Below are 72,089 nucleotides of genomic sequence, written 5' to 3'. Positions count from 1 at the left end.
TTGGAACGATCGGTTGAAAAGACCCAAACAAGACCATGCGCAGGTTTTAACAGCTACACACACACACACAGGCACATGCACGCACGAAATAACAGTGTGTGTGTAGGGGGGGGTGGGGGGAGGATAAATACTTGACAATAATGCACACATACACACAAACCACCTCTGCTCCCCACCCCCACTGCAACCAAACGGAGAGAGGTTTCCTCTTAGCGGGGGAAAGACACTGGGCAATTAATACGGGAACTGTCCAGCGTGCTGAATCCGCCAATTTTCCAGGATAGCTCTCCGCCGTGCAGGAACGTGCTCAGAAACCTGAGAAAGCTCCTATTATAGAAGCGACGAGGTTCTTCACGCTCGTTTTGTTAGCGATGATTAAATCCTCGTCTTCTAATTAAAGTGGAATCGGTCTGAGTGTATTTATATGCCTCTGTATATGGGCTGTTGCAAGGGTTTATTTTTAATCAATACACGCTGGAAGGACGGCAGATTATAAGATTTCGTCCGTTTTTTTATTTGGGAGGGGGTAGCAAGGTATCCCCGTTATCTCGGCGGTATTAATCCACGTAGAGAATTATATCATCTAAACCTGTTTCATTAATGCTCAATTCGGTTACCCGCGTTGGAAGTGGAAATATATGAATGCTTCATCGGTTGTCAGTGACTACTTACTGTAGTTTGCCCATTGTGCCTGTACGGCTATTTCCTGTGCACAGGCATCCCACTTAAATTTATTATGCACCCGATAGATTCACCAGAGGAACGTGGTTCTCTGGATGTTTCTAGAAATACAGAACCAAATAATTTGTTTGGCATCAAACCTGGTTCTGAAGGTATCATCTGTTCCACTGTAGGACTTTTCATTTTGGCATTTGCCCATAATGGTTACATAAGAACATGTGTGTGTGCTTACTTAACTCCCTAAGGTGCATTGTAGGCTTTTATCACAAGGCGATGTCACTTAGATTCTCTCTTTCCCCGTTGGCATTTTCCTTAGATACTTACAAAAGACTTGTAAAAGTAACAAGTGTCAGGCAATGAGAGAACATTCCATTGTGAGAGAATCTAAACATTTCCCCCTTGATAGGAGAGACTGGGATCTGAGGACACAGCCTCAGAGTGAAGGAATGAACCTTTAGCACTGAGATGAAGAGGAATTTCTTCAGCAAGAGTGTGGTGAATCTGTGTAACTCATTGCCACTGAGGGTGGTGAAAGCCAAGTCATTGAACGTATTTAAGACAGCGATAGATATGTTCCTGATTAGTAATGGGGGTCAAAGGCTACAGTGAGAAGGCAGAAGAATGGGGTGAGAAACATATCAGCCATGATAAAATGGTGACTCAATGGGCCAAATGACCTAATTTTACTCCTATACCTTACTGTCTTATGGCCTTTTTACTCTACTATTCTGTCAAGACAAATGGTTGACAACTTCAACTTAACTGCAATCAGGAGATGCACTGGCGTAGTGGAAATTTCAGTGGGCCTAGTAATCCAGAGCTGCATGCTAAAGTACTGGGAGGTGTGGGTTTGAATCCCACCATTCCTAAAAGAATCTTGAATTAGAATTGGTGATTGTGTAGCCCACTGTAGATTGTTGTCCGAAAAAGACTTTCTCATTCTCTAATGCCTTTTAGGGAAGGACTATGGGATTTGGTCTACATGGGACTCCTGCTCCACAAAAATGTAGTTGATTCTTAACTGCCCTCTGGGCAATAAATACTGATCCTACTGCCTGTCATGCCCACATCCTGTGTATGAATTAATTTTTAAAAATGAATTTGACTCATTGTAGTGATAGCTCACATTAATTCAAAGTACAGCATGCTGAAAGAAATCACATCCATGAAGGCATTGCTTAGTACAACACTCACCAAGTTTCTGAACTGAATGTAAAATGCAAATGAAGAACTTTCACCTGAAGAATCCAGTTCTCCAATCCGGATGACCTGACATCCATTGTTCATTTTGTGGACAATTCATCAGTCACCAAAGAACTCACTGCTATTTTGACTGTGTCAATATTAAAGGACAAAGCCAAATCCTGCAAGTCAGGTGTGAAGTCACTTAAATTGTGTAGACAAGGAATAATCTCAAGCTCCTTCAGATTCTTAACGGCTGCTGCTAAAATGCTTAACGTACAGAAAAACCCAGTGAATATCAGGGGAGAGTTGATGGGACATCAGAATATCAGTGAGTAAAGGTCTGTAAATTCACAGTTTCTTGAATTAATAGTTCTCAATCTTCCCTGGCAGAGAACAAATTGAGGTTTCTTCATGCAATTGTTTCTGTCCCTTCTTCTATCTCACCCAATGTAACACTTAGCACCATAAGGTGTTGAGCAAGTTTATCTGGTCAAACTCTTGGTGATCAATTTCACAATAGGATCGTGCAACAAATGTGAAGCCTTTGTTAAACAGGAGACCAATTCACCCCTTGACCACTGATCAGTTAGGACAGGGCTTCCCAAATTGGGGATCAGGACCCTAAATGGGGTCATGAGCTCTGAGGTAACGATGATCACTGTGGCACTCTGAGTAAGTTGTAACAGCTATGTTCTCACTTTAACAAGTTCCTTCCTCTCCCAGCCTCAAATTGGGGTCTCAGTGTTTGAAAACCTCTGTGTTAGAAAATGGCTGATTTGAACTTTAACTCAAGCGAAGTGCCTAGTTCAGAAACACTTTATAATATGATACAGGAGGAGAAAGTGAGGATTGCACTTGCTGGAGATCAGAGTTGAGAGTGTGGTGCTGGAAAGACACAACAGATCAGGCAACATCTGAGGAGCAGGAGAATCGACGTTTCAGGCATAAGCCCTTCATCAGGAATTCTGTCCCTGGATGTTGCCCAAACCACTGGGATCTCCAGCACTTTTTGTTTATAATGTGATAATTCAATTGAGCTGTTTAGTAATTTTAAAGCAAGTGCCATGAGTGCTTGCAGTGTTTACTTATGGTCCAGCATTGTATGCATGCCACATGATATACTGGACTCTTAGTTTTAAGCTTGTTAAGGAGACAAAACATGATCAAATTTCTGGCAAAGGAACAGGGAGAAACAGCATTTTCACTAGAAACATGGGACAAGGATGAGGTCCCTTAGCCATTTGTACACATTTCAAATTTAGATCATGGCCAATTTGTATCTCAACGTCATTATCCATCTTGTCATTTACATCTAGAATCTGTGATACCTTTATTAATGAACGACTGAACTTGAACATCTCATTGGACTTAACAGCCGTAGCCATTTGGAGGAAAGAGGTCCAGATTTGTGCTATACCCTTTTGTGGGAAAGTTGTCTCTTGAATTCACTGGACTGGCCTGTTTCTCATTTTATGATGATACTCCCAATTCCATAACAATATCTGGACCATCACACAAGGCTTCACATTCATTCCATTACCAGCTCCCCCCATCCACACACATCCACACATCTTCCATAATCTTCTAAACACAAATAAAAGAAATAAAAAAGTGCAATTGCTTACTTGCAAATGTTACAAGACAGGAAGACCTGAGTGTTTATATATTCTAGCTTCCCAACTTAACCTTTTCCTGTTCCTTGGAAATTGCACCCAACATTATTTGCAATTTTGGAATTCTTATGTTATTTAATTTCTAAAATTTTCCCGCTTCATGGTTGACTATAGTTTAATTGTCCAATGTGTTGCGACACTGCCTTCTGAATGCTCCAAGTTTCTTCAATTTACAAAACACTTACTAATTGGTGTCTTCAGTTAATTTCCTTATTAGGTGTCACCCTGTTCACTGGAGTTCCAACTCTGTGTAAATTAGCACTACAGATGGCTTTGCGTTGCTGAGCATTTTCACACCTAATATCTGAAACAACGCAAGCAACCTGTCGAAAGGTATCAGGCAGTGCACACCAGATGCTGCACAGCAACACTGCAATCATTCGAGATCTTGTATTAAGAAGTCTCAACATTATGCAAAGTCAACTAAACTTAGACATTAAGAATAAAGAAGGAAGAAGCAATTAACATTATGCAATGTCTTTGATAAGCTGAGGATATTTCAAAGTGCTTTGCAACTCATGGGGTACTTTTGAAGTGTAGTAACTGCTAGTAATGTAGGAACCAGGACAACCAACTTGCACACAGCATGAGCCTACCAGCAGCAATGAAATAAGTGAGCAGGTGATCTATACTTTGGGCATTGGTGAAAAAGGTAAATAATGGATCAGGCCACCAAGGAGAGCTGCCTAGCTCTGAACCTGGATAGTGACTGAACATCTTACCCTGCACTGTGTTCAACCTCCATTAGAACAGCCTCAGCCTTCAAGGAATCTGTTTCTGGTGGGAAATTGAAATGTCAAGAAGAAACTGCTCAATGATAGAATTAGAGAGTTGCAACTGAGAGAGGATGAAGTTACAGAGGAAGTTTTATTGAGGAACATTGAGTATTTTCTTTATTGCCCATCCCTAATTGCCCTTGAGAAGGTGGTGCCTTCTTGAACCATTGATCTTGTTTGAGAATTAAGTACACCCAGAGAGCTGTTGCAGAGGGAGTTCCAGGGCTTCGACCCAGCAATAGTGAAGGAATGGTGATATACCCCTGAGTAAGGATGGTGAGTGGCTTGGAGGAGAACATAGCAGAGGGGTTCCCATCATCTGTAGCTCATGTCTTTCATGGTGGTAGCGGTTGCGTGTTTGTAAAGTGCTATTAAAGGAGTCTTGGTGAGTTGGTGCACTGCATTTTGCCTAAGCAGTGAAGCCAGGATATTACCATAACCGGAAACAAATCAACAACAATAAATAAATCAAAATCCTTCTATTCATATAGAGACTTTGTTTGCCTGTCCTCCCATCCTTGTTTCTAAATGTTGGGCTCTGGGCTTTCATTAGATATGTTCACACTTACAGCAAAGTGTTGCATTGGTTTGTCATTGCCATCTGCATGATGGCTGACCAAGAAGTTGGAAAATCTTTCTCATTCTTATGGTTTTCCATCTGGCTATTGGAAAGGTTTACAGACTGACCGCAACCTTTTTGGCCACATTACAAATGCACCTGACAAGGATTCTTAAGTCATGGAGTGGGACATGAACCCAGAGCTTCTGGTCTAGAGTTACAGACATTACCCACTGTTCCACAAATGTTCTGTAGTACCTGTAACAGAAGATAAACAGAGAAAAATCAAAATTATGCCTAAGCCAGGAGCTGATTAAAATCTTGGCCGAGGAGTGCTAATGAATTAATTCCATGCAAGAATTAGAACACAAGGATGAAATTTCCATATTTTCAGCGTTAGGAACCCATAGCAGGCAAAAACCCATGAATGTAAAAGCAATGGGGGAGAGGCACCTGATGCTAGATCAGAAAAAGTCACAGAGCTGCCTGAGCTAAAGGTTACAGTGTGGGGAAGAGATGTTATCAAAAAGATCACATCCTGGTCTTGGTCATGGAGGTTCAGGGCGTCAGCAGGAATAAGGTTTATTTAAGAATAGGAACTAGTGAAGTTGGGAAGCTGGGAATTAGAGATCTTTTGAGAAAGATGTGCAGGGATTTGGGAATTAAAGTTACTTTCCTAAATCTGGGAGAGGAAAGGAAGGCTGGAGATGGGGAGTCATTTGCAAGGACAGAGGGATAATGATAAGTTGTGAAAGAAATAAGCTGTTGATAACAGCTTTGACAGCAGGACAGACAGCAAATGAGTTGTGGGACTTACTTGTAGCAGAGGCAAAAATATGCAAGGAAAGATTAGAAAAAAAGATCTTTACAAAAAGGCTGATAACATTCTCTGTGTTATGATCCCAGATGATATATTGAACAAGTTAGACTCCAGAGTGGAACTTGAGCTGTTAGATCATAAAGTTTTAATTTTGTAATTTGGTTACCAAAGTGGTCAGTCACTGGAAATATTCACAAGAGGCTGCCAATTGTAAAATTCTCAACCTTGGTTTCAACTGCCTCCATGGACCTATACCTTATTATCTCTATAATCCTCAGCCTACAGACTCTGAGATCTCTGTGTTCTTCCAATGGTGTCCTCTTGAGTATCCCTCTTGGATAATTGCTCCACCATTGGCGGCCATGCCTTGAGCCTCCTGAGCCCAAAACTCTAGAATTCCTTCCCTAAATCTGTCTGTTCATTTTCCTCCTCTAAGATTCCCCACACAACGTAACTCTTTGACAAAGACTTTTGTCACCAATCTTAATAGTTCCTCATGTGGCTTGAAGTCACACCTCACCTGACAACCCTTTAGAGAACAGTCTTGGAATGATTTACTTCATCAAAGTTGCTACATAAGTGTAACTTCCTGTTGAAAGTAGGATTAAATAATGCAACAAAGTGAAGCACGGGGGTAGAGATTTGATTTGATATAAGTAATGATATATTGAGGAAAATATCAATGGAAGTTATAGATATCAAAAGATATGGGGATAGTATGGAATAATGACATTGAGGTAGAAGATCACTTATGAACTAATTGAATGATGCAGCAGACTCGAAAGGCTGAATGGTCTTTTCCAGCTCCATATGTTGTAGCCTGTTTGATGCTGAAACATTTAATGAATTTTCCTACATTTTAACCAAGTTAAGCTATCTCCAATGCCAACTCATCTAACACTGTGTTCCCTGGAGCATCAGAGGCTGAGTGGTCGACAAAGACATGAGAGGCATGGATAGGGTAAATAGACAAGGTCTTCTCCAGGGGATGTGAAAGTCCAGAACTAAAGGGTATAGCTTTAAGTTGTGAAGGGAAAAATTTAAAAGGGACCTGAGGGGCAAATTTTCGTCAAAGAAAGCTTCTTTGCCGTGATGGGTTAGGTATTACGAGTGGTGTATTTAATTTCTGGAGCCTACAATGAACTCATTCTCATTCTTATTCTTATTCTCATTCTCATTACACCTGAAGGGTGTAATGGAAGCTTAATTTTGAATCAATAAATATCTCCTTTTTGGTTTCACATTTGCTTTCTCTTTCACTTGAAGGGTGTTCGAGTCTGCAGAGAAGTGGAGCAGTGGGAACTTGTAGTATTGTCCATGAAAGCAGGGGTCAAATTGTCAGCAAATCTATCAACAAGAATTCTCTGCAAAATGATTTTGAGGGGGCCCAATCCATGCTGACTTACAGTCATAGAGTCATAGAGATGTACAGCACGGAAACAGACCCTTCGGTCCAATCCGTCCATGCTGACCAGATATCCTAACCCAATCTAGTCTCACGTGCCAGTGCCTGGCCCATATCCCTCCAAACCCTTCCTATTCATATACCCATCCAAATACCTTTTAAATGTTGCAATTGTACCAGCCTCCAGCACATCCCCTGGCAGCTCATTCCACATACGTACCACCCTCTGAGTGAAAAAGTTGCCCCTTAGATCTCTTTTATATCTTACCACTCTCACCCTAAACCTATACCCTCTAGTTCTGGACTCCCCGACCCCAGGGAAAAGACTTTGTCTATTTATCCTATCCATGCCCCTCATAATTTTGTAAACCTCTGTAAGGTCACCCCTCAGCCTCCGACGCTTCAGGGAAAACAGCCCCAGCCTGTTCAGCCTCTCCCTGTAGCTCAAATCCTCCAACCCTGGCAACATCCTTGTAAATCTTTTCTGAACCCTTTCAAGTTTCACAACATCTTTCCGTGAGGAAGGAGACCAGAATTGCACGCAATATTCCAACAGTGGCCTAACCAATGTCCTGTACAGCTGCAACATGACCTCCCAACTCCTGTACTCAATACTCTGACCAATAAAGGAAAGCATACCAAATGCCTTCTTCACTATCCTATCTACCTGCAACTCCACTTTCAAGGAGCTATGAACCTGCACTCCAAGGTCTCTTTGTTCAGCAACACTCCCTAGGACCTTACCATTAAGTGTATAAGTCCTGCTAAGATTTGCTTTCCCAAAATGCAGAACCTCACATTTATCTAAATTGAACTCCATCTACCACTTCTCAGCCCATTGGCCCATCTGCTCAAGATCCTGTTGTAATCTGAGGTAACCCTCTTCGCTGTCCACTACACCTCCAATTTTGGTGTCATCTGAAAACTTACTAACTCTCTACTTCTTATGCTCGCATCCAATCAACTTTTGAAAGTTCTTGCCTAATACCGTCAAAATTGGCCTTTCTCCAATTTAAAACTTCAACTTTTAGATCTGGTCTATCCTTTTCCATCACTATTTTAAAACTAATAGAATTATGGTCGCTGGCCCCAAAGTGCTCCCCCACTGACACCTCGGTCACCTGTCCTGCCTTATTTCCCAAGAGTAGGTCAAGTTTTGCACCTTCTCTAGTAGGTACATCCACATACTGAAGAAATTCCTCTCCATCTAAACCTTTAACACTATGGCAGTCCCAGTCTATGTTTGGAAAGTTAAAATCCCCTACCATAATCACCCCATTATTCTTACAGATAGCTGAGATCTCCTTACAAGTTTGTTTCTCAATTTCCCTTTGACTATTGGGGGGTCTATAATACAATCACAATAAGGTGATCATCCCTTTCTTATTTCTCAGTTCCACCCAAATAACCTCTCTAGATGTATTTCCGGGAATATCCTCCCTTAGCACAGCTATAATGCTATCCCTTATCAAAAATGCCACTCCCCCTCCTCTTTTGCCTCCCTTTCTATCCTTCCTGTAGCATTTGTATCCTGGAACATTAAGCTGCCAGTCCTGCCCATTCCTGAGCCATGTTTCCGTAATTGCTATGATATCCCAGTCCCATGTTCCTAACCATACCCTGGGTTCATCTGCCTTCCCTGTTAGGCCCTTTGCATTGAAATAAATGCAGTCTAATTTATTAGTCCTACCTTGTCCCTACCTACCCTGACTGTTTGACTCACTTCTGTTCTCAGCTGTACCCGTCTCAGATCGATCTCTTTCCTCACTATCTCCCTGGGTCCCACACCCCACCTTACTAGTTTAAATCCTTCCAAACAGTTCTAGCAAATTTCCCTGCCAGTAAATTAGTCCCCTTCCAATTTAGGTGTAATCTGTCCTTCTTGTACAGGTCACTTCTACCCCAAAAGAGATTCCAATGATCCCAAAATGTGAATCCTTCTCCCATACGCCAACTCCTCAGCCATGCATTCATCTGCTCTATCCTCCTATTCCTGCCCTCACTAGCTCGTAGTACTGGGAGTAATCCAGATATTACTACCCTTGAGGACCTCCTTTTTAACTCTCTGTAATCTCCCTTCAGAGTCTCAACCTTTTCCCTTCCAATGTCGTTGGTTCCAATGTGGACAATGACCTCCTGCTGGCCCCACTCCCCCGTGAGAACATTTTGCACCCTCTCTGAGACATCCTTGATCCTGGCACCAGGGAAACAACACACCATTCTGCTTTTTCCTCTGCTGGCCGTACCTCTGACTACAGAATCCCCTAACACAATTGATCTCTTGGAAGCTGACGTACCCCTCGTTGCATTAGAGCCAGTCTCAATGCCAGAAACTTGGCTGTTCGTGCTACATTCTCCTGAGAATCCATCACCCCCTACATTTTCCAAAACAGCATACCTGTTTGAAATGGGTATATCCACAAAAGACTCCTGCTCTAGCTGTCTACCTCTCTTACCCTTCCTGGAGTTAACCCATCTATATGACTGTATCTGAGACTTTCCCCCCTTTCTATAACTGCCATCCATCACATACTGTTGCTGTTGCAAATTCCTCGCTGCTTCTATCTGTTTCTCCAAATGATCCATTCGATCTGATAAGACTCGCATCCAACAGCATTTATGGCAGATATAATCCACAGTAACCCTTAAACTCTCTTTAAACTCCCACATCTGACAAGAAGTACACATCACTGCAAAGGCCATTTTTGCTCCTTCACAATCTACAGACCCAGAAAATAACACCGTCTTATTCCTCTACAAACACTGACCCAGGTTAAATTAATAGCTATGGCTTATATTTTAAGTTTACTCAAGAGACTTATCTCCAAAAACATATAATCAAGAAAGAACCCACTGTATCCACTACTGCAGCCTTTCTCTTGGACAGACTTAAAACAACAATTAACTTATCTGATTCTGTGTGTGAACTTCGCCCAACAGGTTCCTCCAAGATTAGTTGTGAATTTCACTGTTTGTTAATTTTCCCAGATGCATTCCAATGTCCAGCGATACACGAATTCAAACAGCAAAGGTAGTAACTGTGCAGGCTTTTTCTTTTTTCTCTCTCTCTCTCTCTCTCTCTCCTGCACTGTCCTCACCATGCGCTTCGTTTGTCTGCTCTTCTCCCTTTTAAACTGCCGTTGTTTTGACTTTTTTTTCCCAAAGTTCCAAAACAATGCAACAGCATATAAAACAGTAATTGCTGCTCCTGGAATTCGAGGAAATCACCTTCAACACCTAAAATACCTCAAACAAAGGAGCAGCTCTTACAGCCAGAAATTTTTCCCGTCCTCCATCTTGGATTACCTTGATATGAGCTTAAGGCATAAAGTACCCTTAGTTCAAAACTCATTTGTGCCCAGCTGATATGCATGAGGGGAAACCTAGTGGTATCATCACTGCTCTGTTGATCCAGAGGCCCAAATAATGTTCTGGGGACCCAGGTTCAAATCCCACCATGGCAGATGGTGAAAGTTGAAGTCAATTTTAAAAAATCTAGAATTAAATGTCTAATGCTGGCCATGAGCCCACTGCTGGAGTTCACCAATGCCCTTTAGGGGAAAAACAAATCTGCCCTCCCTACCTAGTCTGGCCTACATGTGACTCCAGACTACAGCAATGGAACTGACTTAATGATCTTTGAGAAGATTTGTAGCTCAGATTGATGATAAATATGTAAGTTAGCTCGTTAAGCTTGAAGGTTTGTTTTCAGATGTTTCGTCACCCATACTAGGTAACATCAACGGTGAGAGTCTCTGGTGCAGTGCTGGGGATATGTCCCGCCACTCTCTTTATAAGTCTTGGATTCTTAAGGTGAGTGATGCAGGTATTTAGCAGGTATTTAGCAGGTATTAGCTCAGGAGGCAGTGCTTTGAGTCAGAAGATTGTGTGTTCAAATGCGATGCTAGCCACGTGAGCATAAAATCTCCATCGATGCTCCAGTGCATTAAAGCACTATTGTCTACATTTGTGTCTTCCACATGATACTTATTGAAACACATTTTGCTGACTGCATGCAATAAGTCATTTATCACAGCCGTAAAGACAAAAAAAAATCTTACTTCCTGGAGTGAAAGTAAACACAGTGCATGTGTTAGGTGCGTGGAGTCATCGGGTCATACAGCACGGAAACAGATCCTTCGGTCCAATCAGTCCGTGCTGACCATAATCCCAAACTAAATGAGTCCCACCTGCCTGCACTTGGCTCATATCTCTTCAAACCTTTCTTATTCATGTACTTGTCCAAATGTCTTTTCAACATTGTAACGGTACCTACATCCACCACTCCCTTTGTAAGTTCATTCCACATATGAACCACAGTCTGTGTAAAAATATTGGTCCCTCATGTCCTTTTAAATGTTTCTTCCCTCACCTTAAAAGTATTCCCCTGCCATTCACCTTATCTGTACCTCTTATGATTTTATAAACCTCTATAAGCTTGCCTCTCAACCTCCTAAGCTCCAGTGATAAAAGTCAGTCATCCAGCCTCTCTTTATAATCAAACCTTCCATACCCGGCAACAACTTGCTAACTCTTTTCTGAACCCTTTCCAGCTAAATACTTTTCTCCCTAGAACAGGGAGATAGTTGTGAAAATCACTGGTTGTGAGTTCTCTGGGAAAACGTATCCTGCAAATTATTTTTAAACTTTGTTCATCACTGGCTATGCTAACATTTATTGCCCAGAGATGGTTAAGAGTCAACCACATTGCTGTGGGTCTGAAGTCACATGTAGGCCAGACCAGGTAAAAGTGGCAGACTTCCCTTCCTTAAATGACTTCAGTGAACCGGCTGCTTTTTTTTCAACAACAATTGATTTGCTAATGTATTATCTTTCCAAATTGTAGACTTTTTTTCCCCCAAATGTCAAACGCAAGTTTTAACCATCTGCCATGAGAAGGCTTTGAACCCCTGCTCCCTCAGAACTTTGCTGCTTCCTAGGCTAGTGACATTAACACCACATTAACATCAGCCCAGAAGCTTTGCAAATTTCAAGATAGATCAGATAGATCCTTTTCAGAAAATGGGATTCAGGGTTATTAGAGAAGCCGCAACAGGTAGGTGGAGTAGACGAACTGAAGAAGCTGACGGACATATCAAGATGTAAGGTATATTCGCATAAAATTTGCGGGAGGCCAAATTAGAAGGCATTGTTTTTCATAAAACAGCAGCAATGATCTGAAACTGCCTGCAGCAAGACTGTGGGTGATAGGAACGAGCGTCCTTTTGAAGAAAGGGGCATTTTCCTATCGTGAGGGAGAATCACAGTTTCAGAGGATCTTTCAGATGGGATGTTAAGGCTGCATTCTGTCCTCTCAGGTGGATGTAAAACAGTCTAGACTGGTACTTCAAAGAAGAATATGAGATACCCCTGGTGTTACAACCAGTATTTATCCCTCAAACAACATCACTTAAAAAAAACTGGTCTGTTCATTATTATATTGCTGTCTGTGGGATCTCACTGTGTAGAAATTGATTTACTAATTTGCTACATTACAGTTATACAGTTGTGATTACATTGAAAAAGAACTTCATTGTCTGTAAAACACTTTGGGCAGTCCTGTGATTATGAACGGCACTGTACAAACTTTTCATGTCCATCCCTCATTCAATATCATTAAACCAAATGGATTTTCTGGTCATCATCACACTGCTATTGAGGGAGCTTGCTGTGTACACACTGGCTGTCACAGTTGTTATGTTACAACCATGGCTATACTTCAACACTAAATCCATTGGCTATAAATACAGTTCAACACAGGAATAGGCCCTTCGGCCCACTATGTCCGTGTCAACAATGATGCCATTCTAAATTAATTGCAATTGCCTGCACATGGTTTGTACCCATCCATTCCCTGCCAGTTTATGTCTGTCTAAACGCTTCTTAAATGTTGCAATTGCTCTCCAGGCATCTACCATCCTCTGTATAAATAAATTTCCACGCATATCTCCTTTAAACATTTCCCCTGTCACCTTAAACCTATGCCTCTAATATTTGATATTTCCAAACTGGGAAAAAGACCATTCATGCCTCTCATACTTTTATATACTTCTATCAGGTTGCTCCTCAGCCTCTGACACTCAACTGGAAAATAGAGGAAATCCAAGTTTGTCTAAATAGCTAATTTACTCCAATTGTGGCAACATCCTGGTAAACCTCTTTTGTGCCCTCACCAAAGCCTTTCATCCTTCCTGTAGTGTGGTAACTAGAACTGCACACCATACTTCAAATGTGGCCAAACTAAAAACTATTATAGCTGCAATGTGACTGTCGAATGTGACGTACACTAGGCAAGATCAACATTTAGAAGATCAGCATTATTTGAAGTTTGAGAGTCCATTCATTACTAATAATGGCAGGGAACAAACTGTTCTTGAACATGCTGGACTTGCACCCCAAGATTCCTCTGTATATTAATACCCCCAAGGGTCCTGCCATTTACTGCATCCTTTCCCCTTGCATTTGACTGCCCAAGATGCATCACCCATGCTCATCCAAATTAAACTCTATCTGCCATTTCTCTATCCAACCTTCCTGCTAATCTATATCCTGCTGTCTCCTTTGACACTATCCACAACTTCACCATTTTTTGTATCTTTGGAATTTCATGGGATTGTGAAATTCTCTTTCTAAATACGCCAATAGCTTTCTGATACTATTAATGGGCCTGAGTCTCACTGTTGTGAATGTGTACAGGGACCTTAAGTCCATAATATTCTACTTGACCTTGGATTGCCTGCTGCTGACAATGGAAGCATACAGGGAAAATGTTGCGTGTCCTAATGTTAAGATCTCTTACCTTGATGAGCACAAAAGTCATGCAACAAAAGAGCACAGATCAGAATCTGTTTGAAAGGCACATTTGTATGCATATTAGTTGTTTATGCAAATGACCTATTCAATTAAGTAAGTGATTTGCATATGCAGAAGTACATTAGAAAATTGTGAATCGAGATTATGAGCTTTGGCAAACAGGTTGAGCAACCCAATAGAGGGTATTACAGTGAAATGTTGTCATCTGGTGTCTATTTTTGTGGTTCTCAGTCATCTGATGGAATGGGAAACTTTTTAAGATGGTGATTTTTAAGATGGAAACAGGCGATTCTGGTCAGGAAACGGGACTCAGGATTATTCGGGGTACAGGAAGGGGTTGGTGGAGTAGATGAATTGAGGAACCTGATGACGAAACCAAGAACAGAAAAAACATGTGCTTAAAGTTTATGGGAGGTCAAATGTCTAACCAGTAAAAATCTCAAACCATTCCCCAAAAACTTAAGGCTGGGATAGGTGGATTCTTAATCAGTACAGGACTGGTCCCGATACTGCCTGACTTGCTGTGCTCTTCCAGCCTCCTGCTTGTCTACCTCGGATTCCAGCATCTGCCATTTTCGTTTCTCTTACAGAGAAAAGGCAGAAAAATGGATGGGAAGAAAGTTGGATTGGCCGTGATCCTATTGAATGGCAGAGCAGGCTCAATGGGCTGAACGGCCTACTCCTGTTCCTATCTCCAATGGTCTTAAAAGGCTATGGATGATGAGGAACAATCAGCCTTTGATCAGTGCCTCAATCTTAAAATTCTCATTTTATTCAAATTCCTCCATGGCCACAACCCTCTAACCTCTTCAACTCCACAAGATTTCTGCAGTCCTCTAACCCTGGCCTCTTCCACATATGCTTCAGCATTTGGGGATGAACTTTCAGCTACATGACCCTGGAATTCACAGAGTCATAGGATACCTACAGTGTTGGAAGAGGCCATTCAGCCGATCAAGTCTGCACCAACTCTCCGAAGTGCATCCCTGCCTGCTACTCCCAATTCCTCCTGTGAATCTCTTGCTTCTTTCCTCCATTCAGTTGCCCCTTAAAACCATTAATGAAGTAATTGGTCATTTCCTCTAACATCTACCTCTGTAGCATGGGGTTGAATTTATATTTAATCCTCCTCTGAAGCAACATGGGATGTTTTACTCTGTTAAAGATGCTATACAAATGCAAGGTTGTTATTGCTGTAGGATACCAACCAATACAGTGCTGCCATAAAGTTAGACCATTTTAGCTTTTGTGGTGTGGTGGTATAGTGTCCCTATCACTGGACAAAGCAATTAGAATTTGAATCCTACAGAGGTATATCCTATCAACTCTAAATAAATTGATAATTAAAAATATTCATTTTGCATTCAGCAAACACTGCATCTTTCGTTTTTTTACCCTCTTCTTAAATTATTCAAAAGGGCGACAAATCAAAGCTTTTCATTGTATTCTTACTGTAAAATACACGTGACAATAAAGTCAAAAATCAGAAATCAAGTCAAATGCTCTATGGTGCATCTTTGCTTCAACCCTACATTGCTTCAGATCATTTATTTTTGGAATCTGCAGCCCAGAGTGCATTTAATAAAAATGTTTTGAATTAAAATATTAATGATGTCCCTAGTGGCACATGCTTATTGATATTTTCATTGCGACCAGCAGCAGGTTTTCTGTTCAATAGAGTTGGCAAGAAAAGTGCCATGAATCTTTTCTTTGGAATTGAAAGTCGTTCACTTCCAAAAATGGGAGGAAATATGCAGCCTTTTAAGAATTAACCATAAGCAACAAATTCAATAATCCCTGTAAATAGTGGACACTCATGCAAATAGAAAATAGAAAGATTTGTACTCAATGAGATCTTTCCCATCAGTAGCTGTTCAGTGTGCAGTAATATTCTCTCTGAATTACAAGGTTCCAGGTACAATCCAGGCCTGACCATAAAAACCAAAACTTTTGTCTGAATGCAGTGCCCAGGAAGTGCTGCACTGTTGCAGGAACAGTCTTTTGGATACGACAATAAACCCCAATCCCCGACTGTCTGTTTGAGTAGATGTCAAAGTTTTCATAGCACAATTACAATGAAAAGCAGGACGTTATCCCTGCTGCCTTGGTCAATATTTGCCCCTCAACACTGCAAAGAAACAGACTGTCTGGTTATCAGGGATCTCGAGTGGGCCCTGCGTGGAGGAGAGTGGGCCCAGCGTGGACCTCAAATGGGCCCAGGGCTGAGGAGCGTGGGCTCAAAGCGGAGGAGGGTGGTTTCAAAGCGAAGGAGGGTGGGCCCAGCATGGAGGAGAGTAGGCCCAGTGTGGACCTCAAGTAGACTCAGCATGGAGGAGAGTGTGCCCAGTGTGGAGGAGAGTCAGCCCAGTGCAGAGGAGAGTGGGCCTAGAGTGGAGGAGAATGTGCCCAGTGTGGACGAGAGTCGGCCCAGTGCAGAGGAGACTGGGGTCAGTGTGGAGGACAGTGTGTCCAGCGCGGAGGAGAATGTGCTTAGAAAGGAGGAAAGCGGGCCCAGTGATGAGGAAAGTGGGCCCAGTATGGAGGAGAGTGGGCCACCACACAAGACAGTTGGCCCAGTGTGGAGGAGAGTGGGCTCAACATTCAGGAGAGTGGGCCCAGCATAGAGGAGAGTGGGCCCAGTAGAGAGGAGAGTGGGGCCAGCGTAGAGGAGAGTGGGCCCAGTGTGGAGGAGAATGGGCCCAGTACAGAAGAGAGTGGGCCCAGTGTGAAGGAGAATGGGCCCAGTACTGAAGAGAGTGGGCCCAGTGTGAAGGAGAATGGGCCCAGTACAGAAGAGAGTGGGCCCAGTGTGAAGGAGAATGGGCCCAGTACAGAAGAGAGTGGGCCCAGTGTGAAGGAGAATGGGCCCAGTACAGAAGAGAGTGGGCCCAGTGTGAAGGAGAATGGGCCCAGTACAGAAGAGAGTGGGCCCAGTGTGAAGGAGAATGGGCCCAGTACAGAAGAGAGTAGGGCCAGTGTGGAGGAGAATGGGCCTAGTGCAGAGGGGAATGGGCCTAGGCCAAGGACCTCAAGTGGGCCCCTACTTACTTTTCTGGAGCAGGAATGGGACCTGGAATCGGCAACTGCAACATTGGTGAGGTAGGCCCAGTGGCAAAGATAGCATCTGAGGAGCGGCAATTTCATCATTGGTTGGGTCTGGTGCTGGTGCTGGTGGAAGTGCATCACATTGACATTGAGGTGGGCTGAGCAGCAAGAGACGCACGTTGGTTGGTCGGGCACAGGCAGTGGTGACACAATGGCGGAGGAGAATGAGCCCAGTGACAAAAATGGCATCTGAGGATTGGTGACTCTGACATTGGTTGGGTCCAGTATTGATGGCGGCAAAGAGGTGGCAGAGGATGCTAGTGCAGGCATCAATGATGGTGATGACCTGCCTTAGGACTGACAGTCTCTCTTTAAAGTTGTATTTTCTTTTTTTTTCCCTTATTGTTAAATTATTCAAAATGGCGCCAAATCGTGGTGACAAATGAAAGCGTTTCATTGTATTTTTATTGCAAAATATATGTGACAATAAAATCAGAAATCAAATCAGATTATCACGTGTTGGAGTGTGCTGTGTTGCAAATTGACTGCCACATCTTCATAGCTTTTTGAAAAGATAAAAGTGCCACTTATTTGTTTCCAATCTCTAGTTCAACTTGAACTGAGTGGCTTGTTGGGGCATTTCAGAGGGTGGTGAAGAATGAACCACATTGTTGTGGCTGTGGAGATGTGTGTGGGTGACAGACTACGTGAGGATGGCACAGTTCCTTCCCTGAATGGACATTAGTGAACCAGATAGGATTTTACAATTAAAACAGATGAGGAGGGACTTCTTCTCTCCGAGACTAGAGAATCTGCAGAACGCTTTACCACAGACGATTGGGCCATTAAGTATATTCAAGGCTGAAATAGAGAAATCTCTAATCAGTAAGGGAATTAGGGACTTTGGAGAAAAGGCAGGAGAGTGAAGTTATGGACTTTCAGATTTTCCATGATCATAGAATCTCTACAGTATGCAAGCAGGCCATTCACCCATCAATTTTACACTGACCCTCCAAAGAACATTCCCAATCCAGAACCAACACCTCTACTGTCCCCAACTCTTCCCCTACTCCCTTCCACCCCGCCCCCCCCCCCTTCCCCCCCCCCACTCTGCGCCTCCTATTCCTGTAACCTTGCCTTTCCCAGGGTTGATCCATCCAGCTATACATCCCTGGACACTACAGCATAGTTTAGCGTGGCTAATCCACCTAACCTGCACATCTTTGGAGTATGGGAGGAAACTGCAGTACCCAGAGGAAACCCACGCAGACATGGGGAGAACATGCAAACTCCATATAGACAGTTTTTTGATGATGGAATGAAATCCTGATACCTGGCACTGTGAGGCAGCAGTGCTAACCCCTGTGTCAACCCATTGAATGGTGGAGTGGAGTCATAGAGTCACAGAGATATACAGGCCTTTCAATCCAACTTGTCCATGCTTACCAGATATCCTAAACTAACCTAGTCTTATTTGCCAACACTTGGCCTATATCTCTCTAAACCTCATATCAAAGCATATCAAACGCCGCCTTCATTATCCTATCTACCCGTGATTCAACCTATGAATGAACCTATACTCCAAGGTCTCTATGTTCAGCAACACTCCTCAGGAACTTACCATTAAGTATATAAGTCCTGCCCTGATTTGCCTTTCCAAAAGCTCTTCACATTTATCTAAATTGAACTCTATCTGCCATTCTTTAGCCCATTGGTCCATCTGATCAAGATCCTGTTGTACTCTGAAGTAACCTTCTTCGCTGTTCACTACACCTCCAATTTTAACTTTTTGGCCTGCATGTCCTATTGCTGTCAGTCTTATTAAGACAATCAAAGATGACTTTTTTGAACGCTCATTAGCTTTTTAAATTCCAGAATTCTTCATTGAGTTCAAGTTCCACCGTGAGACAGTGAGAACTGAGCCCATACTGTTGGAGCATTAGCCTGTCTTTTACACTGATAACCCTGTGACATGACCCTTATACCATTACCTCCCCACAGTACTACTTACATAACAGTGACCACACTTCAATAACATTGTATTGGCTGTCTTAAGACATTGAGACATCTTTGTAAATACACACATATCTTATTTCTTTTTTACAATGAAGTACATTTGAGGACGCATCAATATTATGTTGTAGGAAACCAATTGATACACAACAAAGTCTCTGGTAATGACTATACAATCTGTAATTTTCTTTGAACGTTGATCAAGGGATGAACATTTGGGTTCCTCATACAGAGCACTGTCCAGTGCTATTGCCAGGAAACTGCATGCACCGAGCAAAAGCATTTCAGAATCGTCACTGTGAGGATGGGGACAAGGTTGCTGTACAGTTATCAGTTCATGTTCCTAAAACCTAGTGATGAAGAGGAGGAAACTGGAAAATCAGGTAAAGATGACCCGACGGGTTCACTAAGCTTTCCATCTCTATATCACATTCCCAGTACATGGAAATTTTGTATAGATTTAAAATAGTGTTCCTTCAAGCTTCTATGCACATCCAAAATCTTCAGCAAGTAAACATTGATTTTTTAAAAATATACTTTTTCATTTACAACGCTATTGTTTAATATTGTGTTCAGCCATATCATGCAATCAAGTCACACCACACGCAATATAATGTCTCACTATAAAGATAGTGTGTAGAAAAGGGGAACTTCCAGTTATTGCACGTAAGTTATTACATCGAGTACTTCATGTGGTGGCACTGTTTTATGGAGGCGATAATTCTTTAGAAGGAAGTGTCAGGGGATAAATCTTAAATTAGTTCCAGAAGTCTCTGGTGCAAAGAGCATAATTTACACAATAAATAAAGTATGTCTCCACACTTTTTAAAATAGTTATCTTGGAAGGAAGAAAGCATACAGCTCTTGCCAAGTGAACAACCTTTTAACAGTGTTAAACACGAGGTAAAAATGAACAGGCTGACTCTCTCTCTTTCTTCTCTTCAATGAAAAACCACTGATGGATGACCTGAAAATGTCTAAGACAAATAGAGAATCTGCTTTTCCTTGTGTGGAAGAGCATAAATTAAAGCCTTTAAAACAAAACTAATTATGGAGGAAGGGAACGATGGTCAGTATTATGTTTGAGGATCCTTCTTGAGATCTTAAGAATTGTTTGAATTTTCAAGAGCTATTCTGGTTTTAGGGGGCTCCTTTATCATTCTCATTAACTACTAGGTGATGCAGTCACATAATAACATTACCTTTTTCATTTATAGAGTCATAGAGATGTACAGCATGGAAACAGACCCTTTGGTCCAACCTGTCCATGCCGACCAGATATCCCAACTCAATCTAGTCCCACCTGCCAGCACCAGGTCCATATCCCTCCAAACCCTTCTTATTCATATACCCATCCAAATGCCTCTTAAATGTTGCAATTGTACCAGCCTCCACCACTTCCTCTGGCAGCTCATTCCACACATGTGCCACCCTCTGCATGAAAATGTTGCCCCTTAGGTCCCATTTATATCTTTCCCCTCTCACCCTAAACCTATGCCCTCTAGTTCTGGACTCCCTGACCCCAGGGAAAAGACCTTGTCTATTTATCCTATCCATGCCCCTCATAATTTTGTAAACCTCGATAAGGTCACCCCTCAGCCTCCGATGCTCCAGGGAAAACAGTTTCAGCCTGTTAAGCCTCTCCCTACGACTCAAATCCTCCAACCCTGGCAACATTCTTGTAAATCTTTTCTGAACCCTTTCAGGTTTCACAACATTTTTCCGATAGAAAGGAGACCAGAACTGCACACAATACCCTAACACTGGCTTAGCCAATGTCCTGGACAGCCGCAACATGACCTCCCAACTCAATACTCTGACAATAAAAGAAAGCATACCAAACGCCTTCTTCACTATCCTATCTACCTGTGACTTCACTTTCAAGGAGCTATGAACCTGCACTCCAAGGTCTCTTTGTTCAGCAACACTCCCTAGGACCTTACCATTAAGTGTATACGTCCTGCTAAGATATGCTTTCCCAAAATGCAGCACCTTGCATTTATCTGAATTAAACTCCATCTGCCACTTCTTGGCCCATTGGCCCATCTGGTCAAGATCCTGTTGTAATCTGAGGTAACCCTCTTCACTGTCCACTACACCTCCAATTTTGGTGTCATCTGCAAACTTACTAGCTGTATCTCTTATGCTCATATCCAAATCATTTATGTAAATTTAAAAAAGTGGTGGACCCAGCACCAATCCTTGTGGCACTCCACTGGTCAAAGGCCTCCAGTCTGAAAAACAACCCTCCACCCTACCCTCTGTCTTCTACCTTTCAGCCAGCTCTGCATCCAAGTTGCTAGTTCTCCCTGTATTCCGTGAGATCTAACTTTGCTAATCAGTCTCCCATGGGGAACCTTGCCGAAAGCCTTACTGAAGTCCATATAGATCACATCTACTGCTCTGCCCTCATCAATCCTCTTTGTTACTTCTTCAAAAAACTCAATCAAGTTTGTGAGACATGATTTCCCATGCACAAAGCCTAATCAGTCCTTGCCTTTCCAAATACATGTACATCCTGTCCCTCAGGATTCCCTCCGACAACTTGCCCACCACCGAGGTCAGGCTCACCGGTCTATAGTTCCCTGGCTTGTCTTCACCGCCCTTCTTAAACAATGGCACCACATTGCCAACCTCCAGCCTTCCGGCACCTCATCTGTGACTATCGATGATACAAATATCTCAGCAAGAGGCCCAGCAATCCTTCTCTAGCTTCCCACAGAGTTCTAGGGTACACCTAATCAGGTCCTGGGGATTTATCCATTTTTATGCATTTCAAGACATCCAGCATTTCCTCCTCTGTAACATGGACATTTTGCAAGTTGTCACCATCTATATCTTCCATATCTTTTTCCACAGTAAATACTGATGCAAAATACTCATTTAGTATCTTCCCCATTTTTTGTGGCTCCACACAAAGGCCACCTTGCTGATCTTTGAGGGGCCCTATTCTCTCCCTAGTTATCCTTTTGTCCTTAGTGTATTTGTAAAAACCCTTTGGATTCTCCTTAACTCTATTTGCCAAAGCTATTTCATGCTGCCTTTTTGCCCTCCTGATTTCCCTCTTAAGTATGCTCCTACTGCCTTTATACTCTTCTCAAGATTCACTCGATCTATCCTGTCTATACTTACATATGCTGCCTTCTTTTCCTTAACCAAACCCTCAATTTATTTAGTCATCCAGCATTCCCTATGCCTACCAGCCTTTCATTTCACATTAACAGGAATATACTTTCTCTGGATTCTCGTTATGTCATTTCTGAATGCTTCCCATTTTCCAGCCATCCCTTTACCTGCAAACATGTGACCCCAATCAGCTTTTAAAAGTTCTTGCCTAATACCATCAAAATTGGTCTTTCTCCAATTTAGAACTTCAACTTTTAGATCTGGTCTATCCTTTTACATCACTATTTTAAATCTAATAGAATTATGGTTGCTGGCTCCAAAGTGCTCCACCACTGACACCTCAGCCACCTGAATTCATGTATCACTGGACATCAGAGTGCGTCTGGGAAAATTAACAAACAATGAAATTCACAACAAATCTTAGAGGAACCTATTTGGGTGAAGTTCGCAGCACAGAATCAGATAAGTGCATTGTGTTTAAGTGGGACCTACAGAAAGTCTGCAGTAGTGAGTAGAGTGGGTTCTTTCTTGATTTTTTTTTTAAAGATATGTCTCTTGATTAAACTTACAATATAAGCCATAACTATTAATTTAACCTGGGGAAGTGTTTTGTAGAGGAATAAGACAATGTTATTTTCTGGGTCTATAGATTGTGAAGGAGCAAAATTGGCCTTTAGTAGAGTGGTATGGGCTTCTTGTCAGACGTGGGAGTTTAATGAGAGTTTAAAGGTTACTGCGGATTATATCTGCCATAAATGCTGTTGGTTGTGAATCTTATCAGATCGAATGGATCAGTTGGAAAGACAGTTGAAAGCAATGAGAAAGTTGCAACAGCAACAGTATGTGATGGATGGCAGTTATAGGAAGGGGGGAAAGTCTCAGATACAGTCACATAGATGGTTAATTCCAGGAAAGGTAAGAGAGGTAGGCAGCTAATGCAGCAGCCTTCTGTGGTTATACCCATTTCAAACAAGCACGCTGTTTTGGAAAATGTAAAGGGTGATGGATTCTCAGGGGAACATAGCATGAACAGCCAAGTTTCTGGTATTGAGACTGGCTCTAATGCAATGAGGGGTACATCCAATTCCAAGAAATCAATTGTGATAGGGGACTCTCTAGTCCGAGACGTTTCTGTGGCCAGCAGCGAAAAATCAGAATGGATGTTGTTTCCCTGGTGCCAGGATCAAGGATGTCTCAGAGAGGGTGCAGAATGTTCTCAAGGGAGAAAGGGGCCAGCAAGAGGTCATTGTCCACATTGGAACCAACAACATTGGAAGGGAAATGGTTGAGACTTTGAAGAGAGATTACAGAGAGTTAGGCAGGAATTTAAAAAGGTGGTCCTCAAGAGTAGTGATATCTGTATTACTCCCAGTGCTTCGAGCTAGTGAGGGCAGGAATAGGAGGATAGAGCAGATGAATGCATGGCTGACGAGCTGGTGTATGGGAGAAAGATTCACATTTTGGACCATTGGAATCTCTTTTGGGGTAGAAGTGACCTGTACAAGAAGGACGGATTGCACCTAAATTGGAAGGGGACTAATATACTGGCAGGGAAATTTGCTAGAGCTGCTCGGGAGGATTTAAACTAGTAAGGTATGTGTGTGTGTGTGTGTGTGTGTGTGGGGGGGGGGGGGGGGGGGTGGCAGGGGGGTACGACTAATAAATTACACTGCATTTATTTCAATGCAAGGGGCCGAACAGGGAAGGCAGATGAACTCAGGGCATGGTTAGGAACATGGGACTGGGATATCATAGCAATTACAGAAACGTGGCTCAGGATGGACAGGACTGGCAGCTAAATGTTCCAGGATACAAATGCTACAGGAAGGATAGAAAGAGAGGCAAGAGAGGAGGGGGAGTGGCATTTTTGATAAGGGATAGCATTACAGCAGTGCTGAGGGAAGATATTCCTGGAAATACACCAGGGAAGTTATTGTGTGGAACTGAGAAATAAGAAAGGGATGATCACCTTATTGGGATTGTGTTATAGACCCCCTAATAGTCAGAGGGAAATTGAGAAACAAACTTGTAAGGAGATCTCAAAGTTGACTCAAGGGATACTTGGAATCTGTCAGAAGCAACCCTAAAAGAATTGAAGAATATCCTGAATAATTATCATCACTCCAGTAAATCTAAAGCCACAGAATAGAAGGAAAGTGTGTATTTCAAAACACTACGATATTTTAATTGACATGGGAAATATTGGCAAAAATAGCAATTGATACAACTTGTTTATCCAAAACGTTTTCCCTTAACATGCCCTTCATTGACCAATGAGGTCACTAGAGCACAAACACTTTAACACTGTTACTGCAGTTCAACTAATTCACAGGAGCTGACACTTCTTTCACTGGGGCATAGGAGATTGATGGGGGGTGACTTTATAGCAGTTTATAAAATTCTGAGAGGTATAGGTAGAGTTGATGGTAGTTGTCTTTTTCCTAGTGTGGGAGGTCTCAAGACGTGGGGGCACATTTTTAAGGTAGGAGGAGAAAGATTTAAAAACACATGAGGGGCAAATTCTTTTCAGTTCTTGTACAGAATGAAGTGGTGGATGCAGGTACAGTTACAACATTTAAAAGACTGTTGGATAAATACATGAGTAGGAAAGTTTTGGAGGGATATGGACCAGGAGCAGGTGGGTGGGACTAGGTTTGGCATGGACTGGTTGTTTCCATGCTGGATGACTCTATGACTGTATGACTCTAAGTGCACAGCATTAAATTATCTAATTTACAGTATTAATTACAATAATAATGCTCATACAATACATTATTCTTATGTTGAAATGTTTCAAAGTGTTAGCTCCCCCTTGCAACTCTTCTCACCCCTAGACCCTGGTGTCAGTCTTGCTAACCTTCCATTCTGCTCCTCCCCATTTTCTTGCCTCAGCAGGATAAAGTGAGGACTGCAGATTCTGGAGATCAGAGTCAAAAGGTGTGGTGCTTGAAAAGCACAGCCGGTCAGGCAGCATCCGAGGAGCAGGAGAGTCAATGTTTCGAGCAAAACCTCTTCGTCAGGACAGCTTATGCACGAAACATCGAATCTCCTGCTCCTCGGATGCTGACTGACTGGTTGTGCTTTTCCAGCGCCACACGTTTTGACTTCTTGCCTCAGTAGCTGTGATGAACCCAACCACTGACTACCTCCTGGTTGTGATGATACTGTGGCTTTAAGATTTTCTCCTAGATTTTTTTATGAGGAGAGGTTGAAATTGAAATGCCGAGCAGTCTGTTCCAAGACAATAAAGTCAACTTGTAAGAGTTTGTGTTCCTTATTTTAAGTTGGAACAATCGAAGCAGCATGAAAGGGTGGAGTCAGCTCCCATAACTTTAGATGAGAAAAGTTGGACAGGGGTCTGAATGTAGTATAAATGTGGCACAGCATAACTGGGCTGATTGATCTGTTTTCATTGTTCTCATGTACCAGAAGCTAAGTTTGCATTGCTCATCAATTCCCTCTCACTCACACTCAGATCTTGACACATGGTAAATTGAAGATTGGCTTCAGACAAATGAGGGAAGGAAGTTCTTTTATCACTGAGTGAGAAGGCAAGTAGCCAATACATAAAGCTGTTCAGAGTTATCACAGTCCCAGTGAGAATTTACTCAGTTTTTAAGTGTCAGTGCCTGTGATCAAAGGCTAATTGGGTTAGGTCTGTTAATGGACTGAACCACTTCTGGTTGATGAAAGCGTAGAGTTTTCAGACTGGGGGAAGTATCTAATTTTGTTTAGTGATTAACCTATTTAGGATGTCTGGCCAGGAAATGCATCATTAACATTTGGAGATTAACATCAATGAGATAAATGGTGTCTATTGGCAAATAAAAAAATTCCATAGCTCATCATGCTTAACCCAATGTTCAAGTTCAGTTTTAGGACCTTGTCTCTGTGGAGAATATAAGAACCATGTCATTTTTGTAAACATGATATCTGGGAGTGCACAAAAGATTAACCTGCTTCTAACAGCATGCAAAGAATGCATTTCCAAAAAGTATATTTTAAATTCCTCTGAATTGATTGTATTGAATTGCTGTTTGAGTGTTTGTGAAGTCAGGATGAGCTGTAGGTCAAAGGATAGCAGTCTTGCCCCTTTGAGTAAGAGGACAATCTTGAGTCCCATTCCAGAGACACGAGAACAAAAATCTTTGTGCAGCACTCAGGGAGTGTCACAATATCACAGCTGCTGACTTTCAGAGAGGAGTTTAGGTTAATTTTTAATCAACCAGTTAAGAGATTCTATTACAAACCACTGAAGCAAGTGGGACTTGAACCTGGGACTCCCTGGCTCAGAGGTAGCACCACTGCTCTCTCAGATGGGCAGACAAGATCCCATGGCGTTATTCAGTTGACATTTTAGAGGGAACTCCCCGGTGTCTTGAGCAGTATTTACTTCTCAGTCAGCAATACTAAATTATGTATTCATTCTGCTGCTTGTATAGCATCTACTGTGCAGAAATTAGCTGCAACATTGAATACACAGTGAATATGTTTTGTTGGCTGTCAAATGTTTGGTATTGATGTGTTGGGTGCTATATAAATGCAAGTTTTGCTTTTCTTTGAATCAGAAAATAATGGTGCACTTCTGTTTCAATATTATCATCTTACATATAAATAAATCTGATCGTTAAATGTAAGTAAAAAAAACTCCTACCATAGTCCTACCAGACCATATGGCTGCTCTCTTGTCAGAGGGTGACAACTGGTGGTAGTTTAACCTGAGGGTCATCATGCGTCAGGTGAAGGGAGAGGTAGAGGAGGAGATTCCTTCATCATAACCTCAGCCAATGTGGGAATTGAACCCTCACCATTGGCATCACTCTGATTCATAAAGCAGCTGGCCAAACTAACAAAGCCCCCATTTTCTTAAATAGAGCCTGTAAGTGACTGTCTGCCCTGATGGGTATTTGCTAGCTTTCTCAGAACACAGTGGGGATAGCACTTCTGCACTACCCCAAATGGATATACATTAGCCAGTTGGCACAATGTTCCATTCGTGATACACATAAGGAAGAGGTTTTAGTTCACGGGTAAAAGTTTTGGATTTAATCCCCAGACTACAAACTGTGTTTGATGGCAGAGTCCTTGCTTGGCACTGTCCAAGCGTTGGAGGGTTTGTGTTACAAGGAGAGGCTGAATAGGCTGGGGTTACTTTTCCTGAAGGCTGAGGGATGATCTTATAGAAATTTAAGCAATCATGAGGGGCTTGAGTAGAGTGAAAAGTCAATGTCTTTTCTCCAGGGTATGGGAGTCCAAAACTGGAGGGCATAGGTTTAAGGTGAGAGGGGAGAGATTTAAAAGGGACCGAATGGGCAACATTTTCACGCAGAGGGTGGTGCATGCATGGAATGAGCTGCCCAAAGAAGTGGTGGAGGCTGGTACAATTACAGCATTTAAAAGGCATCTGGATGGGCGTACGAATGGAAGGGTTTAGAGGGATATGGCTCATATGCTGGCAAATGGGACGAGATTTATTTAGGATATCTGGTCGGCATGGACGAGTTGGACCGAAGGGTCTGTTTTTATGCTGTACATCTCTAAGACTATGCTGTCAATGGCAGTACTAAGTTACAGATTGACGTTGAGTTGCCCACCTCATTATATAAGTGAAGAGAGATGTGCCCCATGATTCACATTCATGCCAGTGTGCTGCCATCTGCATCCCTTCAGGCATTTCTGCCAAACATTCCTGTTTGGGAGCTGACAAGAAATTTTGCTTAATATGGTCCAGAACAAATTTTAAATGAGAATTCCTGAGGGACTCTGCCTAGGAGCTCCTTAGGACTGAGGATGACATGCTTCCATTCCAGTTAGATTGGTCAGGCCACTATGTAATCTCCAGCCTCTGGAATAGACTGTGAGAGATGAATTGGATAGATGGGTTATTTAGTGACTTGTCCACTCCCTCCAATGCCTCAACTTCTCCTCTGCGCACTCCCGGTTAAGTCATTAGTTAGAAGAACTATTTGTTCGAGATCCATTCCACAGACTTTAGAATGGAAAGATTCTTTAACATTCACATTTGGTTACCCATATGTTCTGGGAACCTGAACATTAACTTCATAATGTCTTACAGCAAGGAAGGCTCATTGAGCTTAATTTCTCTCTTCCAATACTTTGGACCATGATTTTTTCAAGTGACTATCCTTTTCCTTTTTGAAAGTGATGACTGATCTGCTTCCACTGTCCTTTTAAGCATCTTATTCAAGATCATAATGATTCGTCTGCCTTCAAACAATTCTCATCATCTCCGCCTCTGTTACTTCTACCAAATATCATACATCTTCTCTCTTGTCAGTGGAAACAATTTCTCCTTATTTTGGGGGGTTTCTGGGAGGACAGGAAGAGAGGAATGCAACAGGATTCATCAGCAGTTGTGCTCTGTAAGTGCACACCCTTATCAGAGAACTCAGTGCAAGCTATGATCAAAGTCCTTTATGCCTCTACCCTGCTCCATATTTCTCTGAAGCATATCAATATCTACAAAGCTTGTGCTAACAGATAGCTGTTGCCAGATTCTGAACAGCAGTTTATCCAAGTCAAGGTGAGAGTGCCAAATGGTGAGATAATGAGCCTCAGCTTATTACAATCCTGCATTAGGATAGACAATCCATTTGGAATTTCAAGAGGGGTACACAGGTTAAAAAGATTCAGGCCCCCTCCATAGCTCAGTGTGTGAATACAATAACTTTTCTAATGCTGAACTGTACGGACCCAGACCTGGGAACTAATTAGTGCAGAATGAGCTGATCTCATTGTGGTTCACATTGAGGATGTTACAATTTAGGATTCCATTAAAGGGAGTGTCTAGAGTATGGAACTCACATGGAGTCATTGAAGTGAATAGTGTAGATATTCTTTAAGAGGAAGCTGGATGTATGTATGAATCTTATATATATAGTATATGTATATATATGTTGGGTAAAGGATGAAAAGGGAATGATATACATCATAATGGGCTGGCATAAACTTGATGGACCAATTGGCCTGCTTCTATACCATATTACTGAGAAAAAGAGACATGCAGTCAAAGCTTTTTATCTTGCACTCATCAGGAATGCAAATTTCGTAGGGAGCGCATTTGCAATGCATGAGAAAAAGGAGCTGATTCATTGGCACATTGGGTCTCATTGGTTAAGTTGTTCCTATGGGGAATGCACCAGGAAGCTGTTGTTCCCCCTGGCTTTTATTTACTTCAAAAATGATGCAAGGCCTGGGCATATAGTTAAGAACTATAAATATCTAACCACTGAAGGTGTCAAGAGAAATGATGAAAGAGCAGGAATTTAATTTTGGCCCTTCAGGATGAGCCATGATTGTGTTGTCTGGTGGCGCGGGCTTAAGGGGTCAAATGGCCAACTCCTGCTCCTATTTTCTTTGTTTCAGTCTCTGTTTTTCCTACAGAGGACAGGTCCTGAGTGTAAGCTGTCCAGGTATGGTCAGTGCACTACACATTGCGAACAGTGAAAGAGACATGCAGTCTGATACAATGTTAGTCATTGGGACCTGTGGCGGCCCATGAATCTGGCATCACACTGACACTGAAGTTCACATACCACATGCCTCATTAGTGTAGTGGTCAGAACATCCTTGTAGCTTGATGATAGCATCCCATTAGCAGAAAATACTACTCATGTTGTGAAATGGAAAACTTCGCTTGTTGGTCAAGTGTTTGAGACATGAGTGTAATCCAACAGCAACTGGGGATACTTCAGATAAGTATGCCCGATACTCAGGGAGCAAAGATCTGATTGGTAACTATCCTGCAAGATGGCTTTTATATACCCTATTTGGATAGCAAGCTTTCCAATGAGAAAATGCCTCAGACTCTGTTCCTAAGGTTGAGTGAGTAGAATTGTAGGAATCCCAATGTGTGTATTGACCAGTGATGGAGGGTGGTATGTGTCAGCAGAAGTAGAAAACCCATTAGTGCCTTTCCCCAATGAGCACATCAAGGAAAAGGCTGCCCCTTTACAAAGATGAGTACAAGTGTAGAATCATAGAACCATAGAATCCCTACAGTGTGGAAGCAGGCCATTCTGCCTATCAGGTCCACAGTGACCCTCCGATGAGCATCCCACACAAACCCCCCCCACCCCCACCCTATCCCTATCCCTATAACCATGCTTTTCCCATGGTTAATCCACCCAACCTACACACCCCTGGACACTATCATGGTTAATCTACCCTAACCTGCATATCTTTGGATGGAGTTCATTAATTTGTGTATGGAGATTGTTACATGTAACTGTAGATTCAAATAATGCAAATATATTCTCCATTATCAGAAGCATGCAAGACGTATGCAAAAGTCAGAACATAATGTCCAACATTAGATTCCTGTGCTTTGTTTCCTGCATTACTAGAATTCAAAAAGAACCAATTGGCTGTGTAGCACTTAAGGACACTATGTAAATTCAAATCTATTTCCTTCCTTTTCCTTGTTGTTTCTGCTTAACTTCAAACAAAACTCAATGGGACTTTTATATCAGAGGAGCTCAGTTGTGCAGTTTCCCAACACACTAACTGGATGTCCAGGAAAACAATAACATTGCAACTTACAAAAATGTACCATTGCCTAAGATTGGCTGTTCCATCAAAAATGCAGGGGTGGGGAAAACACAAGGGCTTGCTAATGGAAGGTCCTTCATGTCTACACTCAGGATGAATGTCTAACACAATGAGACTCAGTACATCGACAGAGACCAACTCCTACCACCGCACTACACAGACTATGTGATCATGAACCACTATGACCCATCCAATCTCTGGTCAACATTGATGTCAATGTTGCTCTTTTCTATCCTGTCTGGGGACCTGGCTGCCCTTGTTTGTTCGTTGAGTCTAGTTTTGGTAAAACCACTGATGAACAGACAATGCAAAAACAGATTCAACATCAAAACTATTGAATCTAACTCACCTGAATCAGAATAAAAATGCCCTTAAATGGTTTGTCAAAACACAGAGCAGCTGGAGGCCCTGCAGTAAATATGCTAAATACAACAACAATTTGCATCTATATAATACCTATAACAATGAGGAAGGAAAGCTGTGAGTGAGCCAGGTAAGGATCCGTTTGGCCAGGGTGACCAAAGTGAGCCATATCAGAAAACTGAAGACTTGTATTGACAACGTACCTTTCATGAATTCAAGGCATTCCATGCATTAGTTTTGCAATTGCTGTACAAAACACAGCAGTCCACCTGCAAATGGCAAGGTATCACAAAGTAAACAAGCAAAATAAACCAAATGCATTGAGCAAACTGTGCCAAAAAGGCATATGGAGTTGAATATTGTGATTGTATTTTTTTTTCATTCTTTTATGGGATGTGGGTATCATTGGTCAGGCCAGTATTTGTTCTCCATCCCTGACTACTCTTGGATAAAGTGGCTCACTCAGTCATTTCAGAGGGCAGCTATGAGTCAACCTTATTTACTGTGAGTCTGGAGTTACTTGTCGGCCAGACCAGGTGGAGGTGGCAGATTTCCCTCCTAAAAGTGAAATACATTGGTTTATACAACAATTGGCAATAGTTGTAATGGTCACCATGACTGCAATTCACATCTGATTCCAGAATTTTTAAATTTGCTTTGCTAATTGAATTTGAATTCCAGCAGCTGCTGATGGGATTTGAACCCATGGCCTCTGCGTACTGACTGAATTATTACTGCAGTGACATTACTATTACGTGAGGCACTGGGTGTGGGTCATTGTGTGTGGGATGTGAGGTATTGTGTGTAAAGTGGGGAGGGGTGAATTGTGCAAGGTGGGAGAATAATGTGTGTAGGTTGGGGAGGCTATTATGTGCAGGATGGAATGTTTATGACACGTATATGGAATAACACAAGTAGAGATTAACTGACAGCAATTTCCATTTGTTGCATCCATAATTGTGGAATTACTCAGCAGGGAAAATTATTTAAGTAAGGAGGAATAATGGGATGTTAGAAACATTTCTGAAGACAGGAGAAACGATTGGGAGAAAAAGTGGTAATTCAATTGGAAAAGTAGGAGAAGGACTGTGTATTTTTGTGACTAACAGCCTTGACCTGGTACTTATAAATCTTACATTCTAACTTAGGAAGAGTTAATTCATTTTGTGCATCTGTGGTTTTTATACAAACCTGTTGAACCTAGGGTGCTATTACATGCTCCGACTAGTTATAGTGTGTCGTAATGAAAGGACCATGTTGTAAAAGGTGGTTTCCAAATCACTACTGCCTCGGGTGAAAAGTCTTCGATGGGAAACTTCTGCTCACATTATGACACTGCATATCCCTTTGTGTTGAAATTTCGCAAATTTGGCTCCAGCCTCCCTGCTTATTCATCAAAACAGAGATCACATATAAGGAAAGAGATTTGAAAGATATGATCTAACTGGGCCATCAGCCAAGCCAGAAAATGCAGGAACAAGCAAGTGGAAGAGAATTCAATGAAGACTTGGTCCACCCAGAATAAGCATGTGACTTTGAGCTAGCAAAAGTCAGTCAAACAATGTTCAAGTGTTGTTTACAGAGCTCACTGTTGAGTTGCGACACACTGAAGAGCTGATGTACTTGTTATTTTGGGATCTTCACCCCCTACTCACGGGCAATTGGGAACGGCTAACATGTGCTAGCCAAGCCAGTGACACTCACATCCTGGGAATGCAGGAAAGGAAGCTTTTTGCTACACACTGTCACTATAACCTGGAGTTGTGTGATTTTTAACACTGTTCCAAAACCAACAGATTCTTTCAGTACATTTGCCTCGGGGGAATTGGAATAGATTTCACACCCAGCACACTCCCCACCAGTAGTGAGGAGCTGAATACAAATTGGGCGGATGTCAAAGTATATGTAGAGGAGCAATAACCAACTGTGGGCTGCATTAGAAGTAAGTACAGAGGATTTCATTTTGGGTTTGGGTGGTTTTGTGAGGGTTCAACTTATGTAAAGATGGCTGTGTGTTGGTTTCTTTTGCTGTGAAATGTGCAGTCTCATTTCAGTGTGACAAATGATGTTTGTGAACTGTGTACCCTCTTACTGATAGTCAGAACACATCCAAAATATCTTGTGTTTATAAAATTCCTTTTGCAGCCAATCTTGAGTGCATGCAATGTGGCATCCAATTTGCACACAGCAAACTCCCTCAAAAAGACAACAGAAATCACCTTTATATCAATGATGCTTTCATTGAGACATGCCAATATATGACTAGCTAGTGCTATGATGAGAAAATAATTTGGTTCTGTAATATTTACTGATGGAAATACTGATCTCCCCTGTTCATCTTTGAAATAACATGAAAGGAACTTTTGTTTCTCTACTCAGGGAAATGTGGAGCCTTGATACAAAAGGTAGCATCTGTGACAATGCAGCATTTCCTCAGTGCTGTGTTGGAAATAGAAAGCAAGATTTTCATGCTAAAGTCCAGGAGTGGGACCGTAGACCCCACAACTTTCTGAGTCAGAGGCACCAACACTGAGAAAGATAAAATGATTCAGAAAAGATTTACAAGGATGTTGCCAGGGTTGGAGGGCTTGAGATATTAAGGAGAGACTTAATAGAGTGTGGCTATTTCCCCTGGAATGTCAGAGGCTGAGGGGTGACCTCATAGAGGTTTATAAAATCATGAGGGTTATGGATAGGGTGAACAGTTAAGGTCTTCTCCGCAAGGTAGGGGAGTTCAAAACTGGAGGGCATAGGTTTAAGGTGAGAGGGGAAAAACTTAAAAGTGACCTAAGGGGCAACATTTTCATACAGACAGTGGTGCGTATGTGGAATGAGCTGAAAAGGAAGCAGTGGAGGCTGTTACAATTACAACATTTAAAAGGCATCTGGATGGGCATATGAATAGGAAGGGTTTAGAGGGATATGGGCCAAATGCTGGGAAATGGGACTAGATTCATTTAGGATATCTGGTCAGCATGGACAAGTTGATATGAAGCCTCTGTTTCCGTGCGGTACAGCTTTATGACTCTATGACTGTAAACCAGAATCTCTGTTTAACTCTCAATTTGTTCAAATTTAGTTGACAGCTGTAACTCACAGCTTAACACTCTTGTTTCTGAGTCAGGAGATCATCGTTACAAATCCTGTTTCTGAGACTTGAGCATAAAAATCTCGACTGAGAACTCACCGCAATGCTGAGCAAGTGTAGCACTGTTGCCAACCTTTCAGATGGAATTTTCCCTCCCAACTTTGCAAAGAAGATTAGAGAAGGTTGTTTATTTTTGTGTACTGGCTGATACTTAACCCTCACCCAGTATAACAAAAGCAGATAATCACATTGCTCTTTGTGGCATCTTTGGTGCATGCAAGTTGACTGCCATGCCTTCGATGTGACAACATTCCACAAAGTAATTTGTTAACCACAAAAACGATTGGGACATCCTGTGGCTGCGAAAGGCGCTATAGAAATGCAAAACTTCCTTTGTCTTAGATGGTAAGAAGGCAGGAGAATAAAAGAACTGGTGTTCCTGCTCCTAATTGGTCTGACTCTTGATGAACTTCACTTGAGGCAGGTCCTCGGCTTTTTACCGGAACTCTTGAAGCTTCACCCTGAGCTGCTGTCATGGAAGTAGCTCCTCAGTGGCAACTTGTTGCTGTTTTCAATACTCAGAGTCAGATGGTAAGTCTAGCTCAGTTGGAACAGGAATTGAACTGGCAGAGTTGATGCTATTCTGACCCACACACTGGCTAATCAGCCCAATCTAACAGAGATGTGCTCCTCCATGGTCCTCACCTCTCTATCTCCACAATCTCCTCCAACCCTCCAAGGATTTTGCACTCCTCAAATCCAGCCTCTTGAGCATTCTCTGATTTAACTGCTCCATCACTGGCATCCATTCCATTAGTTGCGTAGAGATTCTGAGCTCTGCAATTCCCTTCCTAAATCTTCTCCACCTCTTCTTTAACTTACTTCAAAACCAAGATCTGGTAACCCGTTCTAAAACTTCCCAATGTAGCTCAGTGTCAAACTTTGTCCGACCCTTAAAGAAATGCCTTGGGGATGGTAAGGATGTAATATGAATGCATGTTGTTGTTGCATTCCCTTGGTAGATTCCTTTTATGTCATCCCAGTGTCACACTGAGCATTACCGTTTCTTCCCTGCTGTGATTGACTTTACCGTTGATAAAATGCCAACTGAGACCATGCTGGCTGTCTGAACTGATTTTTCTCATTTTGCAGGAAAATTAACGTGGGTCACAAGGAGCACTGGGATATGGCAACGCCAGGTAGGGAATGGAATCAGGATTAATGGGATATGATGTCCATTACTCCAAAGGAGAACAAAAACATTCTAAACTTTGTTGGGATTGAGAACCTTGGCCATGTTATGAGAGGGTGTTGTTTATAGATTTAGTTGTATCACAAGAGATGATGGCATTGTGGCTCAGTGGTTAGCGCTATTGCCTCACAGCAGCATGGACCTGGGTTCAATTCCAGCCTCGGACAGCTGTCTTTGTGGGGTTTACACATTCTCCCCACGTCTGTGTGGGTTTCCGCCCACACTCCAAAGATGTGCAGGTTAGGTGAATTGGCCATTTTAAGTTGACCATAGTGTCTGTGGATGTGTGGGCTAGGTGAATTAGTCTCGGGAAACACAGGGATGGGATAGGGATGGGTCAGGGAGTGATTCTCTTTGGAATGTTGGTCTGGACTCGATAGGTAGAATGGTCTGCATCCATGCTATGGGGATTCTAGGAGTTGAGTAAGGTTAAAACTGGCAAGGAGGACAGAAAGCATAGACCCTTGCACCATAATTAAATCTGTAGGGCTTGTGTGGTGCAGTAGTAGTGCCTCTACCTTTCAGCCAAGAGGTCTGGATTCAAGTCAAGTAATAATGCTGTTGATCAGAAAATATTGATAATTAAATCTGTGGGACATTGAACCACTTCATATTGGGCTTCCGCTTTAGCCTTTTGACTTATATTCAATATCCATTTTTTTTTTGAACATTTCCCTTTCACTCCTTCACCCATCACTGGACTGCCAGGGGATAACCTCCTGTCACACCTTGTCAAGACACCAACCGCTTACCCTGAGCCTAAACAGCAAACGTTGTTGCTTGATTTGGTGGTTGTGCGGAGATCTAAAGAAGGATCAGACCGAACTCAAAATGTTAACCCTGTTTCTCTCTCCACGGATGCTGCCAGAATTGCTGAGTTTCTCCAGCATTCTCCATAGTTTGTTTCAGATTTCCAGCATCTGCGATATTTTGCTTTTAAATATTGGTGTTATGTTTTTTAAAAATCATCGTTTCACGGGGTGTGAGCATCTCTGGCAAGACCAACAGTTGTTTCCTGTCCCTAACTGCCCCTTGAACTAAGTGGCTTGTTAGGCCTTTCTGCCTTTAAAGTCAACCACATTGTTGTATCTGGAGTCACATGTCGGACAGACCAGGTAAGGGCAGCAGATTTCCTTCCCTAAAAGAGTTATAAGACTTGAGCTATAACGAGAGGCTAGAAAAACTCGGGTTGTTTTCCCTGGAGCAGTGGGGTTGAGGGGAGACTTGGTAGAAGTCTATAAAGTAATGTGATGTTGATAGGTTGATGGTCAGAATCCTTTTCCCAGAATTGAAATGTCTAATACTACAGGGCATACATTTAAGGTGAGAGGGGACAAGTTCAAAGGAGATGTGAGGGGAAAATTGTTTGCACAGAGTGTACTAGGAGTCTGGAACACGCTGTCAGGGGTGGTGGAAGAGGCAGCTCTGATAGGGATGTTTAAGGGACTTTTAGTGAAGCACATGAATATGCAAGGAATGGATGGATATGGAGCAAGGGCAGGTTGAAGGGATTAGTTTAATTTGGCGCCATTTTCGGCACAACATCATGATCTGAGGAGTTCCTGTGCTGTACAGTTTTTTGTTCTAAAGGCCATTAGTGAACCAGATGAGTTATTACAACAGTGACAGCATTCATGGTTATCATCTCTGAGACTCTCATTATATTGCAGATTAATTCTGTGATGGGATTCAAACTGATAACTCCAGACGATCATTACAGATATCTAAGTTAGCCAGTCTGGTAACATCACCATTATGTCACAACTTAAGTCCCTCAATAGGACAAACCACAAGCCACTCAATCCAACTTCTGTCCTGAGGCATGCTCAGAGTCGGTGGAACTGGGGGATAAGTAGGTCTGTGCTTCCTGTCACTTTTGCACCAAATCTTCATCCCCTGCTGCCAATTCATTGAGTCAGACCCTTTGGTCCAACCAATCCATGCCAAACATAATCCCATTTGAAACATTTCAAACTCATCGTCATGTGAATAAGACACCAACCCCAAAGGAGTGGCATTCACACTTCAATATTTATCATATTCTCATCATAGGAACATCAAAGATCAGTGCAGGACTTGGCCATTTGACTGGTCAAGGCTTTATCTCCATACTGCATGTCGTGAGTTTACTGAAGCATATTGACATCACATTTTCTCCCTTTGTAACAGTATTTCAAAAGTTCCATGCTTGCTGTAAAGCACTGTGAGGTGTCCACAGTTGGGAAAGGTGCTATATAAATGCATGTCTTTCTTCTTTTGATTCCTATTATTGTGGTCTGTAATAGCTATCAAATGGCCATCCCTGAGGGATTGGTATTATGTTAAATTAACACCTAAGAACTGAAGAATGTAAGTAATGTTATAAATGGTGTCATCTTAGACCTGTAAGCAAAATAGAGAGCCTAATGGATACCCATTGCTGGATTTTGAGCAGATAATTTAGCCTGATGTGTTAGTGGGAGCCCTGTATTGCCAGAGGTGCATTTCAAATGAGACATGTCTGATTACAAGAGTGGATGTAATGAGTGCTGTGACACTTGTTGAAGTTGAACAGGGAGCTTTCCCAGGATTAAGAGTGTGGTGTTGGTAAAACCACAGCAGGTCAGGCTGCATCTGAGGAGCAGGGGAATTGATGTTTTGGGCAAGAGCCTTTCATCAGGAATGAATCCTGATGATGGACTCTTGCCTGAAAAGTCGGTTCTCCTGCTCCTCAGATGCTGCCTGACCCGCTGTGCTTTTCCTGCACCACACTCTCAACTCTGATCTCCAGCATCTGCAGTCCTCACTTTCTTCTAGCTTTCCCAGGACCCTGAGTTGACATTCCTCCTCTTCCTTCCACTTGAGACGGCAATGAGGAGACGGTTTCTCCCTCAGAGAATCATGAAGGCATGGAACTCCCTTCCCCAGAGAGGCAGTGTCACTGACTATTTTCAAGATGAAGATAAATAGATACTTGACTAATGAGAAAGTCAAAGGATAATGGGGGCGGGCAGGAATGCGGATTTGAGGCTACAGTCAGTTGATTTTACCGAATGACGTATTCCTGCTCCTAACCGCCTTCACCAACTAACTAGTAATTAATCTTATTTTCCACTTGTGTCAATTTGCAGCATTGCGTCTGAAGTTGAGAAATAGTGCAACATAAATGCAAGCATTTCTTCTTTAGCTTAAAGGTAGATATTTGGCCCCTTCGTACATCTGATTTCACAAATTCTGAGTGATCATGTGGTGAGGAATGTCAATGTTGGGTTACGGAAACTTCCTCATGTTTCACTCCCATTGTTCGTGTCAAGCATTCATGGATCATCCATGGCAGTGGTCAGATTACTCCCTCCTACGTTAGCTTCTACCATCAGCCATCCTGAGTGAAGCTGACGGTGTGTGAACACTGAGGTTGTGCAGCTTCCTCCGCAGCAGCTCACATATATCTGTTAATCCACATACCCACTATTTGATGCCATCCCTGCCCCAGCCTGCCCAGTTCACGAAGGGCATTCACAGGATCTGCTGGTAATGCATTCTTCAGATTGCCTCTTCTCTGGAAATTTGTTGCCATTGATAGCATAATAGTAACATGAACTCATCACAGTTGCTTTGACAACCACATCAAATCTGGATGGTAAGTGTCAACATTTGACATTCCAGATCACTGACATCCGATATCATCCTACAGTAAGAAACTCTAAAACAGTCAGTATGTTTTGAGTTTCCTAACTCTCCTCTTTGGCAATCTAATATTCTGTCACCAGCGAGATTACATTGGCAAAAGCAGAAGTAGGCCATTCAGCCCATTGAGTCTGCTCCACCATTCAATGAGATCATGGCTTGTCTGATAAAGCTCACTGCGCTTTCCTGCTTTTGCCCCATTACCTTTGATTCCCTTTCTGATTAAAAATGCATATCAGCCTTGAATATACTTAATGACCCACTATCTATGGTAAACAATTCCACAGATTGAAAGGTAAAGTCGCCGTTACCTATAGGGCTGCTCTCTCATTAAAAAAAGGCTATTGGTGGTGGTCTAACCTGCAGGTAACCAGGCAAGGGGAGAGGTTCAGATGGAGAGTCTTTCATGGTAATCTCAGCTACTGTGGGGATAGAACCCATATCACTAGCATGAATAACCAGCTGTCTGGCCAACTGATCTAATTGACCCCTGCAACCTTCTGAGACAAGAAATCCCTCCTTGTTTGTGTCTTAAATGTACAATCCCTTATTCTGAGATAACATCTTAGACTCTCCCAGAAGGGGAAATAATCTTTCCGCATCTTCCCCCTTAAGTCCCCTAAGAATCTTGTAGGTTCCAATATCTTTGATTCTTCTAAGGTCTGACAAGTACAGGCCTAATCTACCTAACCTCTCCTCAGAAGATAACCTCCTGTACCTGGCATCAGTTTAATAAACCTTCTCTACTGCCCCCAGAGTCTAAGGACTAATTCCAGATTTTTTTTTCTTTTGTTGAATCCAAATTCCACCATCTAGTACAGTGGGATTCAAACCCTGGCCCCTCAAACCTTATTTGGGTCTCTGAGTTATTAGTCCAGCGATAATAGCACTAGGCCATCGTCTGCCACTGATATATAAGGTCACCCCTTTCTCTCTAATGCTCCAGGGAAAACAGCCCCAGCCTGTTCAGCCTCTCCCTATAGCGGGCGGCACGGTGGGCGGCACGGTGGCACAGTGGTTAGCACTGCTGCCTCACAGCGCCTGAAGACCCGGGTTCAATTCCCGACTCAGGTGACTGACTGTGTGGAGTTTGCACGTTCTCCCCGTGTCTGCGTGGGTTTCCTCCGGGTGCTCCGGTTTCCTCCCACAGTCCAAAGATGTGCGGGTCAGGTGAATTGGCCATGCTAAATTGCCCGTAGTGTTAGGTAGGGGGTAATGTAGGGGTATGGGTGGGTTTTGCTTCGGCGGGTCGGTGTGGACTTGTTGGGCCGAAGGGCCTGTTTCCACACTGTAAGTCTAATCTAATAGCTCAAACCATCCAAACCTGGCAACATCCTTGTAAATCTTTTCTGAAACCTTTCAAGTTTTGTTCAAGAGTCTTCATTTGCTCCTGGTCTCTGAATTTCTACAACTCCAAATCCAAGGTCTTCACCTTCTGGTCCTTCCACGGCTTCAGTCATTTCAGTTTTAACCACTCCTGCAACGTTCCAACATTGTGCTTCTCCATCTCTAACCTCACGTACCCTTTCTCCTCTGCATCCTAGTCACTTGTGCCTTCAGCTCTGTAAACTCTGAGTCTCTTTGCCTCTCCTTATCCACTGTCCCTCACATTATGAGAACAATTGCACGTCAAAAGTACTAACTTGGCTGTAAAATGATTTAACCTGCTGCCACTAATGTTCGCATTATCGACATGGCTTTGACGTTGTGTCAAGCTGTCCAGCTGACCCCCTGCCCAGTCAGGTCTTGGGGGCGAGTCATGAAGTTTGAGGCTGGAGGTTTGGGAACTGCACTGTCTTCAGTGTCAGTGTGATGTCTCAAAGTCTGTGCCTTAATAGAGTGACCATGGTCTGACACTTAGGAATTCTAACAAAGTCTTTTTATTTACTCACTATAGTACAGCACTGCAATCATTGTATTGTCAGAATATGGGTTCTCATTATCTTACTTAACACATTTTGAATCATCCTGGAGTTATGAAAGGTGCAGTGAAAAATACAAATCCTTTATTAAGAAAACTTATCCCTTTGATCAAGCATATAGTGAACCTTCTTAATATCTCTTGCTTTAGATCAGTGTCACTTTTGAGTCTGACAATCCATTGTGTGACAGTAAACATTACTCATTTCTTTGCTGCTTCTCTTGCCTGTTTTATCTTAAATCTCTGTACTCCCGTTATCGACTCTCCTGCTAATGGAAACAATTTCTCCCTCTCAATTATCAAAGCCTTTGAACAGTTCGAATAAATGTCTCCTTCACCTTTTCTTCTCCAAGGACAATAAGCCTAATTTACCTTCCCATATTTGGAGTCCTGATCACCAGAGCCATTTGAGAAAATCCTCTCTGTGGTTTTGGACTGTGTAGGTTTCAGAACTTTCCTCTGTTATTCTTCCATGGGATGTGGGTGTCACTGGCAACATTAGTTCCCCGTCCCTTCAGTGGCTCTCTAATACCATTTCAAACGGCAGATCAGAGTCAACATCATTGCTGTGTGTCTTGAGTCACATGCAGGCCAGAGTAAGTCAGGATGGTACATTTACTTTGCTAAAAGGCATGAGTGAAACAGATGGGTTTTCAAAAATAAAAACAGTTACTATATGGCCACATTTGACTAGCTGTATATCCTAGATATTACTTTTCTTTAAAAAACTGGATTTAAATTGCTACCATGGCAGAATTTGAACCCTTGACCTCCAGAACATTAGCTTGAAGGATTTGGATTACTAGTCCAGGGATTTACCATTACATCACTGTCTCCCCTTAACTGACAACAATAAAGCACTTAAGGTCTGACCAATGATTGTATACATAGACACTGCTGTCTAGCATCTGTTGCTCATACTGTTCAAATCCAGACTCCTCGATGTTGGTGTCTCTGTCCTTGTTTTGTCATCTCATTCTGCCGCCAGCTAAGAGAACTGGACTCAGCAACACAAACAACCAGGAACTGTCAAAGTTTCTTGGAATTTGAATCAAATATGTGAAATGTACAGAAACAACTTTAGGACAGCTCAATCATACCGTACTTGAGCTGTAATAGAATAGCAAGTCCAACAGCAATGTAACAGGTAAGCATTTCACTCACGCTACGGATTTTTTCCTAAAGATTTTGCCATGTTAATCATTACTTTTGACTCTTATCTTTTCTATTAGCACATGGTCAGCTCTGCCCAAACATCTACAATTCCTACTGTCTTAATGGAGGCACCTGCTACATTCTAAGAATGTCCTATCCATTCTGCTGGTAAGTCAAACGTAGCCCTTAACCAATCGGAATCAGACCCCAACAAAATCATTACCTACAGTGGACATGGTGGTCCATAGAGATAGAGGGTGCAGTAGGAGGCCCCTCTGTGGGAAATTCAAATCGAGCTCTGGTGTGGGGTGAGAGTCTAAATTAGAGTGGTGCTGGAAAAGCACAGCAGGTCAGGCAACATCTGAGGAGCAGGAAAATCGATGTTTTGGGCAAAAGCCGATCACCAGGTGTGATGAGAACCTGGCCTTTTCATTGCAAAGGACTGAAATTGAGTGGCCCGGACCCTTATGTAGAAATATAGAAGATGGGAGTAAGTGTAGGCTGTTTAACCCCTTGAGCCATGTCCACAATTCATTATGATCAAGACTGATCATTGACCTCAATACTCTAATCCCACCTTCTTCCATGTTCCTTGATCCCTTTAGCTACAAGAGCTATAGCTACCTCCTTCTGGAAAATACCTAATGTTTTGCTCTCAAACAAATTCCGTGGATGTGAATTCCACAGCTTCACCACTTTCCAGGTAAAGAAATTTCCCATTGTCTCCATCCTAAAAAGTTTACCCCTCATCCTTAAGCCATGACCCCTTGTTCTCCTCATCATCGAGAAGATCCTTCCTGCATCTAATCTGTCTAGTCTGGTTAGAATTTGATAGTTTGCTACAAGATTCCCCTCCCCCCTCATTCTTCTAAACTCTAGTGAATACATAGCTAGCCAACTCAATCTCCCTTTGTACATCAGTCCTGCCTTCCTAGAGGTCAGTCTGGTAAAGTGCACTCGCTCCATAGCAAAAATATTCCTCCTCAGATAAGGAGGCCAAAACTGTACAGAATATTCCAGGTGTGGCATCACAATGCCGTGTATAAGCCAGCATTTACTACCCCTTCCAACAGTTACCCTTGAGAAGGTGATGGTGAACTGCTGGTACTCCTGCACCCACAATGCTGTTCACAAAAGAGGTCCAAACCTTTCACTCAGTGACAGTGAAGGACATATTACTAGAATAGGAGTGGATTTGAAGGGGACCTTGCAAGCAGTGGTGTTCCAATGCCCCTGCTGCCCTTGTCCTAGGAGACAGATGCCCTCAGTTTGCAATGAGCTTTGATAGAAACACAATGAGGTGTTGAAGTGCACCTTGTAGATGGTACACATTGCTGCCACTGTGCGCTGGAGGTACAGGGAGTGAATGTCAAAGAATTAGGATGTTATATTGAGGTTGTACAAGATGTTGATGAGGCCTTTTCTGGACTACTGCGTCCAATTCTGGTGGCTTTGCTACAGGAAGGATAGTATTAAGCAGGAAAGGATTCAAAGAGATTTACCAGGATATTGCCAGGAATGGAGACTTTGAGTTATAAGGAAAAGCTGGATAGCTGGGACTTTTTTCACTGGAGTCTAGAGGTGACTTTATAGAGGTTTATTAAATCATGCGGGGTATAGATAAAGTGAATGGCAGGTGTCTTTTTTCTAGGTTGGGGGATTCCAAGACTAGGGGACATATTTTTAAGGTGAGAGGAGAAAGATTTTTTTTAAAAGGTGAGTAGTTTGTGTGTGGAATGAACTTCCAGAGGAAGTGGTGAATGTGGGTACAGTTACAACATTTAAAAGACATTTAAGTAAGTTCATGAATGACAAATGTTTGGAGGGATATGGGCCAAGCGCAGGCAGGTGGGACTAGTTTAGTTTGGGATTATGATCAGCATGAACTGGTTAGACCAAAAGGTCTGTTTCTGTGTTGTATTACTCTATGACTGTTACTCAATAAATGTGGTCTTGAACAAGCTAGCTGCTTTATCCTGGATGGTGCTGAGGTTCATTTGTGTTGCTGAAATTACACTGGCCCAGACAAGCAGGGAGTAATGCTTCACACTCACGACATGTGCCTTGTGAGCTGGTGGAAAGGTTTTGGAGAAGCAAAAATTAGGAGCTGGCATCAAGTCATTCAAGTGTGGGAGTCATCATGTCTAAGTCAAGTTCTGGCCTCTCATTAGACTGAAGGGTCAACTGAAGATTGATGGATGCTTGACAGCGACACGCTTCTTTGGTTGGGGTGTAGGCATTACTGGAAAGTCCCTTCTTAATTGCCTCTTAGTGACTTACTCAGCTATTCCCAGAAGGCAGTTAAGAATCAACCATATTACTGGGAGCCTGGAATCACAAAAAGGCCAAACCTGCAGGTTTCGTTGCTTAAGAGTATTACTGATACCAGTTGGGCTTTTATGTCAATTTGATAATAGCTTTATATTCAACATTTGCTCGCCAGCCACCATGATGGGATTTGAACCCTTGACCCACAACATTTGGATTATTGGACAGCAACACTAAAATACACCACCATTTTACCTTGGAATTCAGAGACATTAAATGAAGTTAAGATACAGATTACTTTTCTCCAAATGCACACTTTCGAATAATTGTATTTGCAAAAGAATATAATTGCACTAGAAGCTGCTCAGATGCAATTCACTTCCTAGTTCAATTCCTAGGGTGAAGGGTTCACTTAAAGAAGAAATGTTTAAAGGGTTGGAGTCGAGAAAAATGAGAGATTTATTGTAATGTATGAGATCCTGAGTGGGGAATGGAAGGATGTTTCCTCTTGTGGAAGAGACTTGAACAAGGGGACACGCTAAAGATAAGAGGCTCTCACATTTAGGATGGAGATGATGGGAAATATTTTCTTGCAGAGACTGTCTGCGGAAACAGTGGAGTGGTGGTCATTGGATTTATTCCAGGCTGTGTTGGATAGATTTTCGATGGACAAAGCAGTCTAGAGTTAACAGGAAAATGGAGTTGAGACCATAATCAGGCAGCCTGTTATGCACCCCTCAAAACATTTCAAGAAGGGAGCCCAGACCCTAATTTTGCTAGTTGTTTTAAGCAGGTGTAAAGTGGATATTCCAGGAGGGATGCAGCTGATCAGACCACTCAGTTTCAATCAAAACAGAACTTATTTACAGACTACTGAATGAAACACAAACAAAAGAGAACAGAATATAGAATAACTCAACCTATCTGAAAACCCCACCAACTCTATCGCAACTTAATGATGCTACTCCGATTTCCTACAACATCCCCATAAACACCCCCCTGACAAAAAAGGTAAATTCAAACCCAGGTTCTTACAAGAGAGATGTCAGAGAGAGAGAACCAGCATGGAACTGCTTCACACTCCAGCAGCTACTTCTTTAGATCCCCGAAGGTAAATCAAACTAGAAAAGTCCCTGAACTGGAAGAACTGGCCACTCCCCTTTCATTGTACAAGTGCTTTGTTTAAAAATCCTGATTATTGCCTTAGGCAGGATCTGTTAGCCATAATCAAAATGGCCTTACCCCAGACAAATCGGAACCTCTGCCTTTTATAACCCCTCTTGTAAAATATCAAGGACAACATAACCTTGTTAAAGAAGCAGCATTGTCACACAGCCATAAGCGTATTGAATTGCATAGCAGACTCAAAGGGCCGAATGGCCTCCTCTTGCTCTTATATTCCCAATAGGAGTAAGGGCTAAATGGCAGGTCTAGTTCCTATGTTCCTTCATTTGCCTTCAGCTCTGACCTCAACTCACTGAACATAGATGGATGTTAGCTGATGCTTGTCAATCATACTAACCATGATGTGATCCACCCTCAGTCTCTCGTTCTGTTATCTGGGCTAATTCAGAGTAATGTCTTCCCTAGGTGCGATGATAGCTTCCAAGGAAGCCGATGTGAAGAGTTCTTGCTACCGAGCCATCAATTACATAGGGCTATAAGTCCATCACTGATCGTTGTTATTGTGGTGGCTTTGATTATTGTGTTCGCCATAACACTTGGTATAGCACACTTCTACTGCAGGTGAGTGCACCTGGTTAACTGCTGGTGTGGCCTGACAATAAAATGCATCAGTTTGGCTGGGATTGAATAGGGCGGAAGGGAGCAGGATAGAGGCAAGACGTCTTAGTTTGTCTCTGCTCGTAAATAGTCTACTGGTACATTTTTATCATATATCCTAAGACAGCACATGACCTGCTTCGAGCCTTCTCCGAGTCTTCAGCTACCTTCATCTTTTCTGAAACTCAGAATATTTGTTAGGATTAGCCCAAAATGCTATTGGTTGTCAGGTACCTCTCCATATTACCAATGATTGCATTCTTTAATATCTGGTAGTATAGGATGTGAATATTTGAAATTTTTTCAATTGTTGAATTAAACAAAGGCTCGGGGAGAATAGTTCCCAAATGCATAATCATGGCAGCCTTGCAACGAATCAGAGTCGCCATGCCAACTAATCAACACACTGTTTGTATACAGTGAAAATTGTTGCTCTTTTTGAAATTTAGTATTCTTGTGTTGTATCCTGATGCGTGATGATGATGAAAAAATTCAACAGCATGCCCCCTTGTTCAGCAAGATATTGTTTCATGTATTAGACTGGGCAGAAAAGACCTGACATTTATTTAGCCCCTTCCACAACTTCAAGATATTCCAAAGTGTTTTACAGTCAATTAGGTACTTATTGAACTGTGGGAAATGCAGTGTGAAATAATTCCACCAAGGTTGGTATCCTGTCATCAAGTCACCCATTATTTACACATGCATAGTACATGGACTCTGAACCAGCTAACTTAGAGCCAGCTCTGAGAGTGAACAGAACCCTTGACACTCCTGTTCATATCTGTCAGTCAGAATGCCTTGTTTCTTCCAGGCTAATAGCCCCAACCAGGGAACTTCAATGATAGCCACCTAGTTGACATTGTTCCAATCACTGCACACTGTGTATGTGTACGGCAAATATCCACAATTAATTACTGCTCTACATAATCTGGCTTATTGTCTTGAATGAGGAATTCCTGTCAGTCAGGGCACTAGGAAAACTCCCCTGTTGGTCTCTGAATTAACCATGTGATCCTTTACGTCCAATCGTAAGGGCAGGTAGGGCATTGGTTTAATGTCTCCGGGGTTCTTCCAACAGTTTTATTTTATCCTTCCATGGGATGTGGGCATTACATTTGTTGTCCACACCTAGAACTGAGTGGCTTGTAATGGCCATTTCAGCGAAGTCAGTTACATTGGTGTGGAGTTACAAGTAGGTCTTCTTTAAGGGGCATTAATTAGTCAAATGACAATTGGCAATGGTTTCGTAGTCACTATGACTGAACCTAGATTCATGATTACAGATTTTAGTAACTGAATACAAAAGCCATTGGATGTCCTGGTGGGACTTGCATCCATGTCTCCATAGCATTAGACTGGACTTCTGGGTTACTAGACACAATGGCAACACCTCCCCAAGCACTGGAATTGTCAGACTGCATTTTGTGTACAAGTCCCCATTGTGGGATTTGAACATACAACCCTCTGACTGAGGCTCTGGTGATATACCAGGGCATCACTGAGTGTCACCAAGATGTTTCACTATGGCGGGGAAGCATTGGATTAAATAGCACCTTAGCAGAGCAACAGGTCCCTGGCACCTCCATAGTCACATTACCAAAGGAATCTTCACGCCAAGTTACATTAAGGGAGCCACATAAAAATGTGTTGAAGAGGAGTTTGTTAGGGAACATCTTAAAGGATGAATGGGAACTAGGATAGAGAGCCGGATACATTTAGGAGGGCAATTTCAGAGTTCAGTGCCCAGGCAGCTCATGGTACAACCATCAATGATTGGAGTGATTTAAATACTGGCTTTCTCAAGAGACCAGAAATGGAGGAACACAGAGGATTGTAGGAGGAGATTACAGATAGAGAGGGGCAAAGCCATAGAGTGATTTGAAAGCAGAGGTGGGAATAACAAAACTGAGATGCTGCCGGACTGGGAGCCAATGTTGATCAGTGAACACAGGGGCGATAGATGTGTGAGTGAGGGTCTGGACACCAGAGTTTGGGACAAGCTGAAGAGAGTCCTCCATCCATATCACTCCAAGGTACATAGCTTACTCTTTGCAGAATTGCACAGCTCGCAGCAAGTGCTGGACACATGAATTATTCACAGTTTCTTGCATTTACAGGAAACGGAGACAAAACAGAAATATCCAGAGGAACAGCAGCCTGCACTACACAGTGACAGCACATAGAGCAATTGACATCAGGGAGATACTGTCGGTCAGATCCAGCATCAAAAAACAAGATGTAGACTCTAGACCCAATTAGAAGTCCAAGGAGGGGATGTTTTAGGTGAGAAATGTCAAAGTGGATGCCCCTTCTGAACTGCCGCTTGAGAGAATCTCTCCTGGAATGAATGAACAAAATGTTTGAGTCACACAAGTGACCAGCAGCAACAGCAGAAGGTCATTGACCTGTTTGCTCCTGTAAGCCCTCTCACCTGGATTTTTAATAACAAGGGCCTCCATTTCCATGCCAACTCGGATTCTTAAGGGGTTTGACAAGGTAAATGCTGAGAGAATGTTTCTCCTCATGGGAGACTCTTGGATCAGGCAGCACAGTCTCAGAATAAACAGCTGCCAGTTTAAGACTGAGGAATTTCTTCTATCAGAGCGCTGTGAGTCTTTGGAACTCTTTGCCACAGAGAGCTGTGGGGGTAGAGTCCTTGTTTATACCTCAGGCTGAGATAGATAGAGGTCTGATCAGTCGGAAAACCAAGGGTTACGGCAGGAAAGTGGACACAAGGAATATCATCTGATCAGCAGTGATCCTACTGACTGGTGGAGCCGACTTGAACAGTAAACATCCTATTCCATTTCTTATGGTCTTTGTATATTCTTCCAAACACCTCTGTTGTTCCACCTCAGTTATGAAACTCACTTTGTTTTATCAGTGATGAAACATCTGCAAGAAAAACAGAATGTGCTGAAGAAGCTCGGCAGGTCTGGCAGTATTCCTGGAGAGAGAAACAGAGTTAATGATATGATGAAACATTTTTCGCTGGAACTACCTTTTCGTCAGTGCCTTATCAATTCCTGTACTTGGATGTAAGGCTCAAAATCACACTGTCCTGGTTATCAATTTGATGTATAGGTTGGCAGGAGAACAGCTGAGATACCGCCCGACTGTGATCACACTCTATGGGCTTTGTATGTTCTACTTAATACACACTGCTACAAGATAAATTATTCTAGAAAAAATGATGTGTTTTCACCTTGCTATCTTCCCTGAAATTTCTTGGACAAAGATAAGAGTGTTACTTCAGTTGACCATTGAGTATATACTAAGACCCAAATAGTTTGCCTCCATCCTCACATGACCCACCTCCACCACCGTCTATGATCATGAGCTGTTGAGATCATAATCCTTGCTTTTCTTTCTGCCAGACATGAAAACTACCATTTACTCTTGGCTGGTCTTGTATGCTCCAGCCTCCATAATCTTGAGCTCATCCAAAACTCTCCTGCCCACATCCTGACCTGCACCAAGTTCCATTCACCCATCACTTGGATCAAACCTTTAAGTAAGATGCTCTTAAAACACACTAAAACAGCAGCTAATGAATTTGAAAGACCCTATACAGACCACAAGCAAAATTAATATCATTTATAAAATACCGTGCAAGAACTGTAACAAACACTACATTGGACAAACAGGCAGAAAACTAGCCACCAGAATACATAAACATCAACTAGCCACAGAAAGACATGACCCACCCTCACTAGTATTTTACATACAGATGAGGAAGGACACCACTTCAAGTGGGACAACACATCCATCCTAGGACAAGCCAAGCAGAAAAAAATAAAAATTCCTAGGAGCACAGCATTCCAACCAGAACTCTACCAATAAACAAATTGACTTGGATCCCATTTACCACCCCCTGAGAAAAAGAATGGAAAATGACATCACCACAGGAAATGACATCACCAACCCAAACCAAGCTAAACACATAAATAAAAAGTGGGCCTTACCACCGGAGGCACAGTGATGATGTTACCTACTGTGGTGACGAAATGTCTGAAAACAAACCTTCCAGCTCAGCAAGCTACCTTACATCCATGCTCCTAAAAGCAACGACTGGAGAAATTCTTACCCCAGTTACTGAAGCAATGATTTTGTATTTTAGTCATCAGTCTGGTAAATTATTGTTCAGTAAAGTATATTGTTGTTCGTAACCTCTCCACTTTCTTGTGGTGTATCAGAGTATTCTCAACACAAACGTTGCTAGAATCATAGATTATTTTGTTTTTTCACGAGCTGTGGGCATCACGATTTGCAATCACTGTCCATCACGAACCAATCTTGACAGCAACATTGTAGGACAGACTTAGTAGGAATGGCCAATTTCCTTTCCAAAAAGGACATTAGTGATTCCATAAGGGTTTTTTATTTTAAACAATAATCGATGTTAGTTTCATTATTACTTTTACCAAGGTTAGCTTTCCATTCCTGATTTATTAATGAACTGTATTTAAATTCCACCAGTTGCTATGGTGGGATATGAACCCACATCCCCAGGTTTACTAACTCACTATCATTATCACCATCTCCTCCAGAGATAACTGGCGGATGCTTGAGGGGCAACATCTTGTCCAAAAGGGGGTGTTTCCAGGGAAGAAGGAGGCTATTCAATCCATCACATCTGTGCAGGAAACGAAAACCAATTAGCTCCATAGCCTCAGATTTTTCCTCTGACCCTGCAATAGTTTTGTCTCTGTTCAAGCCAGAGGAAGTGTTCGAGGTGGCTACAATTACAACATTTAAAAGACATTTGGACAGGTGCATGGATAGGAAAGATTTAGAGGGACATGGACCAAATTTTGGCGAATTGAACTAGCTTAGTTTGGGAAACCTGGTCAGAATGGGCAAGTTGCACCAAAGGGTCTGGTTCTGTGCTGCATGACTCTCTGACTCTTGTTCAATTCCCTTTTAGAAATTATTATCAGATCTGTTTCCTCCAAGGTTCTGTGTCCAAACCATAACTCGCTCCATAAGAAAACAATCTCACATTTCCTTACCGATTTTATGTCAATTATATTACACGTGTGCCTTTTGCTTAATGGCCCTTCTATCAGCATTAACAGTTTTGTTCTCCTTTGCACTGATTTTAAGCAACTCCCTTTAAATGTTCTGTTTACCTTCCCTCCTTGCAAAGAACAATCACAGTTTAATATTCTGCTTGAACTCAACCCCCTGATTTCTGACATCTCCTCTGCATCCTCTGTTTCCTTAACATTCTTCCTAAAGTGTGTTGCCCAGACTTGAGAGGCAGTACTCTATTCATCTTGGGACCAAGCCATCAATCTATAAATACTTAGCATAACTTGCCTACTTCTACTTACTGTGATTAAAAGAACTGTTAGATAGAGGCATATGGTGTCAAAGATGATGTCCAAGTTTTGAAGCTCCTTTGAAACCTCTGGCCATATACAACATTTAGCTCAAAGATCTCATTAATTTGTTTACATCTCAAGTTAATGTCGCCGACTGATCTTGGCTTTCTGATCTGGAATATATTTACCAATGGGACAACTCCATTTTTTTTAACCAAACCTTCTTCAAATAATAATAAAGTAAAAATACAAGGCTGATTCTGATCAAGTTGCTTGGATATTGTGGGTTGGTTTGCTAAGACTTCTATGTGAGGTGGCGTGGAAATGATAGACCTCTTGTCAATAGATGCAGTTTGTACACAGTGTCATATGTCTGAAAGGTAGTGGTAGCTTTAATATTATCTATTGGCTGTAGAACTGAACCCCTATTTAGAGAACCATGAAAATAAAAACCAAACAATTGCACAAAATATTGAACAGTACAGCACAGAACAGGCCCTTCGACCCATAATGCTGTACCAAACATAATGCAAAATTAAACTAATCTCTGCTACCTGCCCTTAGTCCATATTCTTCCATTCCTTTCATATTCATATGCTTATCTAAAAGTCCTTTAAACATCACTATTAAAGCTGTCTCCACCATCACACCTGGCAGTGCACTCCCACACTGTTATTATTCTGGATGTGGGTTTGCTCGCTGAGCTGGAAGGTTCATTTTCAGATGTTTCGTCACCAACCTAGGTAACAGCTTCAGTGAGTCCCCGGATGAATCACTGCTGATGATTCTTGCTATCTATTTATATGTTTGGGTTTCTATGGGTTGGTGATGTCATTTCCTGTGGTGATGTCATTTCCCATTCTTTTTCTTAGGGATGGTAAATTGGGCCCAAGCCAATGTGTTTGTTGATAGAGTTCCAGTTAGAATGCTATGCTTCTAGGAATTCTCATGTGTGTCTCTATTTGGCTTGTCCTAGGATGAATGTGCTGTTCCAGTCAACGTGGTGTCCTTCCTTACTATTCCTGATGAAGGGCTTTTGCCCAAAACATCAATTTTCCTGCTCCTTGGATGCTGCCTGAACTGCTGTGCTTTTCCAGCACCACTCTAATCTAGAATTCCATATCTGTATGTAAAGATACTAGTGAGAGAGGATCATGTCATTTTGTATCTAGTTGATGTTCATGTATCCTGGTGGCCAGTTTTCTGCCAGTTTGTCCAATGTAGTGTTTGTTACAGTTCTTGCACAGTATTTTGTAAATGACATTAGTTTTGCTTGTCTGTATAGGGTCTTTCAAGTTCATTAGCTGTTGTTTTAGTGTGTTGATGGGTTTATGGACTACCATGATGCCAAAAGGTCTGAGTAGCCTGGCAGTCATTTCTGAGATGTCTTTGATGTAGGGGAGAGTGGCTAGGGTTTCTGGTCACATGTTGTTTTTACTACTATTCTGTGAAAAAAACTTGCCCTTCACATCTCCTTTGAACTTGCCCCCTCTCACTATGTCCCATAGTATTAGACATTTCAACTCTGGGAAAAAGAATCTGACCATTTACCATTGTTTATCTTTATATGCTCCTCAGATACACCACACTTTTTGTCCCTTCCCTATTGCAGAGTCAAAACCCTAGAAATCCCACCCTAACAGAACTGTGCATATTGCTACATTTCAAGGACCACAGTTGTCATTCACCACCACCTTCTGTGGTGCAATTAGGGATGGGCATGAAGTGCTGGTTCAGATGGTGATGCCCACATCCCTAGAACAAATAAAAGAAACTTCTCAAAGAGATGGTGCCTCAAGAGGCAGTACCAATCTCCAGGCATTCCTATAAAGATCAACAAAGGCCAACTGTATTACCCCTTATCAAATCTCTTTCTTTATATCTGCAAGTGCTCTAACAATCAACTGAATTTATTTTCCCATCACAAAATCACTCATGGTATTTTTCCATTAACCACCACTAGTAGGTCACATGTGTTTTCCAATTTATTAATAACCAATCATTTCTTAACTCATTCATTCATGGTTCATATAGTGAGTGGTTAGGGTATGGAATGCAAAGCCGAGAATCAGGGTGGAGGCAGGTTCAATTGAAGCATTCATGGCTGTCTTGGATGCTTCTTCAGATAGAAATAATGTGCAAGGGTATGGGGGGAAAGCAAGAGATTGGCAATAAGTGATGATGCTCATTTGAAAGGGCAAACACATTGGTCTGAATGGTCTCCTTCTGTGCTATAACACTATTGGGTTTTTGTGATGTGGGCAGCACTGCCAAGATGGGCATTTATTGCCCATCCCTCATTATATTGAGCAGGCTTCTTGAACTGCAGAAATCCGTGGGGTTAAGGTGTTTGTATACTATTGCCCAGTCAGAAGTTCCTGGGATTTTGATCAAGACCTCAGCTGATATATTTCCAACGATAGTTTCATTCTGCTCCCTTGAACCTGGGATCTTTCTCATGGCTTTGCTCAGTTTTCCATATTGCCAAATGAATCATCAGGCAAGCCACTGGTACATTAGATACATAGTGGATATCTTTAGTCTTTTTTACATTTGTGCACTATGTGTATGTTTAACTCCATTCAATTCTAATTATTTTCCAAAGATAAAAAGTCCTGTTTTGCATCTTATCAAACATAAACTTCTACGCAGCATAAGAACGTTAGAAATCAATGTAGAACGAAGCCATTCAGCCCATCAAGCCAGCTCTGCCATTCAATATGGTCATTGCTGACTTTCTGCATCAACTCCACTTTCTTGCCCATTTCCCAAATCTCTTCATTTGTGAAGACATCACAACTCTATCTGTCCTGGCTTTGCACATACTAAAATGATAGAGCCTCCCCAGCCCTCTGGGACAGATAATGTAAATATTCGCAATGTCCAATTCAGTCCTTATCCTGAGACTGTGCCCCTGGGTTGTAGATTTCCAGAGGCAACAATCATTCACTGTCTGCCCTGTCAGTCCCTTCAGAATTTTCTATGTTTCAATTATATAAACTTTCATTCTTCTAAACTACAGTACATGTAGGCTCCATTGTCCATTTTAAATAAAAGTCAATCTTACGCACTTGCAGGTTTCCTCTCTGAAAACCTTCATTCTCCACTCCACCATTTTTAAAATATCATACTTCTGTGTCAGGTTTTGTCATAATAAATTCCTACTGAAACTTGTCACATTGTAATTACCTTTCCCATCAAATACAGCACTACAGCACCTTTGTTGCAATCTATACTGAAGACAGTTTTCTCGTGTCTAGCAAACTCTACTTCACAGCTTCTCAAATTTCTGACTTATTTTATAGTCATAGAGATGTACAGCATGGGAACAGAACCTTTGGTCCAACTCATCTATGCTGACCAGGTATGCTAAATAAATCTAGCTCCATGTGCCACCATTTGGCCTAAATCCCTTTAAATCCTTCCTATTCATGAACCCGTCAAGATGCCTTTTAAACATTTAATTGTACCAGCTCCACCAGATCCTGTGGCAGCTAATTCTATACACTCACCACCCTTTGCATGAACAAGTTGCCCCTTAGGTCCCTTTTAAATCTTTCCCTTCTCACCTTAAACCTGCGGCCGCTAAGTTTGGACTCCCCTACCTATGGACCTTGGCTATTCAGCCCCCCATGTCCTTCATGATTTTAAAACCCTCTATCAGGTCACCCCTAAACCTCCAACACTCCATGGAAAACAGCCCCAGCCTATTCACCTCTCCCTGTAGCTCAAACCCTCTAACTCGGGCAACACCCTTGTAATTTTTTTCTGCATCCTTTCAAATTAAACAATTTTTTTATTTGACCATCGATGATGCAAATTATTTCAAAACAAAACAATAGAAAATATTATCTAAAACTGAGGCCGCACTAACCCTGGATACTGTGATCTGACAATCCAGCTTTCCCCAAAGATTACATGCAAAGCCTACTTTTGCATTTGCAACTGCAAGGCTAGTTTAAAATCAGTTACCTGCTGCAAAGCAGTAATGCTCCAATTCAACTAAATCAGCACAGGTTAGTGAAAGAGACTGAACATGCGCTGGTCTATAGGACTCAGAACTCAACAAATAGGTTTGCTGAATCATTGACATGGCCTTACTGAATGATACAGCAAAAGGGCTGAATGGCCTACTCCTAATTCCTATTTTTATATGTACTGTGGGAACTCAATAATAGACCCTTTCAGCATTCACAAATCCAAGACTATGGTAAATGTACTGAATAAAAACACACTCTTACATCCCATTACAAATCATTGGTCCCTTGCACATGACGTCATGGATCTTGTAACGATTGACGCCGACCTCTAAGCTGCTAACTGTTCCTTTTCCCACTTGCAAATTGTTGGACTATCAGAAAGATAATGGAATTCAACCAATATGGTTGGCCTAGTAACATTATCACTAGACTATTCATTCAGAAGCTCAGCTAGTGTTGTGGGGACCCAGATGGAATTTGAATTCAGTAAAAAAAAATCTGGGTGACTATGAAGTAACTGTCAGAAAAAAATGATCTGGTTCACTAATACTCTTCAGGGAAGGAAGCTTGCCAGGTCTAGCCTACATGTGACTCCAGATCCACACAATGTGGCTGACTCTCAATTGCCCTCTGAAAAGGCTGAGCCAGTCAATTAGTTGTACCAAGTGCTACAAAGTCTCTTTAAGGGCAAGAAGGACAGGCAACCAAAGTTGGCCAGCGAAGCTCACATCCCACAATTGAATTTTTTCAAAAAGCCTAACTTTGCAATCTTATGAGCAATAATCACCAAGATGAGACACCAGAATAGTTTTTAGTCCAAATTGTTAGGAGCTTGATCTGACGTGGTGAAAGGTGAAATCATTATTAAATTTTGAAGTGTGTTTGAGGATGATGAACTTAGGAGTTACAGCCAAAAACAGTGCTGCTATCGGCATACAGTTCGAAACAGAGAAAAAGACACTAATAATGTGATCTATTTACATACATTTATTTTAAACAGTTCCTGTATTATAAAAAGAAAGTTAATGAGTGTAATTAGCCATTTTAATTATAGTAACAAAAGTGCTTCCAATTCAGATAATGATCTCTGATCTAACAACAAACAGGTCACACCTGCTACAAAAGCTGCAGTTATCCCATCACGCAGTATCCTCACTCACACAAGGACTGCAGTCTAAGATTAGAAATTGTTAGCGACAACGGGACTAACATTGGTTACCACCTCTAGTTCGACTAATTCCTGGAGGTTTTATCATGTAACCATCTAACTCCAAAGGTCTGACCTCGTCAGAGGATTTCCCTTGCCATTTCTGTAAATAAAAAGCAAAAAGCATCCCAAGAAAATAAAAAACAATACAATTGCGACGTCTTCCTCAATATCCAGCAGCCGTAAATACAAATTATGTGCAAAGGGTTGAGAGATTTATTTCTTTAATGAGTATACAAATGCCTGAAGACAAGCCATACCTTCTTATTTGCTGAGTTTAATGTGATTAGTTTGCCACTTAATCTGTCTAGGGGGGCATTCCTCTGCAATGTTCAGCATGATGTGTGTCTGTTCACTAATGAATAAGGGGTTTATGCTGAAATACCAGTGGAGGAGGCAGACTGTGCAGGGGCAAGGATAACTCTCACCGTGGCAATTCAAAGCCACCATCTGATCAATGGGATTCTCGCAAGAAATGGTTAGTAACTTCCTGTGCTTCTAACTTCAAAGGATGTCTGTGCATGGACCTGGCTCGAGAAGATTATTGTGAAGGGAGAGGAGCATATATTTCGCTCTGATCTGTCACGATCTCTTTCTCAAGTAGTGGTTGAAGCCAACGCCATTAATAAGTTTTGGAGGGAGTTGGACAGAAACGCCAAAAGCAGAGATGTAGAAACTAAGAACTACTCCTTCCAAAAAGCCAGCACAAGCTCAAGGGGCTGAATCATTCCTCTGTGCTTTCAAGTTTCTACAATATTTCTCCCAGGTTAATTAAAGATACAATATATATAATCATACATTTAAATAGCACTTTACACAACCACTGTACATCTCAACGTGCTTTACAGTTAATGAAGTGCATGTTTTTTAAGTGTAGTCTCTGTTGCCAGATTAGACACAGCGGGGTAATATTCATTCAGCAAAACCCACAAAGAACAACGTGGTAATAACCTGCTTTAAGTGATGCTGACTGAGGTCCAAATAGAGGCCAGGAACTGAGGATAATTCCCACTTTGTTAAACAGTGCCATGGGATTTTTTTACATCCTTCCAAGCAGGCGATTGGTCTCAGTTTAACTCAGTCTGGAATGTACATGGGATTGATCTTCAATTCCTGGAGATTTTTATATTGCAAACATCTATAATTATCTAAAAATGTATATTTACTTTTAATTGAACAATTCTACAGGATTGAAAGTGATTTGTTTCCACTGCATTTTCAGTGGATACTGAGTTGACTGACAAATCGTGTCGGAGATTGGCAGACTATGTTACTTATAGGACAGGTAACATTTGAAAGGTTGGACATACAGTGGACTTAGAGGTCTCTGTGTGCTCTCCCTGAGACCTTAAAATTGTTTCTGAGAAGGTAGTGTAGTGTAATGTCACTTGAGAGAAGAAAAATTTAAAAGGGACCTGAGGGGCAACTTTTTCCACATAGAAGGTGGTTCAAATGTCGAATGAACCACCTGAGGAAGTGGTACATGCAGGTACAGTCACAACATTTAAGAAACATTTGGACAGGTACATGAATAGGAAAAGTTTAAAGAGACATGGGCCAAAAATTGGGACTAGTCAGCATGGACAAGTTGGACCAAAGGGTATTTTTCCATGCTGTATGACTCCAAGACTATTAATCCAAAGGCTCAAGCTAATACTGTGCAGACAAATCCCACTATGGCAGCTGGTGGAATTTAGAGTCAATTATTAAACCTGAATTTAAAAGCTGATCTGTAATGGTAATCATGAAATTATTAGATTGTTGTTAAAAAAAACCCATCTGATTCACTAATGCCCTTCAGAAGGAAATCTGCCACCCTTACTTAGTCTGTGAAACTTCATAATCACAGCAACATGGCTCATTCTTTTTTTAGATTTCCCACAGTGTGGAAGCAGGCCCTTCGGCCCAACCAGTCCACACCGACCCTCTGAACAGTAACTCATCCAGACCCATTTCCCTCTGACTAATGCACCTTACACTATGGGTAATTTAACATGGCCAATTCACCTGACATGCACATCTTTGGACTGTGGGAGGAAACCCACGCAGACAATTCTTAACTGCCTTCTTAAACATTTAGGTAAACCACTCAGTTCAAGGATAACCGGGGATGAGTAACAAACATTGCGCTTGTCGGTGACACCCAAATTCCATGAAAGAGTAAAACAATAACACTTTTGGTCAGTCAGAGGACAGGGCCCCACGGGAGTCTGTGGGGATGTTCAAACCTCTCAGGGATTTCCAGGACATCGCTGAAGCACTTTTTGTCTGTCCCCCCCCACCGAGAGTTTCCTGTTACACAATCATAAAAAGGCTGATAGAATTAGTTCATTTTAAAATCTTCCGCTTGGAGAGAAGAGGTGGAACGGGGAAGGTGGTTTGTACATTTTCATTTTTTAAAAAAATCAGATCATTGAAGACCTTTAAAATGATAAATCCCTCTGCTCCAGATTATACAATTTATCTGTTAAAGGTTCCACTGCATCCCACTTCCACCTGATCCCACTCTGCCTCTTTCCACACAGTCCATCCTCATTGTCAAACCTGGATTCGAATGTGGAGAGAGGGGCTGCACTTGCTATGTAATGTTTTGTTTGATGCTGCCTACATTAATCACTTCATTTATGTATTTCACTAATGACAGCTCAAAGAGAACCCTAAAACGTTCTCTTCTAGGCCCATTTCAGGGAAGGGCAAAACCTTCAAATGTACCACTGGGCGGTTTCCAGAAAGTAAGTTGAGATAGTGTCAGTACAGTTCAGTGGTTAGAACTCCCACCTCTGAGTCAGAAAGACATGGGCTCAAGCTTCACTCCAGACAGTGGTGCATAAAATTGAGGTTGGCACTCAACTACAAGTCTTACACTGTCACTTTTCTTAAAAGGATGTTCAGCTGAGACAACTACTCAGGTAGTTGCAAAAGGTTCCATGGTAGCATTCAAAGAGTAGTTTTCCTTGTGCTACAGCCAATGTTTCGCCCTCAGCCAATGTAACTGGAGCAAATTGTCTTCTACTGGGAGCTTGCTGTTCAGAAATTGGCTAACACGTTTCCAACATTACAGCATCGACCATGCTGCAAATGTACCTCATTAGCCCTAAAACATTTTTGGATGGCCAAATATTGTGAAAAGGTGCTCTACAGATGCAAGTCTCTCTTTTCTTTACGAATCTCATCATTGGGTATGTGCATGCTACCTGCATTCCAGTTTTCACCACTGTTACTCTTTACCGAAGCATTAACAATGATCACAATAGAAACTCAACCAACAGATTTATTGGAACAATCCAGAAAGTTCAAGATTTTCCTAGTCACAGCAGTTAAAATCCTGCTGAACCCTTTGGTTTAAGTCACAAAAGATTACAAATTTTAAAAATTACAAGGGAAAGATCACTAGAAAAATTGTTAGTTTATTCATGATTAGTTCTGCATTCCAGTGTGTAATAAAAAGCAAAATCAAAATCATGTCAAAAAGCTATGAATCAATTAAATTGATGACACCCAAAAGCCCAGTTTCACCTCCTGTTCTATTGAGACACAAGAGAATTGTTTGGGTCGATCACTTAGCTCAAACATGAGCCCATTTACTTTTAATCAGCCCCCTCCTGTTCAGAAAGGTTGTCACATGTCTACAGCAGGTGCAACTTTAACTTAGACTGTGCCATCAGAGCCCGAATTATATGAACCCACTCTGCAAATTTGCTTAGTCCATTAGAACAATGTTGTTTCAAAATAATGGAGACAATCCTACAACAGGTATGCATCTTTGTATACCATGGGCCCAATTTTCGAGCCTCTTGAAGAGTTTTTTTTTATTTCACAGGTCCCAGATGGACAAGCGCGATCACTGTAGTGTATCCATGAAGCAACTCATCGCCATCTAAAGAGTTGCCACACTCCCTCAGGGAGAAGTTTTCAGTCACAATGCGATCACAGCCAATCTCTCCATTTCCAAAAAAACCGAATAATGGAATGCCAGGAAACTGCTTCCTGAAGGCATCTGCTTCCACGTTTTCCTTGTTGGAGTAATAGTTCTGACCCCGTCCGATGCAGGCAAACATGAAGCCTACTGTGTTGACCTCGGGTATGTTGGCTGCTTTGAGACGCTGCATCGCTGCTTCAGCACTTTTGGGCGTCTCTACATCCTCATCCAGGAGGATAGATGCTGCCTGGATCGATCTTCCACTTAATGATAGGCCAACAAAACCATACATGTAGTGTACGTCGATACTAGAAAGGTTTATTTTGGGGGGACGGGGTGGGGGTGGGGGGGGGGGGGTGGGGAGAAATGGGAAAGGGGGGGGTAATGAAAGTAAAACATTGAGAAAGATTGCTCAGTCAATCAGCTAGTTTCTAGGCAACAGGAATAACTTTCTGCATTTTCAATGGAACAGAATAGGATGAATATTTGCCCTTAAAGCACAAGAATGTAAAATAGCTCTGTAATGTCTAAATGCTTATACATCACTATATTTCCAAAATGAAGCTTACGGGAAATGGCATGTTTACAGAAATAATATGGGAGCAAAGGACTGCTATAGCTTAGATTGGGAGCCTTTCACCTCTGAGATCAGAATTAGAATCACACCTGAATTAGGGGATGAAAGTGTCTTATCTGCTAACTGCAAAAGTCCACCTTAAAACAAGGTGGTCACAGAACACAATATTACAGAGCAGTACAGGTCTTTCGGCCCACGATGTTGCGCCAACCTGTGGAACCACTCTGAAGCAAATCTACCCTACACGATTCTATTTTCATCCACATGTTTATCCAATGGCATTTAAATTTAAAGTTGGCAAGTCTACTCCTGTTGCAGGCAGGGTGTTCCACGCTCCTACTACTCTCTGTGTAAAGGAACTACCTCTGATATCTGTCCTATGTCTATCATCCCTCAATTTAAAGTGCAAAACCATCCTGAATGGATAACGCCCACTAGTGAAACAACTGAGACTCATTTAGGGTTAGGACTAAGACATATTGTTTCGGGAAAAGAGGGAGAACTATCCGAATCTAAATTATGCCCAATTTGACAGTAATTAATTACGACCTGCTTTTCCTAAAATTTAACAACTCATTCCTCTGAACATCTCTCACCTTAAATCAACATAAAATTCACAAGAACAAATCAGGTGGCAGAAGACAGCTTTAAGAACCATTTTATGGTTTAAATTATTTGTTTAATTTAGTCACCTCAGGAATGGACAGGTAAGAGGATTGAATTATAATTAAGTGCTTTCCTTCTCTCTGTGGGTGTTAGTTCTGTCGAATTTGTAAATTGGATGAAAAGAAAAACATTTACAGCTGAGCCCAGGTGGGCTAGAAACTAAAATAAACCCAAAGCATGACTCTCCAATGATTAACAACCTGCGAACAAAATCACTCGAACATATGGCTCTGAAATGTGGAACTTCTTAGGCGATTTAGTTAGTGGATTTCTAATTAGGAAGAGAAATAGACTTCGCTGCTTATTAGTAAGACAGTAATTTATCCTCCATGTTTTACCTCTCTTTGATCCTTCATATCTTTGGACTAGCTGCTTACCTGGTTGTGCACTGTACAATTTGTTTCATCAACTGGGAGTTCCTGGTTTTCACAGTGCTGACTCATTTTACTCTCTAATTGGCATTTGATATTAAAAATGATGATGGCACCACCCACATGAAATGAGGAACATACCTTTTGAAATGATTAAGGCTGGATGGGAAAACACTTTGTACTGAAACAAATGCCATTAGGGCTTTCCTCCTCCAAGATGAGAGTCAAAACACAGTGAAGTCTTTTTTTTTAATGATGATGACTTACTGGTGAGCAGACAAGGGCAGATTATCACTTTAATCAAGAGAACACAAAGTAGATACATTCATCCTGACTGACAGGAACAGTCACATAAATACACCAAAACAATTAAACCCAATTCTTTAAACTGTGCCAAAGCAATCATTCCAAATACTGAACTCTCTATTGCACCTACGTTCAAGGACTGCTCCTGTACACATGGAACATTTTTCACGCAGCGTGGACATTAAAGAAATACCAGGAACAATGCCATCACTCTGCATACATCAAGCTTTGGATGTGACAGCAGTAGCATCACTCTTTGTCCTGATGAAGGGCTCTGGCCCGAAACATCGAATTTCCTGTTCCTTGGATGCTGCCTAACCTGCTGTGCTTTAACCAGCAACACATTTTCAGCTCTGTTTTTATAGACACTATGGGGTTCTCTCAGCTGCACCTGCTGCAAAAAAAAAGTCACCAATATAGGAAGGACATGATGAAGGTGGAGAGAGCTCAGAAGAGATTTATCAGGATGCTGCCAGATATGCAAAGTTTTTGAGTTATAAAGAAAGGCTGGAGAGGCTGGTACTTATTTCACTGGAGAGTAGGAAGTTGAGAGGTGACCGTACAGAAGTCTTTAAAATCATGAGGGTTATAGATGGGGTTAATGGCATGTATCTTTTCCCTAGGATGGGGGATTTCAATATGAGGGGGCACATTTTTAAGATGAGATGAGAGAGATTTTATAAGATATGAGGGGCACACCTTTTACACAAAGGGTAGTTCATGTATGGAATGAACTTCCTGAGGAAGTGGTAGATGTGAGCACAATTGCAACATTTGACAGACACTTGGAGAAGTACATGAATAAGAAAGATTTGGAAGGTTATGGGCCAGAAGCAGGCAGGTGGGACTAGTTTAGCTGGGAATGATGGTCCAATCAATCCATGTCAAACAAACGATCTGTTTCTGTGCTGAATGACTGTATGACTGTCTTAACCAGATGAGATGTTGCTGGCGCAGAATGGCTTGCACTTTTCTGCATGTGCAATAGCCCCTGTCCTACAACAACTATTGTCAAAGCATCACAGGAGATTTGAACTGTGTGATTAAAAAAAAAAGTATGTAAAAGTTCTGAACATTTATCAATGTGAAATATTAACTGTGCTTCTCTCCAGTACGATGCTGACTGACCTGCCCTGTATATCTAAAGGCTTTTATTTTGGTTTTGGATTTCCAGAATCAGCAGTACATTTTACTTTTTCTGTCAATAAATACAAGTGGTTTTCCAATATATTTGGTATTGTGCATTAACTCATCTTTAACTTCATGAAACTGTCAATGCTGTAAGATTGCAACATCAAATCATTGAGAGCTGAAAGGGAACATAGATGGTCCATCAAATTCCCACAATTTAGTCACTTGCAAAGATTGTTTCAATTGAATGACCTGGATAGTGATTTAAGGAAGTTCTTAATCGGTACTTCTCCTTGTATGACATCTAACCTAGTTTAATCATATTTTTAAAACAATGTATTTCACTTGATGCAGATGCTAAGGACTTGAAATTTCTTATATTTCTGCTAAACTACCTCATCCAATCATCACATATAAAATGGTTATAGAACAGGGGACCATTTGGGACATTGAGATCACACCAGCTCTCCACAACAGCAATTTAAGCAATTCCGTTCTCTGCAGGTTTCTTCACTTCAGATGTTTTCCCAATTTTTTTGAAAGTTGTGAAAGAATCAGACTCCAATGCTTCTGACAGTGTGCTTCAGTTTGTAACCAAGTGATAGGTAAACAGCTTTACTCGCATGCCAACTTTGATCCTTTTGCTGAATGCTCAAAATCTTTAACCTCTGGGTCATGACCCTACCATCAATAGGAAGTTTCTCTCTATCTACTCTTTGCCAACTTTGGAAGAACTTTGAACATGTCTCTTTAAATTTAATTTTGACCTTCTCTTCTTTAATTAGAACAACTCGTTTGCACGTTCTCCCCACGTCTGTGTGGGTTTCCTCCGGGTGCTCCGGTTTCCTCCCATAGTCCAAAGGTGTGCAGGTCAGGTGAATTGGCCAGGCTAAATTGCCCATAGTGCTAGGTGTATTAGTCAGAGGGTGGGTTACTCTTCGGCGGGTCGGTATGGACTGGTTGGGCCGACCAGGGAATCTAATCCAATCTAATCAAACTCCAGCTTCTCCAACAAATTCATGTAAGTGAAGGCCCTAATGCCTGGAATGATTCTCGCCAATCATTTCTGCATTCTTTCTAAAACATCCATATCCTCCTTTAGGTGTGGGGCCCAAATTGGATGCAATACTTTAGTTGAGAACACATCAATGCTTTGTAAAGATTCACTATAACTTCTTTGCCTTTATACTCCACAACTCTAATTATGAAGTCAAGGACTTTGTGTGCCTTGTTAACTACTTTCTCACTTTTCCCTCTGTGCAGAAATGTACTTCTAACAATAGCTCGTGAAATAACACAGGGATCCTTGATGACTTTACCCCCGTCTCTGCCAAAGACAATGAGTAACCTTCCTCCCCAAGAATAACTAGTTCAGCACACAACATGGAATAGATCCAAGACTTCCGTTGTCTCCAGGGCTCACTTACACGTCAAGTGGTGCATTTACCTCTGGGCTTTAGGGGGAAACTGATTTGCAATTTTTTTACTGCAATCCAGGAGCATACAGTTACATGGCAATGTGGTAGAGGAGAGCTTAATTATACTGCAGGGAGCCAGCTTGATGGACAGATAAATCATTCAGAGTTGTGGAATGAATTAAATGTGGGAAGAAAGCACAGAAGCATTTCTCCCCAGTGTTAACAAGGTACGTGTCCGGATAAAGATTCATTCGTATGGGCACCTACCTTTCAGAACTAGGCGAAACCACTTGGTCAATGTGTCCCCCAATAACAATAGTGTTGTTCACATTGAATGGCTTTGTGAGACGCTGAATGAAGTCTGCAGCTGCGGGTTTAAAGGTGTTGTATCCAAACAGGAAGACAACACGCAAGTCAGGGTTATCCTGAAGACCTGAGAGAGGAAAGAAAGAGTAATAAAGCTATCCCTACACATCCTCAATGTGCCCTGGCTATGGGATGAGATTTTCTTATAGGCATATCCAACAGTAAAAGCAAATCTGGAATTATTTCCACCAGGGAACTCATTATGTTTTTGTATCAAATTAAAAGATGCTAGTTTTGGCTCATTTACATGCAGTTTGAAGACACTATTAGCATACACTTTCTTTTCATTTCATTTACACTAGATACAGCAATACAGACTCCACTTTTTATCCTTTACAGATAAGATTCCAACTGGCTGCGAATGTGTTACGTAACCATGACAGCACTTCAAAGCTATTCATCATTTGTGAAAAAGGTTTTAAAAGATGCAATGAAGCCCTATACAAATGCAATATTTATTTTCCCTTCTATAAGATGACAGCCAAGAAGCTGTCAACAACTTTCATGGGAGTCAATTTGACACAAAGGTTTCTACAAACCAAAATCCCAACAAAATCACAGAGCAATATCACTAAACTCATTCTAGTCCCTAAACTTTGCTCGTGGAAAGCATTGTAATGGACCAGTACACTGAAACAAATTTTAATGTTGATTGAATCTTTCTCAGAGTTTCACTATAAATCCTATGCAATAATTCTCAGTTTAGGCACAGAACAATACAACACGAAGTGTTAATGCAGCACCATCCAGTGGTAACAGATCAGATACCAAATCGCATTTAAAAAGAAAGGAAAAGCAGTAAAACGTTAGGAAGCTATGAAACTTCATTGTATGGAATGAGCTGCCAGAGAAAGTGGTGGACGCTGGTACAATTACAGCATTTAAACGGCATCTGGATGGGGACATGAATAGGAAGGGTTTAGAGAGATATGGGCCAAGTGTTGGCAAATGGGACTAGATTAGATTAGAATATCTGGTCGGCATGAACAATTTGGATCAAAGGTTCTGTTTACGTGCTGTACATCTCTATGATTCTAAATGGCATTCATCTCTGCCTATAAAACAACAACTCCACTGAAAAGCAGGACGCCTTCAAATCCTTCCGATATTACCACACAAAGGGACAAGAGTGGCAAAATCAAGAGCACATTATCACCTTAACATCACACCTTCCTAACTTTGAAATACATCATGGCTGTTCCCCTCTGGACCTCAACTCTTCTTTCATGCCAGCTCCCACTGCTCTCAACTTGATATTTCAAAAATATAAAAACCGAAAACTGATGAAAAATCAGAAAAAAAAAACGGAAATGGCAGGAGAAAGCTCAGCAGGTCTGGCAGCATCTGTGGAGAGAAATCAGAGTTAATGTTTTGGTCCAGTGACCCTTTCTCAGAACTCCAGTTACGAAGGATGGATACAAATTGCAACGCCAGCAACACGCAAACAAAAGTAAAAAGTAATTTACTGACATAAAGCAACAACATGCTTCCCAAAGACCTAACAATGGTATGTTTTGTTTACTCTCCTTCCCAAAAGCAGTTCACTGATACCTAGCTGTTAAAGTCACAAGCCTGATCTGGATGCATGTATGTCGGTCTTTGAACATGACAGTACATGTTGAGAAAACGATTAATGAAGGCAAAAGGTACAGGAACAAAGAGGTTACGTTGAAGTTGTATAAAACATTGGTTGACCCTCAGCTAGTTAGTGTGTCCAGTCTAGGCTTTAGGAAGGACAAGAAAGCATGAAAAAGGGTGCAAAACGATCAACACTAGCGTTTCCAATGAAGATAGATTGGAGGGGTAAGGACTATATTCCTGAGAGAACAGACAGCCAAGAAGATATTCAAAACATGAAGGGTCAGGACAGGGTGAGGAAGTAGAAGCCGTTCACAGTACTGAAAGAATCAGGGAATGAGAAGGCACAGATTTAACGTAATTCCACAAGAAGCAAACATGATATGAAGTGGTTTCCCATTGCAAGTGATTAAAATCTGGCATGCACTGTCTGAGTGTGTGGTGGAGGCTGAAGCACTTAAAAGGGAATTAGACAGTCATCTGGAAAGGAAGAACATGCCAGCTTGTAGGGTTTGGTATTAATTGATTTGCTCATTTGGAGAGTCAGCACAATGTAAATGGGCCAAATGGCCTCTTTCTACATTGCAAGGATTCGGTAATCAATAACCCAAGAGGACTGGTGAAGCACTTTTACCTTGTTTGTCAAAATACTTGATTACATTACATGACAAGCCTAGACTGCCAACTCAGTTGTGGAGTGGATGGAACATTGGTAAAGCAGACCCTGGAGATTAATTTAAGACTGTCCAAATATTCCACTGAATACATTTAACAGCAGTCAAAAGAGCAAAAAGCAAGATGCCTTCAACTTGCCATCTAGGCAGGAAACAAAGTACAGGCCCCATAAGGTCATGAGCCAGTCTGTGCAACGTCTGGAAGGCATATCAAAAGAGCTTGCTAACAAATTAGAGTTTTCCACATTAAGTCTGACAAAACCCTGTAAATGGGCTAGACATTCAATCACCAGCACTTATTATACATTAAGAGTCTTTACAAAATTTTGCTCTGCAATACTACTGACTATCATTCTCTAAGTTGCAAATACAATTAGATCCATTTAAATGTATTATGAATGGAAATCAGACATAGGAACAATTTTTGCAACAGGGATATCATAGTTGATTTGTTGTAATTGACCCTTCAGGGTTATGAGTAACTACTCGTTGCAAAAGGATGTGAAAGAGGGTCAGCTATTAAACAAGCTTGCTATAAAATGATGCATCCGAATTTCTCTATACCAATGTGAACCAAAGTAGTTGTTCATTCAGTGATCCGAGATGAGTTGACCGATCACAGCAGCAATGGCAACAAGCAGGCTATATAATGAGCTCCAATACCCAGAGTAGGGTCAAAAAAGTCAGCAACAGCTGTGCTCCGAACTGCACCCTTTGCTGAAAACGCAACACACAGAGGTCAGGTGAGAGTCAACCTAAAACAGCACCTACTCGCAGGTGCCAGTACGTAAGCCTGCCTGGCAACCCACAAAAGGGGTGTGCTTTTAATTACATCATAGTTGCAGACTGCTTTTCCCTCCAAACACCAATATCCTCCCAGCTGGAGTTGGGTTCTTTTCTTTTTAATCAACTGGTTTGGATATGTTTTGATATGCCTCTGTGGCATCATATCCTGAAGCAGGACGCTAAACCATACTGGCCTCTACCACCATGCTTTCTGGTGGTCTGTGACTCATCTCCATTGATCCAATCCCTGGACACCACTTCATAGAGAAATGGCTTGGAGCTTTGTTCGAGAAGTAGTACAGAGTACATCAAGTGAAAATTTGAAAGGAGTATTTGTTACAATACTCAGGGTAAGTACAGCAACAAGCTGCATGTCCAGGTCAACCTTGGACCTTATTTAAATAAGAGATAACGCTCATGCTGCAAATGCTGTGTCCATTAAGCACATATGAGCAGCTGATACCCACTTAGAAAACATAGGGTGCATATCAGAAACAGTAGTTTACCTTGGGTCCTGTAGCACATTGTAGTGTCACACTTCAAGATATGACACCCACAGAAGCATATCAAAAAACATTCAAACCAGCTGACTAAAAATACAAGAATCCAATTCCAACTGGGAGGGTGCTGGTGCGTGGAGGGAAAAGCAGTCTGCACTTACTCAGTACACAGTACTGTAAATAAACAAACCTATAAAGAAGACAAACCAGCTCTTGCTTCTTCCTTTGGAGGTGTATACATAACAGATAATATTTAGCAATTCTAAATTCATTTACTATCTTTACCTCCATTTTACTGTGCTGCATGGATTGTACTCAAAAGTGATGCAGTCGAAATTTACATCTGCCTACGAGCTATCGGATGTACAGTCAACAAAACTTTTAAGGCTTTACATCCATTGCTAAAGTCAACTTCCATCCCAGGACTTTTTGCTTTTAGCAATAACATGCCTTCTGTGTTTAAACTGTAACATCTTTATTTGGAAATACTCTTGCTGTGAAAGTTCCTTGTGAAGAGCTTCACGAGCTATGCTGGCAGGAAATAGAAGCCTCATTTCAATGATGGATGACTTGCTGCAGTCACAGTGGATCCAAAGCAGCCTAAATATTCCAATATTAGTCTCTTTCCCTTCCAACCACCCACTGTGGGAGTAAAGCATGCACACTAAGCTCAAGTATACAGTGAGTAAAATGTGACAACAGTTCAAACACTAAATTACAAGTTTAATTATGAGAATCTAAAATCTTGTAGTAGCATAGAACGAGATGTAATATGCTTTATTAACTGCAAAAAAATTACACACTTTTTGAAAAGTTCACAACATAAATTGAAGATTAAAAATCAATAAATGCTTTGGCAAACATTGACAAAGATGAATAGCTGAATGGTTGAAGCAGAGTGAGGCCATTCAGCCCTTCTCTGTAAGAATAACTCACCAAGTCTCACTTCTCCACCTCTTGCACATAACTTTGCAAGTCCCCCCCCCAATCGGGTAATAATCCAATTCCTCTTTGAAGACCTCAATTTTAACTGCTTCCGCCACACTCTCTGGCAGTGCATTCCAGATCCTAACTGTCTATTCCTACGGGTTCCCGTGACTCCTTTTACCAAAAACAAAGCCTAAAACTTTCACATCCTGGAGTTGTACGTCATAGTCAAAGGAAATGGGGATCAGCCCTGTGATCAGAAGAAACTTTCTCACTCTGTGGATTGTAAACTATCTGTTTCTCTCAGAGACTTTGGCTGCTCAGCCACTGAGTATATTCAAAACGGAGTGATCATTTTTGTGCACTAAAGGGGATTGAGGAATTGTGGGGATCTGATGAGTGCAAACTCAGCCAGGATCTTACTGAACAGCAGAACAAGCTCAGGCTATGTGACCTACACCTGCATCATTTAATGTTCTTATATTTACAAGTGCATTGCAACTGCAAATTCTTCAATGAAGCAATGAGCCCATCCTACAGCTAACCCAGCATGATAATAGACAGTACTAAAGCTGGAGCTGCTGGCTTACAAACTAAAGTCAATTTCCAGTTACCAAGCAACAATCAAAGTCCCTCATTAAGAAACAGAATCCAATGGATTCAGCACATTCAATTATTGTCAAATTAGACAGTGTTCTCAGGGACTCTTGTGGTGTAAGAATCCAAAATAAGCACAGAGAAAGCTGGGCAAACTCAGCAGATCTTGGCAGCAGTCAAAACCTCAGTTGACAGTGTCTCTACCTCTGTGCCAGAAGATCTGGCTTCAAGTCCCACCTGCCCCAGAGGTGTGTCATAACATGTCAGGACAGGTTGACTGAAAACAATTCTTAAGACAAAGTTTATTAGCTAGTCAAAACTAAATTCTCAAGTACTTTTTAGTTTAAAAAGTTGCATTTCCTTGTCAACTGCTCAATTATTGACTTGTAACAAAATCCGTGTTCTTTGTTAACAGCACTTCAAATATAGAAACCACCCCGAAGCATAAAATATCTCTAAACCCCAATTTAACCCATGATAATTAAAAAGGAGCAGGCATTGGTCATACAGCCATTCCAGCCTATTCGGCTATTCAATACAATCATTGGCATTCTTCCATCTCAACTTCACCCTCTCACCACATCCCACAAAACCTCAATTCCCTTTGTGTGCAAAAAATTGAATAAGCTCCGAGTGTTTCGTACACGATTTTAGCTTTATCCCAACAGTGGACAAGGGTGGTCAGAGAGAAAACTTGCCTGCCTCTTGGAGTTTTTGTTGATCAAACACGTTATTGTTCAAATCTTTGTTCGACAAGTGAAAGCGTTTGACTGTCACTCCATCAATTTTGGGCAGGAGCAGAACAAACCCTGCAATTCCATCTTCCACCTCAAGAGGTCTCTGTGTGCCACATCCCATAGGAGTGTCTGAAAAAACAAATTATTAACCAGGCGATAAATTCAAAGTCACAAAAACTGAGGCAATAAAGTATTTTCTTTAGCGAAAAGATCAACCTTTGGTCATGCTTTTATGTCAATGTTTAGCATTGAAACTGCCTGTGTAAACATTTAGAATGGAAACTCTGTGTATAAACAATGATATAAAATGTAAGGTCTGGCCACTAGGTTTCTGAAATCTCTGTTGCCAACTTTTCACACAAAAAACATGTGTGCATCAACTGAGCACAGGCAATACAATGGACAATGTATTTGTAAGATATTATTACATGCATTTAATCCTAAGTATAGAATTCTCAAGAATATTACTGGCATAACCCATTTTACCCCTCAAAATATTCATAAAATGTTCAATTACTTTGTCTAACAGCATATCCCTTTTATAAATGTTAGCAACTTAGTTCAGCACTTTGACAGCTTGTCCCAAACACACATACAGAAGGCGATTGTGTTTAAGTTGGGCTGTGAAACTGAATAGCATAAAATAAACAGAACGTCACGTTTCCCACCTCAAGTTAGAGAACACAGGGGAATGGACCAGACTTTCCGAGTTTGAGAGATTATCATGTTGTAGTCCAGCTTGAGGAAAATATCCACAGATGGTTTGTCAGCGTTGGGCTGTAAAGTCATTTAACTTTTGAGAAATTGCTCCATGAAAGACTGGACAGCACAACTGAAAACTTAACCTTTTGCAGATC

The 72,089-nt window shown here is 41.7% G+C and overlaps 2 protein-coding genes across 3 annotated transcripts in view; one reads left to right on the top strand and one right to left on the bottom strand.

The window, feature by feature from the left end:
* Positions 1-32,608: 32,608 nt before the first annotated feature.
* On the top strand, positions 32,609-50,245 carry LOC132834798 (pro-neuregulin-4, membrane-bound isoform-like). Of its 2 annotated transcripts, none has more exons than XM_060853841.1 (5): positions 32,609-32,972; positions 35,271-35,317; positions 42,190-42,280; positions 45,971-46,126; positions 49,050-50,245. In XM_060853841.1, the coding sequence occupies exons 2-5, from the start codon at positions 35,305-35,307 to the stop codon at positions 49,132-49,134; spliced, it is 345 nt and encodes a 114-aa protein (XP_060709824.1). In that variant the 5' UTR covers positions 32,609-32,972; positions 35,271-35,304; the 3' UTR covers positions 49,135-50,245. The 2 variants fall into 2 exon arrangements, with proteins under 2 accessions (XP_060709824.1, XP_060709823.1); XM_060853840.1 differs by having other exon boundaries at positions 48,283-50,245.
* A 9,825-nt stretch (positions 50,246-60,070) lies between these two features.
* The window catches only part of fbxo22 (F-box protein 22), a 21,455-nt gene continuing 9,436 nt past the window's right edge, over positions 60,071-72,089 (bottom strand). Inside the window, exons 5-7 of the mRNA XM_060853820.1 lie at positions 71,194-71,361; positions 65,335-65,500; positions 60,071-60,906 (exon numbers count right to left, since the gene is read on the bottom strand). Coding sequence (XP_060709803.1) covers positions 60,489-60,906; positions 65,335-65,500; positions 71,194-71,361 — 752 coding nt within the window. The 3' untranslated portion in view covers positions 60,071-60,488. The remainder of the gene's footprint in view (positions 60,907-65,334; positions 65,501-71,193; positions 71,362-72,089) is intronic.

Source organism: Hemiscyllium ocellatum, chromosome 42 (genome assembly GCF_020745735.1).
Source record: "Hemiscyllium ocellatum isolate sHemOce1 chromosome 42, sHemOce1.pat.X.cur, whole genome shotgun sequence".
In the NCBI taxonomy this organism is placed as follows: domain Eukaryota; kingdom Metazoa; phylum Chordata; class Chondrichthyes; order Orectolobiformes; family Hemiscylliidae; genus Hemiscyllium; species Hemiscyllium ocellatum.
Note: the sequence above shows the minus strand (reverse complement) of the source record. Positions and strands in the feature narration are given on the sequence as shown.

Excerpts from the sequence above, each read along its gene's own strand:
- LOC132834798 (XM_060853840.1), top strand. Across the intron at positions 42,281-45,970 it reads ATGTCCTATCCATTCTGCTG|GTGCGATGATAGCTTCCAAG; the intron begins GTAAGTCAAACG and ends TGTCTTCCCTAG. Across the intron at positions 46,127-48,282 it reads ATAGCACACTTCTACTGCAG|GAAACGGAGACAAAACAGAA; the intron begins GTGAGTGCACCT and ends TTGCATTTACAG.